General features: G+C 43.2%; 4 protein-coding genes and 1 long non-coding RNA gene across 5 annotated transcripts in view; 2 read left to right on the forward strand and 3 right to left on the reverse strand.

Moving 5' to 3' along the window:
- Positions 1 to 37,790: 37,790 nt before the first annotated feature.
- On the reverse strand, positions 37,791 to 40,028 carry LOC143895355 (uncharacterized). The gene is made up of 2 exons (XM_077402410.1): positions 38,460 to 40,028; positions 37,791 to 38,350 (listed from the first exon to the last, which is right to left on the reverse strand). The coding sequence occupies exons 1-2, from the start codon at positions 38,585 to 38,587 to the stop codon at positions 38,179 to 38,181; spliced, it is 300 nt and encodes a 99-aa protein (XP_077258536.1). The 5' UTR covers positions 38,588 to 40,028; the 3' UTR covers positions 37,791 to 38,178.
- A 1,060-nt stretch (positions 40,029 to 41,088) lies between these two features.
- Positions 41,089 to 42,289, reverse strand: LOC143895363 (uncharacterized). The gene is made up of 2 exons (XM_077402417.1): positions 41,565 to 42,289; positions 41,089 to 41,374 (listed from the first exon to the last, which is right to left on the reverse strand). Exons 1-2 carry the CDS (start codon positions 42,287 to 42,289, stop codon positions 41,089 to 41,091), a joined length of 1,011 nt encoding a protein of 336 aa, XP_077258543.1.
- A 7,304-nt stretch (positions 42,290 to 49,593) lies between these two features.
- On the reverse strand, positions 49,594 to 51,686 carry LOC143895358 (uncharacterized). Its single transcript, XM_077402412.1, has one exon. The coding sequence runs from the start codon at positions 50,942 to 50,944 to the stop codon at positions 49,943 to 49,945; it is 1,002 nt and encodes a 333-aa protein (XP_077258538.1). The 5' UTR covers positions 50,945 to 51,686; the 3' UTR covers positions 49,594 to 49,942.
- Positions 51,687 to 51,693: 7 nt separating this feature from the next.
- On the forward strand, positions 51,694 to 53,580 carry LOC143895357 (uncharacterized). The gene has a single exon (XM_077402411.1). It carries the CDS (start codon positions 52,021 to 52,023, stop codon positions 53,215 to 53,217), a length of 1,197 nt encoding a protein of 398 aa, XP_077258537.1. The 5' UTR covers positions 51,694 to 52,020; the 3' UTR covers positions 53,218 to 53,580.
- Positions 53,581 to 66,681: 13,101 nt separating this feature from the next.
- The window catches only part of LOC143895360 (uncharacterized), a 6,058-nt gene continuing 650 nt past the window's right edge, over positions 66,682 to 72,089 (forward strand). Inside the window, exon 1 of the long non-coding RNA XR_013256292.1 lies at positions 66,682 to 67,094. This is a non-coding gene — a long non-coding RNA (uncharacterized LOC143895360). The remainder of the gene's footprint in view (positions 67,095 to 72,089) is intronic.

Below are 72,089 nucleotides of genomic sequence, written 5' to 3' on the forward strand. Positions count from 1 at the left end.
CGATGGAAACTGTTATCAACGGATCTCGTACCTAATAACACTTATTTCGGATTATTAATATATAGATATATTAGGAAGAAGGAGAGAAGGATGATAGGCCTCTCCGGCAGTTCTCTCGCACCCCCGACACATCATAAATCATAAAAATAATCGAAAATCATACGTTTTGTATAAAAACGAAATAATAAAACGTTACAAAATAATAGCTGTTTTTGTTCATAAATACTTTTATTTCATTCCATCACAAAAAGGATCTTTAAAAAATAATATAATAGATTATTAACAATCTACAAATTCTCTTTTTGCAAGAATAGAATAAGATTTTTTTCAGATTTGTCTATTATTAAATCAACAATATTATAGGATTGTCACAAAGTTCTATCTGCATCTTTCTGAGAAAGTTAGAGGGATAGTATCAAGAATATTTCATTCTAACCTTAAGAAATTTTCTATTTAAGATTAAAATATTGTTGTTTCAATACTAAATATAATTGGCCCTATTTCGATCCTATTTTATGATAGATTTAAGAGTAATAGCGTTGTATCTAGAAATATTTTCTGAAGGTGGCGGGGTTGATTAAGGGCAACGCGATGTTCGGCGGAGTGACACGCAAATCATTAACTCAGTCAGCTAACAAATGAAAAGGAACATTTATTGTAGAATAACTTTCGGAAAACAATGCGGCCATTTCGGCTTTCATTAATCAGAAAAAGCAAATAGATAGCTGATAACACGGGCGTCAAGTTTTGAACAATAAGAATGGCAGTAACGCGGACGCCAGAAATAAGCGGAGAATTACGTTAATTTAGTAAACGCGCGGAAAGCGTCGTTGATGAGCAAGATAATACTGGTAGAAAATTAAACGCACAAATACTTCGAAATCATAGCAGTTATGCAGATAATAATAGTAGAGTATTAAAAACTAACAAATAATATAGAATAAAAACTATGAGAAAGTAATGTGCAAGTTTCTACTTGCACACTTAAAAAGTATGAGGAAACAATGTGCAAGTTTCTACTTGCACACTTTTTTATTATTTTAAAACATCATTTTTTGAAGTCTCAATTATTGAGACTTGAGATGTTCTAACTGTCCCCCTTAGAAAGAGATGAATAGTAAGTAAACAAAGGTTTTTTATAAAGTTAACCGACGTTTGTAAAATCATAATAGATTTCTTCGTCATCCATAAAGTACTACTGTTAAATAAAATCAGTAACTTATACAGTCATTTATAAAATAAACGCTCGACACTCGGTCAGCTTTGCAAGGTTCAAACATCGATTTCCATACCTTCTTAAAAGGGGATTAACATTTAACACTAAACTGTGTTTTTTATATAACTAAAAAACTAATCAACCAAATCTTAAAGAATTATATATGGCATAGGGGGGGGGTAGAAAAAATTGAAAAAGAAACTCAAAAAACAATCTTTTTTCTTATAATAGAAGAGAATAAGAATTATTGATTTTTAATCTCAATATTGTTTTATTCTTATACTACTTCAGGTTGTGATAAGATTAAACATGTCAAGAATATTTTTTTGTCTCCTTATTAGAAACTTTTTCTGAGGGCGCGTTCTGTTATTTATAGGTCGAGCTTGCCGATTCCTCGCACACCGACTTATTTCGCCTTGAGTCTCTCTCTTTAGTTTCTCGCAATTTCGCGGACGCGAATTCACGCGTCTGGCGCCCAACAATAAAATTCGGTTAGTGGAGTGTCGGGGGTGCGAGAGAACTGCCGGAGAGGCCTATCATCCTTCTCTCCTTCTCCCTAATATATCTATATATTAATAATCCGAAATAAGTGTTATTAGGTACGAGATCCGTTGATAACAGTTTCCATCGTTATTTATAACGATAAAAACGATTATCAGCGGATCTTATGTCTAACAACATTTATTTCAGATTATTAATATTTCATCATTAACATTAATAACTAATTCAATATACTGATGCTAATAAGCATCTTTATGTAAATAATGCTACTGAATCTCATTTAAATTTACAAGGAATTTATTACTAAAAAATATTCATTAAATATTATAATAATTTGCTTATATAAACTATTTATTAGCATCATATTTAAAATGTATCATATTTTATACTAATAAACCTCTTGTTTATGAGTTTAAGATTAAGACTTTTAAGATGCAGCAGCATCATTTATATAAAAAATTATATAATGCTCATTATTATTGATATATTAAATTGATTATCAATTTAATGATAAATTATTTATTAATTAAACAAAATGAATATTGTAAGATTTGTTAATGGTGATTTCTGCCATTATTTAAACTTACATTGAATAAAATTTATTCGCCGACTTATAATTTAAATTTGCACACATATACTAATTGCTGACTTTTGTCCTATGCATAAACATTGTGTGCAAAAAATAATTTAAATAATAAAATTATAATATATAATGATTATGATGGACTATGGTACGAGCTTTTTTCGTAAGAGAGAAAATGTCTTTCGTTTTCTTAATAAAATTTATTTCATAACCTGTATTGTCATCTCGACTTCTGTTTTAACGTTACTGCTACGCAAATCCGTCACAATTGTATTGCAACTTCGGGCGCTACAAAGTCCATTTTATAGTAAAAAAGATATGCGAGTGATTATAGGTGATGCACCGAAGTCAACGCAATTGTGAACGACCATGCGCGCCTGCTCGAATGGGCAACCCGCCGTACCGCACTGTATCGTCATGATACACCCACATATGTGTGCACATGCATACACAAGAAAATATCAATTCTACTGCTTATAAAAGCGATTACTCAATTTACCTTTTTTTTTTTTAGTAAATAACGGTTGTCTTTAAGCAAGAATATTTTCATGATAATAGTCTTAAAATGTACAAATTTTAGAAAGAGTCTTTATTATGTACTCGAAAGAAGAATTTATATTTCTTCAAAGAACATAATAAAATTTTATCAAAGAAAAGTCAAAATAATAAATAAAATAATATAAGGACCCTCGAGATTAAAATAAGAGAAGGCTATGAGGGTCAGACGCAAATCACAGTGCGTAATATCAGAAATAAGTGATTTATTCGTCGTTTTGATACATTACATCAATCCGTACGTTTCGGCTCAGCTTTGAGCCATCTTCAGCAGTAGTTACAGAAGTTAAGTTACACGTTCTCCGTACCGTATGGTGATCGAGTTTACTGATTCAAAGTATCAGAGACATAGACCAATTGATCCATATCTGTAAATTTGTTTAATTAATGTTGAGATATTAAAAAGATCCTTTAGGAAACTCACCATTCGGTCTGAAAAACATGGAATACAGAGCCATGCGTACATAAAGAATATCTACTCTCTGCGAGAAGACTTGACGATCTTGTCGACACGACACACAATAATATGAAAGGTCTTGCAAGAAGAGGCATGTCGTAGGCCAACACACCGGCGAAGATTATAACAAACGATTTGACACCGTCACAATATTGCATGTACCAATAGTAAAACCCCGATTTGCCAACGACCAAAGTTCATGAGCATGGATTACAATTTGCTCAAAACCGTGACATATGCATGATGCAAAATATCCGTGTCATTTTGAGACGGTGTCAAATCGTGCTTTGTTATAATCCTCGCTGGTGTGTTGACCTACGACATGCTTCTTCTTGCAAGACCTTTCATATCATTGCTGTGCATGTGTCGTGTCGATAAAGATCGTCAAGTCTTCTCGCAGAGAGTATTCATTATGTATACATGGCTCTGTATTCCACGTTTTTCAGATCGAATGGTGAGTTTCCTAAGGGATTTTTTTAATATCTCAACATTAATTGAACAAATTTACAGATATAGATCAATTGGTCTATGTTTCTGATACTTTGAATCAGTAAACTCACCATACGGTACGGAGAACGTGTAACTTAATTTCTGTAACTATTATACCGCTGAAGATGGCTCAAAACTGAGCCGAAACGTACGGATTGATGTAATGTATCAAAACGACGAATAAATCACTTATTTCTGATATTACGCACTGTGATTTGCGTCTGACCCTCATAGCCTTCTCTTATTTTAATCTCGAGGGTCCTTATATTATTTTATTTATTATTTTGACTTTTCTTTGATAAAATTTTATTATGTTCTTTGAAGAAATATAAATTCTTCTTTCGAGTACATAATAAAGACTCTTTCTAAAATTTGTACATTTTAAGACTATTATCATGAAAATATTCTTGCTTAAAGACAACCGTTACTTACTGAAAAAAAAGTAAATTGATTAATCGCTTTTTTAAGCAGTAAAATTGATATTTTTTTGTGTATGCATGTGCACACATATGTACATACGTACGCACAATAAAATTTTCTAACAAAATAGAAAATTTTATTTCTATTTGTAGGAACTATAGTATAATGCGGCATAGCAACTCGATCGTCCTTCGGTCGCGTAAATATTTTCGTGCCCGCTTCGCGACAAGAGCGTTAGTTTTATGTTCGACGTTATTTTGTTAAAAAGCAGCGCGTCCCGACAACGGGAAAACAGGCCAGTCCTGCAACGACCGCCAAAAGAGCCAGTCTCTCTCGTTTTCACGATTCTGTATTCAGTAATAAATCCTGACTAATATAATACATTTTAACGAGTGGCTTCCTCCCCTTACAAATTCAGAAGTGGGATTGAGGATCGGTATTCGAGTGTTGACGCAGTGAACCGCCGTGATAAACTGCCGGGTAATTTCAAGCGCGGAACTGTATCAGTGAGGTGTCTTTCAGTGTTCCGAGCTTCCGTATCGTTATCGGAAACGTGATGGCCATATACCAGTGTAAAGTGCTCCAGCTCAAAGAGTTGCTGCAAGAACAGCAGTTGCCGACATCGGGCAGCAAGGCGGAGCATACGTCGATAAGTGATATCAAGCATGCGAGTGAGCGGTCGGAGAGAGATCGACGCGCGAACCGCGGCGGGACTCTGCCAGAAGACGTGGTGCGTGAGATGGAATTCATGCGGCGAGAACAAGCGTTAATGCAGCGAGAGATGCGGTTGTTGGAGAGAGAGAACCAGATGTTGCGTAATGCCCCGCGGAACGATGCAGGACCGGAAGTGCCATCAAAACATAGCGTGAAAGCAATATGTGAATTGCTGAGCGATTTTCAAGTAAAAGAGGGCATGTTCTGAAATTGGGAGAAGCAAGCCCGATTATTAATTGCAACATATCGTTTGGATGACAACAGTGCAAAGATTCTCATAGGAACGCGTCTTAAGGACAAAGCGTTAGAGTGGTTTCACTCTCGCCCCGAGCATGTCGTGCTCAGCGCGAATGATATACTTTTTGAAATGCGCAAGATGTACGATCACCGTCAAAGTAAATTGAAACTGCGGAAGCAGTTTGAAGAAAGAAAGTGGAAGCAGGGAGAAGCGTTTAGTGCATATTACCACGAGAAGATTATACTTGCTAATCGCGTTCCAGTGGATGAAGAAGAAATTTTGGAGTACGTTATCGAGGGTATATCGAGTTTGCAGTTACGTAATCAAGCAAAGCTTCAACAGTTCGCCTCGAAAGACGAGCTGCTAACGGCGTTTGAAAGTGTCGATCTGATGGAAGAGAAAAGTCGTCCGGAACGAGAGCTGAAGTGGAAGAACAAGGAGCAGAAGGACGTGCAGTCTCATACGAAGGTGTCGGAGAGAAAGGATGCGTCGACGGAGTCAAGTGTGTCACAGATTAAAATACGGTGCTACAATTGCAGCAAATTTGGACATATGTCTAAGGACTGTAAGTCGCCTAAGAGAGAGAAAGGTACTTGTTTCAAATGCGGAGAAAAAGGGCATGTAATGAGCGAATGTAACGGTAAGAGTGAATCAGAACAAGTTAATTACGTAGATGCCTCGTTGATTAGTAATGAATTTCAAAAAGTAGTTACGATAAAATTGAGTGATTCTATTGCGAAGTATGAAACTAAAGTAGATGCGTTGATCGATACTGGGAGTCCAATAAGTTTTGTGAAAGAAAAGATTATTCCCAATTGTTTTATTAAGCCGACAGATGTTGGAAATAAATTTTGTGGAATTAATGGCAGTCAGCTAAACGTAGTTGGAACTACTACAATTGATATTCATTACGATCAAATTAGTGAAGCTAACGTGTCAGTATACGTGGTTGCTGATAATACTACGTCATTCTCTATGATAATCGGTCGGGACATTCTAAAAAGAGCTAAAGTTAATTTAATTGCTATTCCTGTAAACGTTGCGGAAAATTTAGATAACAACGAGATTCTGAATGTAGATAACGAGATTCTTAATATTAATATAAGCGATATGCCAGATAAAGTAAGTGAAACGTTAGTAATTAATCCGGATATTTGTCCTGCTAAACAGTTAGAGTTTAAAAAATTGTTCGAAAAAGAATATGTATTGCCAAAACGTCCTTTAAAGCCCAAGGTTAATGCGGAACTGACATTAAAGTTTGATAATGTAAAAAGCTTTCATTTCTCACCGAGGAGATTATCGTATAGTGAAAAGGAACAGTTGAGGAAAATTTTGGACGAATTATTAGCGAAAGGAGTCATTAGGCCTAGTAACTCCGAATATGCGTCGCCGGTTGTACTTGTACGTAAAAGAAACGGAGAGTACCGAATGTGTATCGATTATCGAACTTTAAATAAATATATATTACGAGATAATTCTCCAATTCCAGTGATAGAAGATCAATTAAATGTTCTTAGAGATAAAGAATATTTTAGTGTATTAGACTTAAAAGATGGATTTTTCCACATTCGCATGTTTGAAGAGTCCATTAAATATACTGCATTTGTTACACCATTCGGCCAATTTGGCCTTACAGTGCCAGACTAGAGTCAAGCTCAACAGGGTCTTCTTTCCCCGCTAATTTTTCCAAGCCCGTTCCCTTGGCAGTGGTTTCGCTAGATAGTAGATAGGGACAGTGGGAATCTCGTTAATCCATTCATGCGCGTCACTAATTAGATGACGAGGCATTTGGCTACCTTAAGAGAGTCATAGTTACTCCCGCCGTTTACCCGCGCTTGCTTGAATTTCTTCACGTTGACATTCAGAGCACTGGGCAGAAATCACATTGCGTCAACACCCGCGAGGGCCATCGCCAATTTGAGTTCGTTGTAGTGCCGTTTGGATTAAAAACAGCCCCGACTAGATTCCAAAAATTTGTAAACGATATATTGCAGGAGCTGATCCGTGAGGGAGATGTAATAGCGTACTTCGATGAATTCTTGATAGCAACTAAGTCGTTAGAACGTCATCTCTATGTATTAAAACGCGTATTTAGATTATTGATCGAAAATAGATGTAATCTGCGAATTGACAAATGTAAATTCTTATTTACCAAAATAGAGTATTTAGGCTACTCCATCTCTTCACAGGGCATAAGTCCGACTGATAGTGGCATTGAAGCTGTTTTAAAATTTCCCGTTCCTCAAAGTGTGCGCAATGTGCAATGTTTTCTCGGGTTGTGTTCGTACTTTCGCAAATTTGTTGAAGGATTTGCATTAATCGCTAAGCCTTTATATGACATACTGAAAAAAGATGCCACGTTTACTTTTACTGAAAAGGAGTTAAATGCTTTTGAGGCTTTAAAATCTAAGTTAGTAGCAGCGCCGTTATTGGCCATTTATGATCCTCATGATTATACCAAATTACATTGTGATGCTAGTTTACACGGCTTCGGAGCCGTACTGGTACAGCGTAAGTCAGACCGTAAATTGCATCCAATTTTCTATTTCTCTAAACGAACAACACCAACGGAGAGCAAATATCACAGTTTTGAGCTAGAGACATTAGCTATAGTATATGCTTTGAAAAGATTTAGAATATATTTAGTCGGTATATCTTTCAAGATCGTTACAGACTGCAATGCTCTTAAATTGACGTTACAAAAGAAGGATATTAATCCTAGAATTGCCCGCTAGGCCTTAGAGTTGCAAAGTTTTGAATATACAGTAGAACACAGGCCGGGCAATCGAATGAAGCACGTGGACGCACTCAGTAGATCCTTTAATATTTGCGTCATAGAAGATATTCCGTTCGAGTATAACTTATCAGTTTGCCAGTCGCAAGATAAAGATATTATTGAACTAGTAGGAAACCTAGAGAAATCAGAAAGTCCATTCTTTGAGATGCGTAATGGATTGGTTTACCGTAAAAAAAATAATGATCTGCTCTTTTACGTTCCTCAAAATATGGAAAATAATATCTTGTTTAGATATCATGATCAAATGGGACATCTGGGGGTAGAAAAAACTATGGAGGTAATACTTAAAAGTTATTGGTTTCCTGATTTAAAAGCGAAAGTAAGAGCGCATATCTCTAATTGTTTGAAATGCTTAGCATATTCTCCACATTCGGGAAAAACGGAAGGCATTTGCATCCGATACCAAAAGGAAACACTCCTCTGGACGTATTGCACATTGACCACTTGGGACCCATCGATAAACGGTGTGCGACAAAAAAGTATATTTTCCTAGTTGTAGATGCGTTCACAAAATACGTCAAGTTGTACGCCACAAAGACCACCGCAAGTAAAGAAGCTATTAAAGCACTATCCGATTATTTTAGCAACTATAGTAAGCCTCGAGTTATTGTCTCCGATAGGGGCTCTTGTTTCACTTCGCAAGAGTTTAAGAGTTTTGTTGATAAGCACGTTATTAAGCATATATTGATAGCCACTGGTTCCCCTCAAAGCAATGGTCAGGTGGAACGAATTAATCGCGTAGTGATTCCTATGTTGGGCAAGCTTGTAAATAAAGAGGAAGATAAACTTTGGTATAACGTGTTACCGCAGATCGAACACGCTTTAAACAACACGATAAGCAAAAGTACAAATGACACACCCAGCCAATTGCTTTTTGGAATCGACCAACGTGGCACAGTAGATGACCTGATCAAGGAATACTTGAATTCGAGCGTAAATGTTAAAGATAGAGATCTAATAGATATTAGAGCAAGGTCTTCCGAAAAAATAGCGTCTTCTCAGGAATATAATAAAAAATACTTTGATAAAAAACACAAGAAACCGACTGTATATAAAGAGGGCGAATATGTATTACTGCGTAATTTTGATAGTACTGCCGGTACTTCTAAGAAGCTCGTTCCTCAATACAAAGGGCCATATGTTGTTGCAAAAGAATTGCGAAATGACCGATACTTAGTTTCCGATATCTCAGGATTTCAAAACACCCGAAAAAAGTATCAAGGCGTTTGGGAAGCCAAAAACATGCGACCCTATGTTAAGTAGACCATTAGAGATAAATAGCTCGTAAGACGTTAAAACAACCTAGCTTCCGAAGCGCGGATTTAGCTCGCGGCTGGTCAGGGTTCGGAGTAGGCGCGGAGGAAGACACAAGACTCGGTTAAAGTATAATACAACAAAATACGGTATTTATTCAGTTACGCGTGAATACATAGAGATGCTCGCGGGAGCGGTGAATATGTACAAAAGATCGCGGTCGTTGCTACGTGAATACATAGAGATGCTCGCGGGAGCGGAGAATATGTACAAAAGATCGCGGTCGTTGCGACAATGGCGACGGATTACAGCGATCGCGGAGTCGCTGGCTACGTGCGGTAAGTCGCGGACGCGGTTACAAGATGCGCGTAATCGGTCGCGGACGCGGTTACAATATCAATATCGCAGAGCGTGCGGACGCCTGGTAAAGCGATGATGCACGGAGATCGCTGGGTTTCGCGAACCGGCGGGCGTGCGGGCTCGCGGAGGTATTTCGGCGCGGGTGACGCGGTATCGCAGGCTTGGATATCGCGGTGGAGCGTGATATCGAGCGGCTAAGACCCTTAGCGGAGATAGAGAAGTACTCTCTATCCCCTGGCACCTCGATTCGTGTAGGCGGGAGGCGGCACCGGGTGGCCAAGACCCTTGGCGGGTAAGAGAAGAACTCTCTTACCCTGGTTCACTCCGGTGTCACAGGTGTTCGTATGGGAAGTCGAGTCAACCGCCTAGATACTTCACTCGGCAGAGGCAGAGAGCTCTCTCTACCTCCGGATTGTTCGACTGTAGGATTGGGATCCGTGAGCAGCGGAATCGGTCGGATCGTTTTGCTGGCTCACGGTGGAATCTCTAACTTAGCAATATTGCTCGGTTTATATATTTGCGGTAGCGCGTCGGCGTGGCGGGGGTATACGCGACGGCAATCGCGCGCGCCGGGATGGAGCGGTGGAGCGTTCGGGAAGTACGGCGCCCCGACGCCGCGATTGCGTTCGGTGGCTCTCGGCCGTTTTCGGCACCGCTCGGCGCTCCGAGTCGGTTGCCGCGCTAAGTCCGTTTGCGGACTGATACGCGAGATGATTAATTTAAAAAAGGGCACATCGTGCCTTGTCTCGCCCGGCGGGTGTTCGGCCGGGCGGCATCCGGCTGATGCTCGCCGGGAATGATGCGTTTTTGGGGCGCATCGTAACAACGTCACACTATGTTTAATAATTATTGTTGTATGCGTTATCCTTTCAATGAATAAATCGAGGACGATTCTGAGTCAGGATTGCCGAAACTGTAGGAACTATAATATAATGCGGCATAGCAACTCGATCGTCCTTCGGTCGCGTAAATATTTTCGTGCCCGCTTCGCGACAAGAGCGTTAGTTTTATGTTCGACGTTATTTTGTTAAAAAGCAGCGCGTCCCGACAACGGGAAAACAGGCCAGTCCTGCAACGACCGCCGAAAGAGCCAGTCTCTCTTGTTTTCACGATTCTGTATTCAGTAATAAATCCTGACTAATATAATACATTTTAACGAGTGGCTTTCTCCCCTTACAAATTTAAATTTTCTATTTTGTTAGAAAATTTTATTTTTATTTAAAAAAGGCGAGAAACTATCATCGCTTAGGACAGGGGCCTGGCGTTACGCGCCGCTCGTGCGTAATCATCGCCGCTTGTAGTAAACAACTGCCCGCGCGCCGACCGCGGGGCGGCCGCATCTCGCCGCGCGCTTGGATTTGGCGGAGGGCGGGCTAATACGTCGATTTTTAATCATTAATAACTCGTCAACTATTGCGAAAATTGCAAAATGGTACATGACTTTTCGACTCAGTTTGGCTCGCTCTATCTAAATATGAAAAAAGTACCAAGAATTCTGGGGCACCCTGTATATTATTATTGCATTGTCATACACAAATTCAAACTTCTACTACTGTCTATCGTAAAATAAGACAATATAAATAAGCGCGAAATATTAATGCGAGCGAAATTAATCCAAAGCGTAGCATAAGTACATTATACTATTTTATATTCATGCGTGGCAACATAACGTACCACGTATGACTTAAGGGGGAAGGTGTTACGTACGGAAATTTTATATTTCCGACGATGCACGTTAAAAGTCTTGAACGCTTAGACGACGCACGCTAGGCTCGGAATTCCGAGGAAACGGCCAGGGTTAGTGTAAATGTTTAGATTATCTTATCGGAGTCAGTTGAAGGGCTGGGGGCCAGATGGGCCCAAAACTACGCTTCTAAGATGTTCTAGAAGCTTCTAGAATACCTCCCCCCTTAAGACGCGTAGGAAAAAGGCGGGAATCTCGCGCGGGAGATTCCGGTCTTTTTCGGGTATAAATAGGGCTGAAAAACGCCGCGGAACGCAGATAGGTTTTAACTTCGGTCTTGGCTAGACGTAATTCTCAGACTCTCTCCTAACCTTATTCGATTTCCTACGTTCCTACAATTTCCTTCCGCTATACGCTAAGTTCGAGCAATCGCGCTCAATTCTGGGACTTAGTCCCTACACTCTCATACCTCATAAGACCGCGCTTCGCGCACAAGTTGTATTGAGATTTATAGAATAAAGGTAAGATAAGTTTAAAAAGGAACAAGTGTGAAAATCTGGAATCTTATTTCGTATTTTTAATCAATAAATCGATCACTTCTAAGATTTGACTCGCAGTTGTCGCTGACAAAGCGTGGCGATCTGTGCTGGGGCGCTGACGAAGAGTGTGGCGATCCAGTACTTTTGCTGCCGAAAGCGTGGTGATTACGGAATTGGTTTTCAGAAAAAGACAATAATCTCGACAAACTCCCGAAAGTGAATTTGACCTCTACGCTAACGATCTGAGCGCTGACGAAGAGTGTGGCGAGCAGAGGGTGTGGCGGATTGGTTTTGAGCGCTGCCAAAGAGTGTGGCAAGCTTAAAATTCATTTTCGTGAACGCGGCTGAATGACAAAGAAAGGAGGTAGGCGCGTTCGTATTAAACGAATCAGATTCCATATCAAGCAAGCAGTCATTTCTTCGTCAACAATTGCAAAAACTAGAAAACGCACCCCCCTTTTAACCTATTTCTGTCGATTTCGACGTTGATTATCCTAATTATAACCAAATAAATAAAGCTGATTCTCGTTACCATACGTATAAACTCTAATATCTTTTCGGTCCCAAATAATAAATATAATAATAATATCCTTCACACGACTTGTCCAAATCCCTGGTAAATTGCTTAAATGCATTGACCAAAAAACGGACGAATTATAACAGTCAGAACGTGACAAAGGTTATAACCATTGATAAAAGGAACATCTGCTTTTTTAAATGATGACACTTTTTCCAAGTTGTCGACAATGAAAACGTTAAACCATGAATCAGAGGAACCAGTGTAAAAGGTAGATTGAGATTCGACGACATTGAATGACAGTTGTGAAACCATGTCGCGTAGGTGATTGTATTCATACGTTAAGGTGAGAAAATTGCAATTCAAGTCGCCGGTGATAATTATATTTTTGTAATTATGTGAAACTGTAGTGAGCGTCTCGACATAGTCGCTGAAATTTCTTTGCGCGCACCGCCACGAATGTCGAGCACAAGGTATTCCGGTGGGTTTGAGAAGGTGACAGGCAATGACGTAAGAACACGCGCTTTCAATAATTCATGTATATAACAAGCCACGCCACCTCCCTGCCTGCCCTCCCTATTTGCGCGTAACAAGTAATATCCATCAATTCGTACCACATCATCAGAGATGTGTGATTGAAACCAGGTCTCAGAAATCGAAATAATATGAAAGAAATTGGACAGTAAGAAAACCTGGATTGACTTGAAATGGGCAGAAAAGGAATTGGCGTTGAAGTAAGCAATTCTAAGGCAATCACGCGAGGCTACGGAAAGATCAGGGCTCGCATCCGCCACGGCAGGTCACTGAAGCCCCAACAGATCCGCTTCAGAGGATATCAATGTGGGAGGCAGACCCTGGTCTTTGCGAACAAAGATCTGACCGTCCCTGCATTATACATACTTAAGAGACAATTGCTTAGCCCTGACAAGGGTTTGATGTAACAATTTATAAGTGTCGGAAGGAAGGAGCTCATTAACAAAGATGTGCCCGGGGATGTCTTTGGAAAGAACCTCATAGACGGTAAGTCGGCGCTTGCGCCGCATAACTCGCAGAATATAGTCACAAATCTCTCGCGACTTAAGCACGACCACAACAGATATTCTGCGACCAGCAGTGTCAGTCAGAAAATCAGAGACAGAAACGGAGGCAGGCGCCCCATCACACGCCGCAGACGCATTACCCCCCTCTACATCAAGGACCTCCAGAACGTCGGAAACAAGCTGAGGCACTCCGAGCGCACAAAAAACACTTTCTACCAGCTCCCTGGACGAGTCGGTGAAGAAGCATGAAATAACGGAAATGATGATGTCCGACGTTCTAGACACCCGCAATGTAGCAGACAACTCGCGATCACCGTGCTGGGCGCTCAGTAGCCGCGCGTTCTGAGCCTCCAACGCTGCTATTCGTTTCCCATGACCCGCGATTAATTTTGAAATTTCAGGTAACTGGTTCAATTTGAGCGTAAAGTCAGCATTTACTGCCTCTTGACGGCTTATGAATGCAGAAATCTTAGCGTCAGACCTCTCGAACGCGGCGGTAGACTTCTTGTTCAATTCGTCGATTTTTGTCAAGATTGACTGAAACAATGCGTCTGTTGTTGACGACTGTACGTCTTGGGGAGCAACATCACCCGCAGCCAGCGAGGCAGCACCACGGCGATCCGCAGTTTGAGAAGCCTGAGCACCACTGGGCATTGACGACACGGTTGACAGACGCGCTGCGCAACACTCACTAGCTGATTTAGAAGCGAGATACGGCTTAACGCACCCAGGATGAAAGTCTCTAGCGCATTCATTACACGAAGAAGACTGACCGGTTATCGGTTTGGTGCACTTGGAGCACACACGTTTGCGCTGCATGAGTATCGCTTAATGGACACTGTCGCTGTTAACCAGTAAACAGTCGCCGGGAGCGCTAGGATCGTAACAGTGTCACTCGACGCAATATCCCTAGAAAATCACCACCGATGTCACGCACGACCAATCAGACAAGGCCAGGCAGTTCATGCAGATCACCGCCACCAGATACCAGCTCTAGCACGTCAGACCCAATGGCGGGTGTAGAAGAGAAGATCAACAGACAGGCGCATGCGCAGCAAGACACCTCATGCAGGCAATTTGGAGAAATCGACAATGATTCCAAAAAAAAAGGTTATGATGAGTAATGATGCTTGTCGCGAAAATACTCGGATTGGGGTGGCAATTTCCGAGAAAATGAATAAGGCGCGTGACAAGCAACAAAAAACCTTCTTAGATCTGCAACAAAAAGGCCCGAAGGCAGCTCACGGCAGAAAATAGATCAACTCGAAGCAGGAGCAAGAACACAGCGTGACACAATTGCTACTTACACAGAGAGAGAGAGAGAGAGAGAGAGAGAGAGAGAGAGAGAGAAATAAACTTGAGTTTATGCAAAAAAAAATGAACTTTTTGAGAGATGTGTAAAATGTGTTTCATCCAAGACAAGTTAGACGTAAAAATTACACCCAAATTTCTGGCTTTATTAACAAAAGGTAAAGGTGTTTGGTTTACAATAATAGGTGGTAAGCTATGGAAGTCAACATCATTAACATAGGAATAACTACCAAAAATCAATACCTTAGATTTTGCAGGATTAAGTCTAAGACCATTCAAATTTGCATAATCAAAAATAGCATTCGCATCTCTAGAAATCATTTCAAGACCATGGAGAATGTCAGCACGAGAACATTGGAAATATATTTGTATATCATCAGCAAAGAGCATATGATACACAAACGACAGAAAACCACCTATATCGTTAATATACAGTGCAAACAGAAGAGGACCAAGTACAGAACCTTGAAAAACGCCGGACGACGTAAACAGCCAGTCTGAGAGATTACCTTCATCATCAATTACAGCTTGAAAACGGCCAGTGAGATAGGAGAATATCCACACAAGGACCTCGTCAGAGAATCCCAATTCTTTTAACTTCATAAGTAAACGAAGATGTGGAACAGTATCAAAGGTTTTACTGAAGTTGAAGACATCAATTCCCTTTTTTATGTCATCACAGACGCGTAAAAGTGAAAATTGCATGTTGTAACCTGAACGATACGCAGACTGTCTGGGATTCAAAAGATTATGCTAGTCAGTGATCTGTGGGGCCACTATTCGTTCAAGGATTTTAGACATTTCCGGAAGGTTAGTTTAAGAAAAATTATCTAATGTCGCTCGCTTTTAGCCTAGACGCTTTTCTACTAATTCGGGATTCGCTAAAATAATTTTTTATTCGTTTTAGGTTAAACTATTTATTTGAACATTTTCTTTAACATCTTCCACAACTAAAACATTTATTACATTTAGAACACATATTCTCTTTATTGTTTTTGATTGGGTTAAATCTTCCTCTGATGTTCCTTCTTTCTTTTCCCCGAGTCTTGGTCTGTGTAGCCACACTCTGATACGTCACTTCCGGTCGTTGATGTACCTCGGTCTGCGTAGCTTTCTCAGCAAGCTCTTTTGTCGGACTGACGATGTTACTTCGTGGAGAGGAAGGTAGAAGAGAGGTCTGTGTACTTCGAACTCTTTCAAAAGAGTCTTCAACTCAGGTTTTGGTGTTGAGGTTACTGGAATGAAGGAAGTTTTTGGTGAGACTAACAGAGTTGGTCGACTGGCACCAAGAATTGGTGATTGACCGTGAAAGTGACCTTCACCACTCAGTCTTTGCGCTCAAAGTTTTGTTACTTCTAGGAGACGGTGTCCGTGCACCGGAGGTATAATGACTCAGGAGGGGGGATCCGGCCGTCGAGCGTTTTGAATCGATTACCCGGCGACTAGCACCAAAGGGCGGATCTATCACAATCATCTTCCTCTGGGAATCTTTCACGGTACGTCTTGCGCCTGGTGATGATTCCTTTCCGTTAGACGAAAGAATCTTCCGCGGGGGATTCGAGAAAAGGTCAGCCGAGTGCCTAGCACTGGGAGTCGATTGGGCGTCGTTCGCTAAGCTGTTTCCAAGAACAACCCTTCCTCCTTTTGGTAGAATAGCACTGCAAAGGGAGCGGCTGTGTCTTGCGTCGCTCTGTCGACTTCTTTACCACCTCTTTCACGGCAAGCCGGGAAGGGTGCTGGGTTTTATCGGAGCGTGGCGTGAGGCAAGCTCTACCACTTGGGTCGACTGCCCACAATCCACCGAATTTGTTTTGCGTCGGGCTCTCCTTTTATACCCGAGAAATTCGGCGGCGAGAATCAACGAGTGTTGCTAGGCAACTTGCGTTTCGTGAAACTGTCAACAGATGACTTAAATCTCTCCGCGATTGATGACTTGAATCTCTCCGCGTTTGTCGACTTGAATTTTGCTCCGCGTACATCGTAAATGTTAACCTGCTTGCTGTTGCGAAAACCACGTGTCGTCGGAGCGGAGGTTACCCTGAGGGCTTGGTGGCTGACGAAGGTTGCTACAATTAGCAATAGGTGGGGGAGAGAGAGATTGATTGATTGATTGATTGATTGATAAGTATATTTATGCCCAAGCATAGCTACAGGGCAAAGATAGCAAAATATAGTAATATACAAGATAAAGATACAGTGAAACGCAACTTAACTTAAACGCAACTTAATATTAGAAAAGCACATAATCTACAAGCAACTAAAAAATTAAAGAAACAGAATGCAACTAAATCGAATAACACCCCCACCATTTTTTTCTCCTCAATTATCAACTTCCATTCCTCGATAAAACTTTGAATTGCTGTCTCACACGACTGCTGTTTCCTAAATCCCGATTGGTATTCGGTTATTATTTCATTGTCTTCTAGAAATTTTTTCAACTGTTTTTTTACAATTAACTAATACTTTTTCATATATCGGTAACATATTGATCGGTCTATACTCGCTCGCTTTTTTTGGTTTGTTTACCTTTGGTATCGGTATTATCGTGGATGTTTTCCATCCTTCTGGAAATTTACCTGTCCTAAGCGAATCATTTATTACCCCTACAAACTCATCTTTTATCACAGGTAGCACCATTTTCAGTATATCACTATTGATCCCTTCCTTTGTTCCGTTCTTTCGTGGTAGTTCCCTAACAATTTGTTCCAGATCACTTGCACTAATTGGCTTAAAATTTTCCATAATTTCCTTATTCTCGATTACATAAATAGGTCTCCTACCTGTGCCTTCTATCCCTTATAACTAATAGATTGCACAATGTTGCTAATACTTTTTACATAATATACAATATATTAAATTTATCAGCTATATTGCATTCTTCTATGTCTTTTAATATTTTAAAATCTACATTATTGATGTTCTCTGAACTCTTTTGCTCACCTTTAATTAATTCTTTCAAAGTTTTCCACATTTTTGTAGGATCACTCTTATTATTATCTATCATATTCTCATAATATTTTTTCTTTTTTGCCATAATAAGTTTAACTACTGCATTTTTTTCATTCTTGAAAAATTCCCAGTCCTGTTCTTTACCTGAGCTTATTGCTCTACTGTGAGCCTCATCCCTTCTATCTGCTGCCATTTTAATTTCATCTGAATACCACATTTTCCCTTCCCATATTTTCGGAATCTTAAACTTTTTCTTAGGTGCTACAGTATCCATTACACTTACTATACTATTAACAAATCTCTCCGCCCTTAGCCTTATACTTATATCTAGCCCTTGACCTTGCTCAGTTCTTTCTTCCATTATTCTAAGAAATTCATCTACATTAAATTTACTATAGTCCCTGCCTCTAAATTCTTTATATATATATATATATATATATATATATATATTGTCACGACTTTTTCACTCCCGGACCGCTCCGGGACGTGTGTCGGATCAAAAGGAGTAAGGAGAGCGGGATGACGGGCCTCTCCGACGATTCCCTCGCACCTCCGGCACTTCGCGAAACGAATTTACCGTTGGGCGCCAGACGCGTCAACGCGCGTCCGCGAAATCGCGAAAGAAAACCAACACGAGACGCAAAGCGAGACGTGCGGATGTGCGAGGAATCGGCTAGCTCGACCTAAGGGCTGGGGCGGGGGTGATGAAGGGCGGCGCGATCTTCGGCGGGGTGACACGCCATAAGGAAGGACACGACTCAAGCAATTAACAAAGAGAGAAATAACATTTATTCAGTCGGTCAGACAATCATATCATCAGCCGCGCGAGCGCCAGAAATGAAATAAAAGAATTAGTAATAGCGTGGACGCCAGAATAACGAAGCGCGGCGTGATCGTATAATAAACGCGCAGAAGGCGCTGAGAGATACAGTATGACAAAACTTACAATTAATATAGAGCCAACCGGGAACGCGAAATAATCACGGAATTCGAAAGTAAGATTTCGCAGGAAAGGTCGCGAAAGGGCGATACCTCCCGCTCGGAGCGCGTGAACGCAACACCGGGAGTCGTGCGAGAATTCTGTCGCCAATTATCTTAAGCCTAACGAAAGTATGAATCGGGGCGTAAGCCACGTCCCAACGTAATGAGGATCGAACGCAATACAATAACGCGAGATCAATTTCGGCGCGATCGCCAGGAGGCGCGAAATACTATAACAAACGCGAAAAGACAGACTTAATCTAACGCGAGAAATGACCCAAGGTAGCACCGGTCATTCGGGCGAAGACAATACTGTCCTCAGTAATTTCCGCACGCGAAAACGAGACGCCGGGACAATCGGCGTAACGCGAAATACTGGAAGAAACGCGAGGAACATGTGCGGGATTACCGCGAGCAATAATAACACGCGATCACACGACCGATTAACGCGACGGGTGTGCCGACGCCCGCGAAACGCCGCAAGAGCGATGTTTAGTAATTTGATACGCCGGGAATACGGAAGGCGCGAGGCCCAACCACGAGCGCGGACATTATGCGAAACGGACACGCCGTAACAGACCTCGCCACGAATCTATCGCGATCTCCAGAGGCTCGCAATCGCGTCTTTACTTCAATTCCGCGGCCACGATACCATCCCGAGGCCCTTCGCTCTCGCTGTCGATCGCCATTCGGTACGCGGTCTCAAGGGACCGCACGCGTCGCGATATTACAACGTTATCCCGGACGAGAGCGTGCACCGGAGGGCGGCGTCGTGGCGTTACATTTCGCGATTAATTACTGCGGGCAACCTCACCGGTGTGATGTCTCCTCGTAGGGCTCCTTGCCGTCACCTCGTATGGAGGATCGCCGCAACGCAACAGATTTTCCCGACTCGGGGCGGCTATCGCGTAGCTTCTAAGGAAAACGTTCGTACTCGCCGACGGACGACCAGAGAGTGTCTCGCTATATTCGCTCGATAACGGAATCGATGCGGCACCCCCTTCCGTAGGGGCGTGCCAACCAATCGAGAGCGAGCGTGCAAGCTCGCGCGATATTCTCACGCAGGATCGTCGTAAGGTGGATCCTTCGGGGGCGCGCAACGGTCCCTCGGCGGCGTAGCGACTTCTACAATTTGTCCCTGGGCAGCGGACTGGACTTTGTTCTGGCCGGTGTGCCTCCGATTTGACCTCGGGGCGGTGGCCAGCCACCCCGTGGGCCGGTATTGCGTGGAGGTAATTGCTGAGGCCGGGTTTTCCCCAGGCGCCTGGGGCCCCGCTATCGGCGGCCTTGTCCATCGCTGTCTCATTCGCCGCACGCCTGCCGCGTTGCTCTCGCCGCCCAGGATCCATGTAGCTCCCGCTTTCGCCACCCCTCCTCGGTCCTTGGTCCTCCCGGAACTCTCTCGTTATCGGTACTTCCTCGAAGATTCGCCGTGGTGTGGGTGAGGCGCCGTACGCATTACAATTACACATGAAAATAAGAAAATAATCAAAACGCGGAAACGATATCGATTTTTGGCCTCTGGAGATCTCGTCGTCGCCTCTCTGGCTCGTCCCTGGGCGCAAATTTCCGCGCCTTGTGACGGCGGCGGGGCGCTGCCACGAAGCGGCGGGCCGCAACGTCACAACACCCCACCCCAAGAGGAAGCATACCGGGTGCGGTTGCCCCGCTCAGCCACTCGCCCTCCGGGGTGAGCATAAGAGCGCTCCGCGATCGAGATCTCCAGCTCAGGCCTCGGCACAGTAGAACGAACACAAAATAAGACGGCATAACACAAAAAAAAAAAAAATACGAATAAACTAACAACTACTCTTAGTCTACGAAATTCCTTTGTCCCATCCCCACGCCCTGTCAGACCTCGGAACTCGGATTCGGGAGCAGTCATCCACCGCCTCGTCTTTCTCTTTCGGATTTATCGTCGCGATACAAGTCGGACCTTCCTACGATTGCCTACGACGGCGAACGCCTCGCGCTTGCTGTCGACCGCTTACTCAACTCTACCCAACGCCTCTTTAAACGGGAGGCTAACTCCCTTTTGGGGGCCGAGTACGCCGGCAGTACTCGGCTAAGTTTGGCTACATCGTCCTCGACGAGCGGCCCTAACGCGACACCAACGTAACCTGACGGGTCGACGGCATAGCGGGAGCGCGGCTTTATGCCTTATCGTGGCTTTATTACGTGGGGTCGGACCAACGCGGTACTACCGAGTAAAGGTGACGGGGGTTAACGGCGGGATCCCTTATGACCCGTAAATGAGCGAATAACCGGAGGGTTCGGGGGGGGGAGAAGTTAGGGTTCTATCGCACCACTTTGATTCCTTTACCCATTTATTCGCCTTGATAAAGGCGTTCGTACAAAAACAAAAGATCGTTTACACAATAGGGTACCTCCTTCTTACACGCATCACGGAGGGTAAAGAAAGGAGAAGGAGACCGTTGATTACGCGAGCTGGGCGCGGTAGCCCAGAAAGACAAAAAAAAACTATCCCATACTAAGGAGGAGAAAAGAAAACAAAACATTTCGTATTGGGCGGTAATCGGGGGCGTAGCTTAGCGGCGGAACGTCCCAGGGGGGGGGCCTCTCTTCCGGGGGGCCTCTTGGCCCCGGTCGTGGCCTTTGCCCTCTTTCCAGGGGCCCTCCATCCTCCAAGCCTCGCCGCATTCGGGGCAAGTCCGGACCGTGTAGCCCTTTTTGCCGCACCGGAAGCAGTGTCCCTGCCGCCTAGGCTCGGGACACTCGTAAGCGAAGTGGGTGGGTAACCCACAGTTCCAGCACGACTCCCTCTCCGCTGGTCGGTATCTCTCGCGTTCCTCTATCGGGGGAGTCTCCGGGCCCGGGTCCCGCGGGGTGGGTAGCCCCTCGGCGGTTTCGTATGCCTGAGGTCCCGACGTCGACGTTGAACGGACCCTTTTCCACTCGGGGGCCTGTCGCAGCCACCAGAGCATGTCTTCCTCGAAGGACTCGTCCTCGGTGTCGGAGATTCGGGCCGCTCGTCCGCGTCCGGCCTGGGTGCCCCTTTCCCAGGTGTCGGGGGCGACCTGTGTGGCTTCACCCCTAACCGCCACGGTGGCCTGAACGGACACCGTTCTCCGGGCAGGCCCATCCCGTCTCTCCCTGCCGTCCGCGCCGGCAGGTCGCCTAATTATCCGCGCCATGCGGTCGTTCAGCGCCCACCAGAACCCCGGTTGAGCCTCCTCCACCCTAAGCAGCCGGAGAACCCATCGGGACACGCGTGCGGCCAACTCGTCCCCCGCCCGCCGACCATCGATCCGTCGATTTAGTCGGTCGGGGTCCGTTCCCATGATTAGGGTTAGTGGGTTAGCTGCTACGCCAGGTTAGGGGTTAGCAATGCTCGCCACCTCGGTAGCCTACGAAACATACTCAAACGCAAGTCAGAATCTTCAACGAAGAGAAGGAATCAAGTGGGCGCGAAAGTCTATTCGTAGTATGGTTTTAAATCCTTAACGTGGATTTTTCCGATCGAATTACCTAATGAATCGGCAAGTTCGTATACTACCGGCGACAGAATTCTTAGCACGGTGAAGGGACCATGAAATTTGGTCGCTAATTTTGCAGACACGTGTTGAGCGGCGGACGATAAGACGTGCTGTCGCTTCAACACTCGGTCGCCTACGGCAAACCGACGGTCTCGCCTACGCAAATTATAATACCGAGTTTGTTTCATTCGCGCATTCTCCAAATTTTCGACAATCCAGGCCCGCAACTGGTGGATTTGTTCCATCCTCTCCCTCCAAATGGCGGGGTCGGAGTTCTCCACCTCGATCGCAGCGTCTGCTCGTTCGCGAAACAGATTAACAGGTTGTGGTTCCCTCCCGAAATTCAGAAACGCCGGAGTCGCTTGAAGCGAAGTGTGGTGTGCGGAATTATAAGCAAAACGAAATTCGTTAATGTTTCGGTCCCACTCGCGGTGGTCTCGACCCAAGAAAGCGGTAATCATCGTTTTGAGTACGCGATTAACTCGTTCGACGGGATTCGCCTGGGGGTGATAGGGCGGTACCGTCGTATGTTGAATTCCGTACCGTGTCGTTAACGCCTGTAATTCTCGGTTTAAAAATTCCGTGCCATTGTCGGTTAATAAGACGCGTGGTGCTCCCCAACGAAAAATAACGAGGTTTTCGATAGCTTCTCGGATATTCTTACCGGTCGCTTTACGTAGCGGACAACACTCAACCCATTTGGTGAACAAGTCCTGCATTACGAGAAGGTACGCGTGCCCCGAATTACTGGGCGGAAGCGGCCCCATAATATCGGCGGCGACAACCGTCCACGGAGCTTCGATCACTCGTTGGCCCATTAATCCCGCGGGAACATCCTGTTCTACTTTCGCTCGCTGGCACGTGTCGCACCGGCGCACGTACCGGGCGATCTCGTTGAACATCCGCGGCCAATAATACCTCGTCGCGACACGGCGATAAGTTTTCTCCACACCCAAGTGTCCGGCTTGAGGTGGATCATGGTTGGCGCGAATAATCTCATCGCGAGAGTCCCTTGGTACAACAAACTTCCATTGGTCGAGGTCATCTATGGTTTCGTTAATTACGGGATGGGGTCTACGAAAATATAACCGATCCCCCTCTATTTTCCATCCCGGAAATTTTTGCGGGTGCTTGAGAACCTCGTTAAATCTTTTCGCGTACCAGTCGTTCTCAACCACGGCGACAGCGCACAAGTCGTCATCTTGCTCGTAAATTCGCGAGAGTGCGTCCGGCACATAGTGCATCGCACCTTTCCTGTGCTCGATTCGGTAGTCGTATTCAAGCAACTCGAGAGCCCACCTCGCTAACCGTCCCGTCGGATTCTTTAAATTATGCAGCCACCGGAGGCTGCTATGGTCCGTTACGACGGTAAATCGGTAGCCCTCAAGGTAGGGCCTAAGCTTTCTAATCGCCCATATGACCGCGAGGCATTCCTGCTCGGTGGTCGAGTACTTTCTTTCCGCGTCGGACAAAGCCCTACTCGCGAAAGCTATTACGCGTTCGACCCCGTCTATTCTCTGAGTGAGTACCGCGCCCAAGCCGACGGAACTGGCGTCCGTTTGCAGCTCGAACGGGATGCTGAAGTCGGGACACGATAAGGTGGGTGGGGAAGTAAGACACCCTTTAATAGTCTCGAACGCGGCTTGCTGTTCCTCGCCCCACCCCCACGGCTGATTCTTTTTAAGAAGTCGCGTTAATGGTTCTAAGTGAGCAGCGCACTGCGGGATAAAACGGCGGTACCACGACGCCATACCAATAAATCGACGCAATTGCCGGAGGTTACGCGGCGCGGGATAATCCCTGATCGCGACTGTCTTATCGGGATCGACCTTTAGACCCTCGCGCTGCACCAAAAATCCGAGATACTTCACCTGCGAGCGGCAGAACTTACTCTTCTCGGGATTGATCGTCAAGCCCGCTTCGCGAATACGCTCGAAAACGCGTCCTAACCACTCGAGGTGTTCCTCGAACGTTTCGGTCGCCACCACGATATCATCTAGATACGCGAACGCATACGGATCCATCTCTGGTCCGATTAAGCGATCCAACAACCTCTGGAAAGTCGCAGGAGCCCCCGTTAAACCGAACGGCATCCGTTTAAAATGAAATAGGCCCTTTCCCGGCACCGCGAAAGCCGTGATTTCCCGGCTCTTTTGAGATAGCGGAATCTGAAAATAGGCTTGGCTTAAGTCAATGGTCGAAATGTACCGAGTTTTCCTTAATTTATCGAGGATCCCGTTCATGTACGGTAACGGGTACGCGTCCTTTTTCGAAACATCGTTCACTTTTCGGAAATCTAAGCAGAAACGATATGTCCCGTTAGGCTTTTTAATCATGACGACGGGGGTCGACCACTCGCTCTGCGACGGCTCGATTATACCGGCTTTCAGCAGGCGGTCTACTTCCTCATAAATGGCCTCTTTGATTTTCGGCGACACGGGATAACATCGTTGCCGAATAGGAGGGTGATCCCCGACCTCGATATGGTGTTCGGTTAACGTGGTGGCTCCGAGCTCTTCCAAATTGACCGTCGCTTTAGACGCTAAAAATTCTTGTAGACGCTTCTCTTGGTCCGGCGTTAATTCACTCAATCCGCAACAAACGAGGGGCGACGCTTCCGGTTTTCGCGCCCTCCCCCCTTTTTCCGCTAAGTCCGGTTCGAGATTTACGGCCTCTCCCTCGGCTGACGCTACGCGCACGCTCGCGAGCGAACTCGAAGAACCTTTCTCAAAACGGTAACGTCGCGAAGGATCCTCGTCAAAACTCCACGTACCGTCCGCGAACTTCACGCTTAGGCCAAAAGCCTCCAAAAAATCCATTCCCAATATGCACGGCAACGCCAGAGTTGGTAACGAACAAATCATCACATTCAAGGTTTTACCCTGAACGCGTATCGGGACCTTCACCTCCCCCCTCACTCTCGCATTCTGATCGGTCGCGGTAGTCACGCGCCTCCCGCCCGTCCTCTTAAACGAGAACCCGAGCTGCTTAATCAACGCGGTGACCTCCGGACCCGCCAACGTACAGCTAGAACCGGAATCTACGAGGGCGCGGACTTCGTGTCCCGCGATTTGCACGCGTAGGAAGTTGAGAGAAGCTGAGCCGCCTCTACCACCGAAAGCGCTATACGCGGCATCGCGATCTCCCACCGACGACGAATCCCTGGGGCCGGAGGGGTAAGGAGCCGGGTGGTCCCAATTCCGCGACTCCGCTACTCGTTTCCCGAACATTTCGGGCAAGTACGGGTGGTGACCTCGGCCTTCCCGCACCGGTAGCAATGTCTCCGCGGCGGAGCTTTACAATCGCGCGAAAAGTGTCCGGTCTGGTCGCAATTCCAGCACGTGGCGATGGGGTTCACGCTCGCGGAAGCCGGCGAATTACCCGACCCGCCCGTCGCAGGCGCGGCCGCCACGACCGAAGTATTCGCTTTCGGCCCGTTGGCCTTACCCTTCCTTGCACCTGTCCCGGTGTCGCTCGATTTCGCAGTGGACACGCCAAGCGCGGCCACGGAGTCGCGTTGGTCCCCCCCCCCCGAATTGCGGTTGGCGCCCTTGGGCGCGCGGTACGCCAGATCCGGGAAGAAGGAGCGTTCCGGCGTGGGAGGAGCGCGATAGTTCTGTGCGGCGCGGCTGCTAGCCTCCGCCCGAGCGGCCCATCGTTCGAGCGCGTCCATATCGTGAACCGAATCCCTAGGTATCTGGGTTTGTAGGCGGGGACGCAGGTGTCGGTGAGCGTAGCCGACCTTTTCCTCCTCACTCCACGGCGGCGATAACCGATCAAAAAGCGTATTTAAACACGTTAGGTAGTCCGTCGCGGTTTCGTGTTCCCCCTGCGTCCGTCGCATTATCTCGTCGCGAAGGGCGAACTGAAAATCCGGGTCCCCAAAACGTGTACGCCACGCGGTTTTAAACGCGGCCCATGTCGTTAGGCGTTCCCTCTTCCCGCGAAACCAATACAGCGCGATGCCCGATAAAAAGAACGGAAGACACCGCAAAATGTCCTCGTCCGCAACGGGAATCAATTCGCGGCCCTCCTCGATACGCAACAGAAAAGTCTCGGCATCCTCTCCGCGCGCGCCTGTGAACTTCAGATCCCATTTTCGCATGATATTATAAATGGCTGTCGCGGAGTTACCGTCGGGATCGTGCAAGGCCCTAGGCGTATGACTCCGCGAAACGTCGGAGTGATCACGATGCGCTCGCGCACCCACCGTAGCGGACGGACTATCGGGGCGAACGATTTCTACCGGGACACCGAGATATTCGGTATGGACCGGGAGGTTTGCTTCGGTCCCCGCCGTCTGATTTAACTCCAGGCTCGTCGAGCGGTTTATGTCGACTTCGGCCACGCGGCTCGACTCTCGACGCGTGACCGTCACCAAACGCAACAAACGAAGGGTCAGCTCGGGATCGGATCCTTCGATAGGTAGCTCGCGTCGACTCAACTCGGCGATTCGTTCTTCGCGCGAAGCGTGGATAATCCACTCGTCGGTGAGCTCGATTGGATCCATCTCGTCTATTCGAACTTTTATTATTAAATAGAGAACCTAATTTTCGCGAGAGCTAACGGAGCACCACTGTATCGCGGAAAGAGAATAATAGTACGCGAGCACTAATATACGGTCAACAATACACACGAAGGAATGTGAAAGTCTCTATTCAGCGCGAAACCTACGGAAGGCTACCGTATTCTCAAAAGAAAATAATAATACGCGAACACTAACACTCGCGAATGGAATGCGAAGGTAACGCGAGATAGGCAAATAGTTTTTCAGGCGCGACAGCTCGCTGAACGTAAACACCGAATTCCAAAGCGCTACGCCGTATCGAATAATATCGCGAAATCACCGATCAACCCACCCGAACACGGTTATTCGAATAATCATCGAAATAATATTTCCCATTAAGCTGAAAGAAAGAGGTTAACACAGATAATATAGCATATAATATAGCGTCAATAATAATTCATACCAACAAAAGGATAGGATCATTTATTTATTTCAACAGAACACAAAAAAAATCAATAAGGAATCCGCGAGATTCTTGTCACCCGCACGAAAATATCGTAGCGCTATCGCAAGCCCTTTACGTGCCTTTCGGCGATCTTTCGGCGGCCCCACGTTGGGCGCCAAATTTTGTCACGACTTTTTCACTCACGGACCGCTCCGGGACGTGTGTCGGATCAAAAGGAGTAAGGAGAGCGGGATGACGGGCCTCTCCGACGATTCCCTCGCACCTTCGGCACTTCGCGAAACGAATTTACCGTTGGGCGCCAGACGCGTCAACGCGCGTCCGCGAAATCGCGAAAGAAAACCAACACGAGACGCAAAGCGAGACGTGCGGATGTGCGAGGAATCGGCTAGCTCGACCTAAGGGCTGGGGCGGGGGTGATGAAGGGCGGCGCGATCTTCGGCGGGGTGACACGCCATAAGGAAGGACACGACTCAAGCAATTAACAAAGAGAGAAATAACATTTATTCAGTCGGTCAGACAATCATATCATCAGCCGCGCGAGCGCCAGAAATGAAATAAAAGAATTAGTAATAGCGTGGACGCCAGAATAACGAAGCGCGGCGTGATCGTATAATAAACGCGCAGAAGGCGCTGAGAGATACAGTATGACAAAACTTACAATTAATATAGAACCAACCGGGAACGCGAAATAATCACGGAATTCGAAAGTAAGATTTCGCAGGAAAGGTCGCGAAAGGGCGATACCTCCCGCTCGGAGCGCGTGAACGCAACACCGGGAGTCGTGCGAGAATTCTGTCGCCAATTATCTTAAGCCTAACGAAAGTATGAATCGGGGCGTAAGCCACGTCCCAACGTAATGAGGATCGAACGCAATACAATAACGCGAGATCAATTTCGGCGCGATCGCCAGGAGGCGCGAAATACTATAACAAACGCGAAAAGACAGACTTAATCTAACGCGAGAAATGACCCAAGGTAGCACCGGTCATTCGGGCGAAGACAATACTGTCCTCAGTAATTTCCGCACGCGAAAACGAGACGCCGGGACAATCGGCGTAACGCGAAATACTGAAAGAAACGCGAGGAACATGTGCGGGATTACCGCGAGCAATAATAACACGCGATCACACGACCGATTAACGCGACGGGTGTGCCGACGCCCGCGAAACGCCGCAAGAGCGATGTTTAGTAATTTGATACGCCGGGAATACGGAAGGCGCGAGGCCCAACCACGAGCGCGGACATTATGCGAAACGGACACGCCGTAACAGACCTCGCCACGAATCTATCGCGATCTCCAGAGGCTCGCAATCGCGTCTTTACTTCAATTCCGCGGCCACGATACCATCCCGAGGCCCTTCGCTCTCGCTGTCGATCGCCATTCGGTACGCGGTCTCAAGGGACCGCACGCGTCGCGATATTACAACGTTATCCCGGACGAGAGCGTGCACCGGAGGGCGGCGTCGTGGCGTTACATTTCGCGATTAATTACTGCGGGCAACCTCACCGGTGTGATGTCTCCTCGTAGGGCTCCTTGCCGTCACCTCGTATGGAGGATCGCCGCAACGCAACAGATTTTCCCGACTCGGGGCGGCTATCGCGTAGCTTCTAAGGAAAACGTTCGTACTCGCCGACGGACGACCAGAGAGTGTCTCGCTATATTCGCTCGATAACGGAATCGATGCGGCACCCCCTTCCGTAGGGGCGTGCCAACCAATCGAGAGCGAGCGTGCAAGCTCGCGCGATATTCTCACGCAGGATCGTCGTAAGGTGGATCCTTCGGGGGCGCGCAACGGTCCCTCGGCGGCGTAGCGACTTCTACAATTTGTCCCTGGGCAGCGGACTGGACTTTGTTCTGGCCGGTGTGCCTCCGATTTGACCTCGGGGCGGTGGCCAGCCACCCCGTGGGCCGGTATTGCGTGGAGGTAATTGCTGAGGCCGGGTTTTCCCCAGGCGCCTGGGGCCCCGCTATCGGCGGCCTTGTCCATCGCTGTCTCATTCGCCGCACGCCTGCCGCGTTGCTCTCGCCGCCCGGGATCCATGTAGCTCCCGCTTTCGCCACCCCTCCTCGGTCCTTGGTCCTCCCGGAACTCTCTCGTTATCGGTACTTCCTCGAAGATTCGCCGTGGTGTGGGTGAGGCGCCGTACGCATTACAATTACACATGAAAATAAGAAAATAATCAAAACGCGGAAACGATATCGATTTTTGGCCTCTGGAGATCTCGTCGTCGCCTCTCTGGCTCGTCCCTGGGCGCAAATTTCCGCGCCTTGTGACGGCGGCGGGGCGCTGCCACGAAGCGGCGGGCCGCAACGTCACAATATATATATATATATATATATAACTAAAGGCTCTAGATAGAGTTACGCTCAAGCGAGAAAAGATAGTCGTATAACTTACCCTTAAAAACGGCGACAGACGTTACTGAAACAACATCATAAGGAAGCGAGTTCCAAAAGTAGATGCCCGCGAGATGAAAGGACCTGCGATAGGTTTCAGTTCTGTGATATGGAACATGAAAAAAGTGCGGTAGCGCCAGTCGTGACGATCGCCTGACTGAGGGGTCATGATCAACGAAGATTTCAGAAAGGTAACTAGGAGATAAGTCATGGAACACCTTAAACATTTCGATACCAAAAAAATAAAGACGGCGGTATTTGACCGATAACCACCCCAATCGATGCCGGTAAGATGTGATGCGTTCGTCACGCCTTAAATTAAAAGAGAGATTGATTGATTGATTGATACGTTTAATTATGCCCGAGCAATGGCTAAGGGGCAAAAAAGACAACAATGTCTGATTACAACAGCATATGCTCACTCTCAGACAAAGTAATATAATACTAAAACAAACTTATAGCTAACGCAACTTAGGGACTAGCGCAACTTAAAACCTAATAGGGTAACGCAATATAATACAAAAATAGGGAGTGCACAGAACAATGAAGAAAAAAGAAGAAAGAACACAAGACTTATACGTCCGATTCAGATGAAAGCAAGAACATGCGAAGTAGGCTTTTAAGCGATGCAAAAGACGATGCTGAGGTAACTGAGTTAGGAAGAGAATGCCAGAAGTAAATGGAGAAAAGCTGGAAAGAGGATCTATAGGCGACTGTTCTATGAGCGGGAATATGAAAAGTTTGAGTAGAAGATGAAGCAAGCCGGTCAGACTTCCTAAGAGTAGGATCAGGCGGAGTAAAAAGTTCACGCAGGTATGATGGTGAGCTCAAGTGCAGGATACGATAAATCTGGCATCCAAGAAAGTAGTACCGTCTATTCTCAACGGAAAGCCAATTCAACCTACGTCGATATGGAGTAATGTGTTCATCTCGCTTAAGGTCGTAAATAAACCGAATACAACAATTGACAAGTCTCTGCAACTTGGTGTTCAGTTCCTTGGTCAGACCATGGTATACAAGGCAACAGTAGTCAATATGCGGTATGATCAAGGCTGTTACGAGCTTGATCCTGAGATTGGTGGAAAGAGAGTTTTTATTGTATTTCAGATTGTATAAAGCATGATGGACTCTCTGCGAAACCAACGAGATATGATTCGTCCAGGATAAATTGGACGTGAGGATGACACCTAAGTTCCGTACCTCACTCACATAAGGTAAAGGCGTGTTGTTTACGACAATAGGCGGTGTACTGATAAGATCGATGCCGTTTACATACGCTTGACTGCCAAATATGATGACCTTTGATTTTGCAGGATTGAGTTTGAGACCGTTGGAATTGGCATAGTTAAAAATGGCGTTGGCATCTCTCGAAATTAGTTCCAAGGCATGTAAAATGTTGGCAGGTGAGCATGAAAGATAAATTTGAATGTCGTCAGCAAATATCATGTGAAGCACATAACGCAAAATTTTACATATGTCATTGATGAATAATATAAACAAGAGAGGGCCAAGTACGGAACCTTGCGGAACTCCAGATGAGGTAAATACCCAATTAGAGAGGTTCCCAGCATCGTCAATAACCGCTTGAGAACTGCCAGTTAAATACGAGAATATCCAGTTTAGGACTGCAACAGAAAAGCCAATTTCTTTAAGCTTGATAAGTAGCAGTAAGTGGGGAACAATGTCAAACGCCTTGCTGAAATCAAAGAGAATCATAATAGTGATTAAACCTTCATCAATTCCCTGCTTGATGTCGTTGCAAACACGTAGAAGAGCTGACTGAGTATTATAACTAGAGCGATACGCAGACTGTCTGGGATTAAGGGTGTCATGCTCGTGTAAATAGTCAAGTATTTGTGCAGCCACAATCTTGTCGAATACTTTAGACAGTTCTGGCAAGTTAGCAATCGGTCTAGTGTCAGACGGAGAAAGAGGTGTTCGAATTTTTGAGAGCGGACGAATATAAGCTCTCTTCCACTCAGACGGAAACACAGAAGAATGTAGAGATCGATTCAGCAAAGACGTCAAACATGACGAGATAATTGGCCAAGCAATACGCAAAACATACAAAGGAATACCGTCGGCCCCAGATGCATATGAATGAAAAGGCTTCTCAGAAATAGCCTCAAAAACAGAGCGAGGTGAGACAGAAGAGAAAACGAATTCAGGCCTATTAACAGGAGGGCCTACTAGAGCAATGGCCGAGATATAATCAGACTACATGCAAGGAGACTGGGCATTAGAAACCGAAGCATAGTATAGGTTAAGCTGATTAGACGTAAAAAAATGTAACGGAGAAATAAGAGTCGATTTCGCAAGTCCCAGTCGAGCCAATTCCCGCCATAATTTAGCCGGATCAGTAATATTGATGAGTGAGTTGTAATGAAAATCACTCTTAGCACGCTTGATATCCGCATTCAGCTGGTTACGGAAAAGTCTGTAGGTCGCGTAGCCCAATAGAGAGCGGGAACGTTTAGCCTGTTTGTATAACTGATTGCGGACACGCATACGAGCCACCAATTCCGACGTAAGCCATCGTGCTGGAGGCCTTCTGACCACGAATGCCCTCATGGGAGCAAACACATCAAGAGTCTGCAACAAATTGCGAGACAGCACGTTGCAGAAACTGTCAACATTGGTGTCAGACAGCTCGCCAGTCTCAGCCTGAGCCACATCAGCAATAGATCTAAGATGTTCAACAAATTCAGAAGCATCAATGTCTTTGAAGTTTCGTCGAGACATGGAGCGTTGAGATACAAGACTAACATTAATTGATAAAGACAATTCCAAAATATCGTGACCAGCAATGAACGGGCACGAAGATTTCGTGAATGATGAAACTTTGTCTGCATCATCCTCAGCCAAAACATCGAGCCATGAATCTGAGGTAGCCGTATGATAGGTAGGTTCAGAGTTGATAATATGCAAAGATAGACTAGACATAAGCGCACGCAGATAATTCGCTTCATAGCAATCAGAGGATAAATCACAATTTAGGTCTCCCCCTATGACTATATTTTTGTAAAGATGTGAGAATCCAGCTAGAGACTCAACAAAGTCATGCAAGAAGAGGCCTTTAGGTCTTCTGTAGATGGACGCGAATAATACTGATTGACCATCTGGGAAACGTAATTCGATAAGCATGTACTCAGGTGAATTAATATGAAGATTGCTAGAGGTAGCTAGAATTTTGACTTGAAGTGACTTGTTAACATAACATGCTACCCCCCCGCCCATCCGTCCCACTCTGTCATGCCGCAACAAAAAATAATTATCTAAGGCAACCAAATTGTCGGAGATATCTGCATGAAGCCAAGTTTCAGATACGGAAATAACATGGTAAGATTTGGTCATAAGGTGTAGTCGGATGAATTCAATATGACCACGCAAAGAATTCGCATTAAATTGAGCTACTAGAAATTCAGTTGACTTAGAAACAGGGCGACAATGCATAACGGAAGACGATGAGCGATTAGCATGGGTGAGTCAAACAAGCTTATCAAGATCTGCGTGGGAATCAATCCGAATAACAGGCTTGCCATCGGAATGTCTAACATGAATGCGACCCCCCTTTACCCATACATAACGATATGACCGCTCCTTAGCAACGCGTTTAGTTTGTTGCAGCAATTCGTAGCTGTCCTTAGAGAGCATCTCATTAATATATACAAAACTTTTTGAGTTGTTACCACAAATCTCACCCTGCTTGATTGTGCCTTTGGTTCGCTTTTTCGAGATAATCAGATCGCGAACAGTACTAGAGGTTACAGTAACGATTAGTGAGTTACCAGTTGCGGCATTAGTTTGAGAAGACGAAGAACCAGGGGGAGACTTGCGAACGGCTCTCACATTAAGAACATGAGGTGAGATGCTAGAAGCGTCAAGCACCGCGAGCATATTCAGAGCAGCTACCGACGGAGCAACAGAGAGCGGTTCCGGCAGCCCAGACACGATGATCTCGTTATCGTTGCAATCCTGCCGACCCAAGTGAGTCGCTTTTAAATCCTGTAGTTCCCTCTTAAGAGCCGCGTTCTCTAGCTCCAACGACGAAATGCGCTGAGTATTACTAGCTACGGTTTCGGATAAGCTATTAATCTGATCGAGCTTACTATTAATTACATCGTTTGTACGTTGCTGACTCTCAATGAAGGCTGAAATTCTAAGATCGGACCTTGTAATGTCGTCATTGATTCTCTGCTGATTGTCGATGAACGCAGTGATCTTAGAGTCAGACTGCTTCATCTGCTCGATCAGACTTAACAAAAGCTCATTTGTCGCAGGCAATGGGGGTGATGAGGTCGACTGAGTACGCGAGTCAGTTAAAGAGGCCATGTTATCAAACTCAAAAGAAAGTGCGGTATTATCAGTTGTTGGTGTAAGAGGGGGTAAAGCCAATGACGATAAAAGAGATACGCAACACGATTCAGCGTACCTTGACACTGAATACGCCCTGATACACCCAGGATGAAACACCCTACTGCACCCGCTGCACTCAATCGACCTGTTCGCAATTGATTTCTTACACTTGCAACACGTAGGCTGCATGTGTGCTAAGCTTAACTGACCCCAACACGAAAACACACGCAAAAACCATATATACACGCACTATATATACATAAAGTTCATCAAGATGCAAGCAACGCCGCAAGAGTCAATCAGATAAGAGCCCGGATGAGCGTGTGCAGACACTCCGCGTACACATTGCCGACCTGACAGTAATGTCAACACTCGAGATCGATCAATCGCACGCAGGTCAGCCAATCAGATCACAGCAACACTTTGCCGACTTGACAGTAATATCAACGCTCGAGATCGATCAATCGCACGCAGGTCAGCCAATCAGATCACAGCAACACCGCGCAGGTCAGCCAACAGGATGATCGAACTCACGTAGATCGCTAAAAGTACCACTCCAACGGCATGCACACTTCGGAAATAAAGTGTAGAAAGAGCAGGTCAGATAGTCAGCACATGCGCAACAGGGGTCGACGTCCTTCAAGAATAATTCTCAGAATTTAGGTTACAATCATGAGAAATATTCGTCACTCAAATGCCAATAATCAGGCAATAGCAGAGAGGAGATATGAATAGCTCGTAACAAGCAGCAAAAAAACATGCTCACACCTGTAACAAAGGAGCCCAAAGGCAGCTTACGGCAGAGATATGTCGATTCAAAGCAGGAGCAACACAGCAGACATGCACGCTGTACTCACCAGAGAGAGAGAGAGAGAGAGAGAGAGAGAGAGAGAGAGAGAGAGAGAGAGAGAAGTAAGATGCGGAAATCTATTGGCGTTAAATATAAATATACGCTATCATCTATTTGCGTGTCTTATTTCATATGTCCTCCGGGGCAAAGCCCGGGTAACCAGCTAGTTATAAATACAACGGAAGAGGAAAAAAAAGTTTATTTTGCTACTGGCCTTTTTATTGGAAACAATTTTGACATTCATTCAATGTGCGGGTTTGTTGAAAGCTTTTCCGCTAATTTCATGTGTCGATTTTGTAAAACATCCAAATTTTTTACTGAAACGCAATGCATTAAAGATCCAATTCTATTAAAAAACTCAGAGAGCTACTACAATGACTTAGCCTTAGAAAATTTACGGTTGACCGAGATCAAAGAGGAATTATTGGTAATTATGCATATTAAGGGTGCGTTCGGGGAGCTCGCTACCGCGCTACCAACGCTAAAGCTATTAACTCCGTTCATGGAGCCATGATAGCGCTAGCGAATGCGAGTTTCATGAACAGCAGTAGCGTACTAGCGTAGCGTTTCGTAGACCCCTGCGCCGCCAAATTTAAAAAACTGAGTTGATAGATGCTGTGTTGTATCAATTACTTCTTTAATATTTTCAGAAGAGAAGTTGAGAGTAATATGTGTGTAAATAAATACAATTCATTCGTAGTAAAACAACTTAAAGAAACTATTTTACAAAATATAAAAAAGCGATTTTAAATTCATGAAACTCATGTTTGCTGAGCATTTCTGGATCTGACAGTCAAAGCGTAAGAGGTGTTGCTGAATATCTTGCAGACAAGCAGCAATCTCCTAAGGATTTTTTAATATATATGATCCACAAAATGGTTCCCTTGAATATTAAAAATAAGCAGGTTAGATTATTTTTATATTTTATTTATTAACATTAAGTGACGTTTTAGATTAGATCATATTTTAACAAATATTTTTGTTCTAGTAAAACTTATTGTCCAATTGAATGACATTGTTTTTATATATATATAAAATGAGAAATATAATTAAATATATTTTTTTAATAATATATCTATATTTGGCTCCATTTGTTTATATGCTATATAAAATTAATTAATACTTTTAATACAATAAAAAAATTAGTGTATATGAATTTTGTCTACTAATTAAGCTATATATAACTTTTATTGCAGTTTTTATAAACTACATATCTAACAATAAGCAATACCTAGTCTAGGTAATTTACAGTATCTAGATTTACAAAATCTAGGCTTAATATTGTAATTAAACCTAGTATATTGTGACGTCCGTCGATACATTTCCCTTTTTTTTTCTCTCTTTTTTGGACGCCCATGCGTTAATTCTCTCGTGTAGCGTGCGTCTTAGTGTTAGTTGCCTCATTGTACACCTTAGTTATTAAGAGTATTATTAATAATCGCTTGTCCTATTTCGCGGAGATACTAGACCGGTAATAGGGAGAACGTGACTTCGGTCGGCAATGTTTTAATTCATTAGAACGGAATGATAACGGACATAACTCCCGTATCGTTCGGCGGCCCTACCGCGCGGCGAGCGTTATCGGACCGCCTGTTATCTTGCCTATTCGCCCACCGAACGCGTTCGTTTCCTAGTATTGTTACTTATTGTTGCACTACGCGCTTGCAAAGGCGCGCGCGTACTCTCACAGTTTGTTATCTTATGTTTTGCTTTCGCTACGTAGCTGTAGATTGATCAATCCTTATTAGCTTAGATTAACGGGCGTAATTCCGAGCCAGCCGCCTCACGACAATACAGCCATGAAGTAAAGAAGCTACCACACGTATACGACGCCATCGCAGTTCAAGTTTCGGCACGCGCATTGCATGTACCCCTCGAATAAGTTTCGTTAACTTCTTATTATTTTCATTCATAACCGGTGTAACGGTAACGATGGCTTCCTGTACGTATGACGGCATAATAGACCACCACACACACCCGACAACACACACACGATTATCACCCCGTCTCAGGGATAATTGTAATAAACAATTACACTGACCGGTTATATAAGCTGGGTGCAGCTCGCGATCCGCGTAGATACAACTTAAAGAAATAATAGCTAATAACTTTTTATAACGGCTTGGCAATAGATTAGTAGTTAAACTAGGCGGGTTCCAATCCGCGAGCTTCGAGGGGGGGTGAGGGAGGGGGGTATCGGATTACGCGGGGGGTGAGGGGGTGAGGGAGGGGGGTATCGGGATTCCCCGGGGGGTGAGGGGGAAGAGGGGTATCGGATTACACAGGGGTATTAGGTTACATGGTGATAACGCGGGGGTGAGGGGTGGGGGGAGGGGGCGGGGTATCAGGTTACACAAGGATATCGGATTCCGCGGGGGGTGAGGGGTGGGGGGAGGGGCGGGGTATCGGGTTACACAAGAATATCGGGTTACACAAAAATATCGGATTTTTCGCGGGGTGGGAGAAAGGGGGGAGTTGACCTTGACATACCAACGGGATGACTCACCGGGATGACTCACCGGGATGAGTCACCGGGATGACTCACCCGCGCCGCTGGTCCGCGCCGCTGGTCCGCGCGGGGAGAGGGGGTCCGCGTTCGCGTTCGCGGTCGCGCCGCGGGTCCGCGTGGGGGTTCGCGGAAGTCCGCGGGGGCCGCGTGGAGGTCCGCGGTTGCGCCGCGGGGTCCATCGGGTCGCGGGGGGGGGCCTCGTTCGCAACGACGCCGCTAGGCGGCGTACAATGGGTAAGACTAACTCGATAGCGCACTGCGTAGGAGCGTGTATTTTTGTCGATGACGCATCGAACCTGTTGGAACATGTTCGTCGTAAACAACATTTTTCTAGGAAAAAAGGGGGTGTTATCTCGTAGACTAAACAATTTCGCGCTTTTTTTTACGACGCAGTACGTAAAAAAACAAAGGAAGAAATGACGTCATCGGGACGATGATGGACCCGATAACGCATCGAACCTGTCGGGACACGTTCGTCGTAAACAACATTTGATAAAATATAGGTAGGGATGGACATGCACGCAAAGAAATTACATCGTTCATTTAGTTGTAAAAAAGCATGTTTATTTAACTCTTTTTTTTACATAATATTTATATTACATACTAAAAAACTAAAGCTGCGAGCTCACAATCGACGATCTGATTCATATTGAACGCATCGCTAGCGTATATTACATTCGACGCTTCCTTGGGATCCTTCACAGTGGACGCGATATCGGAGAACTGCGCAAACTTTGCATCGACCGTCGCAAGTATTCTGATCAAACGATCGAATCTCGCATCGATGCACCGATCGAGATCAAACATACGATGCATCGTCGATTCGGTCATTCTCAAGCATACGTTTGCAGATTCGAGACGTATGAGTTTGATGTTATTAACTGTACATACTCTCATCGTTAGCGGTCCAACGTTTATAAAACTATAAATATCTTTGAAGTCATTGCGAAAGAAATTCTGAATATTTTGCCGTTGCTCGTATAGTGCCTTCTACGTTTCGAGAGACAACAGCAGTTCCTTTCCTCGGCGAGGATCTCCAACGGCGATCTCCACGTAGCTCGGTGGACCCACGTTGATACCAATTTCGAGGAATTTGTATTCCATAGCTGTCAGCGCGTATCGTCTGCTGAGTATACGAACCGCGCGACGATCCAACAAAATGCTGTATAAAATAAATGAAATTAGTTTTATTTATAGTAAGTATTATAATTTGCTAAGATATAAAAACTGGGGTAGGCTTTATATGTTTTTTTATCCTAAACGAAACTTACCTATTACATTTCTTCTCATACGTTTGAGTTTCAACGTCGTGAATCGGCACGTAATAATTCATGGTATTCATGCGTTTTGCACCGTTGTTGCTGCTGCTGCTGCTATTGCATCCTTCAAAGGAGAACATTTTCGCTCTCTAGACTCTGAGAAGTTGACCGTCAGTACAAACGATCGCGACAAGACTGATCATATAAAATTAATCGAGTATACGCGACAATTCCCAAAGTAATGATGTGGTGGGGGAAAGGGAGAGGGGGAAATAATGTTTATAGAACTGCGCAGTGGATTTTTTTTAGGAGAGGGGGAAGTAAAGCCTACTCTAACGATGATGATTGGAGAGGGGAAGGGGAGTAAGAAATAAAACATTATAAAAAGTTATATATAATTTATTTATTAAAAAAAGATCGCAAATCCTTATGGCGTCGCGCGCGACCACCAGTTAAATAGTTTTATTACATTTTGTAACGCGCAATTCTTTTTATGTTTTCCGCATCGCATGGTATTGGTGTCATCTAGTTTATTCAAAGATTCGATACCTTCGTAATGCGCATCCAGAGTCTCGACGATTAGGTTTTTTCGCGCATAATTCTCCAGCAGATCGACCAGCCATTCTCGTTTTTGGCATCCTTTGACATACACAAGAGTCGGCATCTCGTCGTCATCGTCTTCTTTGTCTTCTTTTTAATAATAATAAACTTTATTAACGGGTAATAAACCCTTTAGCGTACAAAGAGAAAAGAAAAAACAAGAACAATAAGATAAAATAAAAATTTTACAACATAATATGGAGAAATTCAGGTTACAAGAGTAGACGAGAAAGTTTTTGTTTAAAAGTTGATACAGAGCCACCAAAAAAGTCAACCCTATTGGAGAAATTACTTGCAGATATTATTAGCCTATTTACACACGAATTTGCGCTATACAAAGTACGGTGATACTCGATGTGGAAGATGGAGTACTGTCTTAATTCTCTATTCGGGATGTTGAAATAGATACGTTCCAACAAAACCGGACAATCAATAGAGTGATTAAGAAGCTTAAAAATAAATGTAAGATCAAAGGTTAGTCTCCTATTTTCTAACGATAGCAGATTTAATCTATCTAATATAGTGCAGTATTCATGGCAAGTAATTGACATGGGATTACCTAGCCGATAAGCGGCCATACGCAGGAATTTGTGCTGCACACGTTCAATCAATAGCTGATGACATTCAAAATACGGAGACCAAACTATGGAACAGTACTCCAACTTGGGGCGAACTAACGTACAGTATAATAATTTTAAAGTGGTTATATTCTTAAAAAATCTACCCCATCGGAGGATGAATCCAAGCGTTCTATAAGCAGATGAAACTATTGATTGTATATGTGCATTAAATGATAAGTCCGCACTGAACAAGACCCCGAGATCTCGGGCTTCGCGCACTGCTGAGAGAGGTAAACCATCAAGAGTATATTTATATAAATATGAGTTACGTCTACGAGAAAAGTGAATAACAAAACATTTAGAGACGTTAAGCCGAAGACAGTTCCTCCTACACCAGGCCTCAAGTTCAAATAAGTCATGTTGTAATAAAAGCGCATCAGCAGGTCCATTAATCCGGCGGTATAATTTAAGGTCATCAGCATACAGTAAAAAAGAGCAGAATTTAATAAAAGCAGCTATGTCATTAATAAATAAAACAAATAAAAGAGGGCCAAGATGTGAGCCCTGCGGCACTCCAGACAAAACATTTATACTTCTAGAGAAGCTATTATTAAACTTTATGACTTGAGACCTGTTTGATAGGAAGCAGGATATCCAACGCAAAAGAGAACCTCCGAACCCTAGAGATCGAAGTTTACACATTAATATTGTATGATTAACTGAGTCGAACGCTTTTCTAAAATCGGTATAAACTGAGTCAACCTGGGATCCACTCTCAACAGTAGAAGTTAAAAAATCATAGTAATTAACAAGATTTGTCGTTGTCGAGCGTCCCGGTACAAATCCATGTTGTTCCTTTATAATAATGTTTTTACATAGAAAGCTAAGTTTTCGAGCAACAATGCCATCAAAGATTTTCGGCATAACATTTTGTTTACATATAGGACGATAGTTAGTGACTGATTGACGGTCGCCACTTTTAAAAATCGGAGAGACAAGACATTGCTTCCAAATAATAAACTTTTTTGTCTTCTTCTATACCAAGCACGGCCGATGTAATCAGGTGTTTTACCATACTGTACGGTACGTTTCCGTCTTCCCATCGTAATCCATGGTGATTGCGAATCAACCAGGTAGCGCACGATTTGTCGGATTTTGTGAGGAGATTCCACAACATGGGGTAATTAAAGATGTGATGCGTCAGAACGCAGCCTTTTCTCAGCACCGCCACCTCCTTCACGACAAATTTCATCCCGACGAGGAATCCTTGCAGGTCCACGAACGTTGGTACGGACATGACGAGATTTCTTTATCTTTCTCTCGCTCGTCGATGCGTCATTCGAGAGGAATGACGCGCAACTCTGCAAACCGTCTCGCGACACTCTGATTTATACTTCCCCCTCCCTTACCCCTTTTAATAATTGTATCGGAGATTGATGGAAAGAGAGAGAAAATATTTACGTCGACGTTGCCGCGAACATTCAGACTATTTTGCTCACCACGTTCGTCAACGGGTTGTACTCAATCACGCGGTCGTGTATGATGAGACAGTACGCGGAAGTATTTGGCGGTACGTTCTCCATGCAGTCGAATTCTAGTCTAACATCCACGGTAGCGTTTTTGACGGATTCGTTTTGGCGAGAGCAATCGATGATCACAAACGGACCGTTACGTAGAAAAGTCGAAACGGTGAGACTCGGCTCGAGATATTCGTATCCGTAGTATCCCTTGCAGAAACGAGCGTACATATCGTACAGAATCGCCCATCTGTTTACCAAAGTCCAAATTCAGATCGTCGTACAGATAAACTTCCGAGTTTAGATAGAGTTTTACGTTGGTCAAGTTGCAGTCGTCGAATCGGCTTGTGTCGGCGGACATGACGTTCTTCCGACCCGTCTGCAGAGCGAAGACGACGTATCGCGGTTTCTCGAGCTGGGTCGCGGTCTTAATGGCTCACGAATGCTTGGTCGTGTTTTGCAACAGGGGATACTCGTACAGATCCCACGAACGGAAACCCATACTTAAATATCGTCCGTCTTCCAAGGTGCGCAGCATCGACAGCTTGTTGATCTCGTTCAATACCACGTGAGGCATTCGCCAATGTATCTTGAGTATTTTGATAGTAGGCTCCAACGCGAGACTTCCCACCAGGGAATTGTTGTCGTTGCGCGCTCGTATCAAGATCAATTCGTGACGAGCGTTGATCACCACACGTTTGTAATCCTCGCAAAATCCCAGTAACAAGTTGAGCGGTACGCAGAAATTAAAATATCCATTCGGGTTATTATGTGGTTCCCAGCTCGCGTTTCGCAGGATCACGCTTCTGTCGGACGATACCGTAACGTAGTTCTTGAGCGTGCTGGTTATTCCTACGTTTCTGCAACGATCAATCTCTATACCGTCGAGCTCGTATCGAATCTCGTCAAACATGAACGCGACGCAATTAGTACCCAATACCACGTTATCGGCTTGACCAGCTGCTCTGGTCACCGTCAATGTTCCTTCGACGTAGAGAAAACTTTCGCACGGCAACGTATACAGATCCTGCTGTTGTATGGGTATTCGTATCTCGTCGCTATACTCGAACGTTGTGTTGGCGTACGGGTTGTACGTGTGAGTCTCGATCTTGACGATGCGATCGTCAAAGACCGGCTCGCCTCCGATGTTAAGAATTTCAGTCATCGTTCAGATGTTTCGTACCGCGAATCCCAGAGATTGTAAAAATTTAACGTTCGATGCGTTGAGCTTTTTTCTCGTCTCTGTTTTCGTCTCAGTTTTAACGCTACCGAATGTCGATTTGATGATATCGTCAATCGTCGCAGTCGTAAAGATATTCTTATTTGTCGCGTGCTCCGAGTCGTTCAACACGAGCATGTCACACGTCGCGCGTTATCGCTGTAGCCGTCGTACGTGCAATCTGACGGTGATCTCTTCTCCTCGAAAATCGAGCAATCGTCCGTCTTGATCCGTGACGCGTATCGTTAGATCCGTAACGCTTCGCGCGATGATCGGCAGATAAATGATCTGCGCCGGCGTTTCCGATATCTTATATCCCGGTGGTACGCTCGGTGAAAATTCGTGTATCGTGTGAACGCGTTTGCCGTTGCTGTACGCACCCGCGGTTACGTTACACTCCACGCGGATAATGTTTACGTTGATAATATTAATCGACGCGTCCGACTCGTGCCACTGTCTTGGCTGCAATATACGCTTCGACGAGAATCCCAGCAGCGATCCGACGTTGTTCGGTTTGTTAAAGTTCACTCTGAAAGCGCACTTGATCACGCTCTTCATCGTATTGTAATTTGCGCGGAGCACTATCGGGTATTCCGCGGCCTCGTCTTCGTAGCTGTTTGCGCGAATGGTCGCCTCTCGCGCGATATTCGCGACCAACGTACGATCATCGTTGGAACGATTTACGCGTCGCGGGCGTTTTCGTGAAATTTCGCGTTTCAAAAACTCATTTATGGCTCGTATCTCGTACGATCCCTCGGAAATCGTAATTTCCGTGTCATCCTCGTCGAAATAAAATTTATTGTTCGAAGAATTCACGTTCGGAATCGTGTAATATGTCTCAAAGCACGTTAGACCGAGTTCGTAGTCACCGTCGCTCAGATCCACTGCGGGAAAATAGTGCTCCGCGAGGATGCTGCTTTTCCCCGTCAGCGTGAACGTTATAGACATGTCGGTGGAAACCGTTAACGAATACTGAGTCACCACGGCGCACCGTCAGGCTTTAAATTTGCGTCGATCGTCCGGAAAAATTGCAGGCACAATTGTCCACAGATGTTCTGATCGTATCGCTGATAAGACGTGCAATTGTACTCGATCTTCGTCACGCTCGGCCCGAAATATCGCACCAGTTCTTTCGGTGGTCGAAGATTGCCGAAACTGTCAAAATATACGATTCGATCTTCCCTCTTTGCGTACGCTACCCAATGAGTACCGGGACCCGCTGCGTCGTCCAAATTCACGATACCGCTCTCGTTTCGACGTACACCGCCGATCGGTAACGAATCACGCATGAAGACACCTCTGAAGAACGGTACGCGCAAACGCCTTGCCAATTGTACGTTAGTCGTAATACCCGCGGGCATATTTAACGTCTTTTTGACGTTTTTTTTTTATTTTTTGACGCTACTCTTCGCCCGCGTTTGTGCGGGCCGAGATACAGCCCTTGTCCGTATTTGTACGGAGCGAGATAAAGTCCGCGACCTTCCGCGGCGCGATTGTGACGTTGCATCTCTTCCAGCTGACGCCGCGCGGCTTTGTTATCGTTCACGGCCTTTACGACTGCCGCCGCTCCGCCGGCCAGAGAACCGAGAACTCCCAACAACGGTAGAATCGGCAATACGCCGCCTCGTTTCGCTGTCGGAAGTATCCGTTTTTTCATTAGATTTTTTTCTTCGCAGTTTTCGATTTTTTCGTTTTCAAACCCATTCCAAGCTTCGTCTTAGCCTTCATGGTCGCCCAGACGGCTGTAGCGGCAGCTCTCTCTCCGAGAGTCGAATCTCTCGCGGTAATGCGTTTTCGCGCTTTTGCAGCGAGTATCTCGTCCGCCGCGTGTCTCTCGGTGAGATCGCGGTTACGCGAATAGGCTATGTCGTGCTCGCGACACGCCGCGTCCAATGGATTAATACCTTGATCGCCTCTCGCCAATCGTTCTTGTAAACGAGTTCCCGGACCGCAAAATTGATAGCTGGGAATGTGTAATTCGAACGGAAGTGCGTTTATCGCGCGATTTAACAGGCCTCCGCCATTTTTTTTCGTTGACATTTGCCGCAATCCTTTATCATTGGCGCGGGACTGTCGATGTGCGTTCGCTGCCACGGTCGATTGTAATGTTCGTAACAGCGACGATATGTCTGAACCTCCAAATCCGCCTTTAAATGTTCCGGAAGCTTGTCCCACACGTAGTGGACGTGATCGCCGCACGTTTGCAGCAGAACGGCTTTCGGCACAAATTGCAGATGTTCGGCGCTCAAGTCGCGAATATCGGAAGGTCTCGACAGTAAGACAAACATTTTTGCTACTGAGCGATTCGCGGTTCCGCTCGCCTATAAATAGGCGTTCGAGTCAGCCAGAAAGTCGGCAGTGTGGAAAGAAATGAGATTCGTGCGACAACCGTTGGCGATTCGCGTGACGAATTGCGACGACAGATCACGGTCGATGGGGGGCAACGTGGAGAAACGCAAGCACGGTACGATGTTACCGACTACTATACGCGCGATCATTTGCGGCCCTTCGATATGCGGTAAAACCAACGTTTTGATTAGCTTGCTGGAAAGTCCGCACGGTGTACGTTTCGAAAACGTGTACGTGTACTCGAAATCGCTGCAACAGCCGAAATATCAATATTTGGAGAATTTGTTGACATCGATCGATGAAATCGGTTATTTTACGTTCTCCAATAACAGTGACGTCATTCCACCGAGCGACGCACGTCCAAACTCGATCTTCGTCTTCGATGACGTGGCGTGCGATAAGCAAGACGTTGTGAGAGAGTATTTCTCAATGGGCAGGCACTCAAGCGTCGACTCCTTCTATCTCTGTCAGACGTATGCGAGAATACCTAAACATCTGATACGGGACAACGCGAATCTGCTGATCCTGTTCAAACAGGATGGTACCAATTTGAAACACGTGTACAACGATCACGTGAATACCGACATGTCGTACGATGAATTTTGCTCGTTGTGCCACGATTGTTGGCAATGCAAGTATGGATTCGTAGTGATAGACAAGGACAGCGCGCTTTCAAACGGGCGATACAGAAAAGGATTTAACGTGTTCGCGATACCGCAAAAGCGGTCAGTCGTTGCCGATACGTTGTCGAAGGTGAAACATTAGCGTTATTACAGAGAGAGATCGACACTCTGCCTTTTTTTGTTCCGCGATGGCTGCGATCGACGGGGGCGAGACGATTTGCGAGAAGGTTGTAAAAGATATTGCAAAGACGAGTAATTCGATTCGCAAGAAACTTCGCGCTTTGAAGACCGGTAAGATCGAAAAGGACATTGAGTTGGACACGCACTTTAAACCCCTCATCGGGCCGTTGAAAAAGATCGTTGACAACTCGAACTTGACCGCGGTGAAAAAAGAGGAGCCGACGGAGAGCGACGCTGACGCGAAAATCGAACCGCTATCCGTTCAACAGCGCGGGGAGGAGGAGGATGCTACACCGAAGAGAAAGAAGAAACGATCAGACTCCTGGCCGGATCTGTCATCGACACCGTGTAAATCTGATCAATCGAAACAACCGATAACCTCTACACCGATAACCTCTACACCGACGCGAACCGTGCAACGTACAAGTCCCGAATTTCTTGAAACCGCGAATGTTTTCGAAACCACGGACGACTCGATCAGGACGACCGTTCATAATCGGTTGCAAACGTCGGAGGGTCGAAAATGGTTTATAGAATCGAGTAGGTAAGGTAGGCCGGTTCCACTCTGGGGATCTGAGGGGGGGTGAGGGGCGGGGGGAACCGCGGGCGGGGGGGACCGCGGGGGAAGGGGGAACCGCGTGTTTCGGCGCCGCGGGGGAGGGGGAGGGGGACCCGCATGTTTCGGCGTCGCGGGTAGGGGGAGGGGGAACCGCGTTCTTGGGCGCCGCGGGGAAGGGGGAGGGGGGAACCGCGTTTTTCAGGCGTCGCGGGGGAGGGGAAGGGGGAACCGCGTTTTCGCCGCGCCGTGTTTTCCGGCGCCGCGGGGCGACCGCGTTTCCGCCGCGCCGCGGGGCGAGGGGGGATCCGCGTTTTCGCCGCGCCGCGGAGCGTTCGCGTTTTCGCCGCGGAGCGGGGCGAGGGGACCCGCGTTCGCGTTTTGCCGCGCCGCGGAGTCCGCGTGACGTCACACGGCACGCTCGCGTTATCTCTCCTTCGCGCGCGGTTTTTCGCTCCCGGCCCCCGTTATCTTTCCCCCGTTCGCGTTCTCTTTCCCTCGCGTGTTTTCGCTCGCGGTTTCTCTCGCTCGCCCCCGACCCCCGTTTGCGCGAATACCTGCACGTGTGCGATGAAGTCACCGCAAGACATATTCTCGAAAACGATATCGCACCATTAACTTTTAATGGTTTAATCTGTAATACTGCTATTGAACAGCTATTAAACAGCAAAAAACAGCTATCAGTATAACTGCGATCTGTATAACCGCTATTGAACCGCTATCAAACTTCTTTTAAACAGCTAAAAACAGCCATCAAACAGCTATTGAACAGCTATCAAACAACTAAAACAGCTATCAAACAGCTCTTGAACAGCTATCAAACAACTAAAACAGCTATCAAACATCTATTGAACCGCTATGAAACAGCTAAAAACAGCTATCAAACAACTAAAACAGCTATTGAACCGCTATGAAACAGCTATCAAACAGCTCTTGAACAACTATCAAACAACTAAAACAGCTATTGAACCGCTATGAAACAGCTAAAAAACAGCTATCAAACAGCTCTTGAACAGCTATGAAACAATTAAAACAGTTATCTGTATAACTGCGATCTGTATAACCGCTATTGAACCGCTATCAAACATCTTTAAAACAACTAAAACATCTTTAAAACAATTATCATGCACTTAAAACATCTATATTATACTACAAAGCATGTGGGAAAAGAAAATAAAACGTTTATATATACATATATAGTTTATTTTAAAAAAATCATATTTTTTTCTGGTGTCGCGACCACCAGTTAAATATATTTAATACATTTTGTAATGCGCAATTCTTAACACGTTTTCCGCATCTTACAGTATTAGTAACATCTAGATTATTTAAAGATTCGATATCTTCGTAATCTGCATCCAAAGTCTCAATTTTTAGATGTCTTCTCGCTTTATTCTCAAGCAGATCCACCAGCCATTCTCGTTTCTGGCATCCCTTGACGTACACAAGAGTAGACGTCTCGTCACCCTCTCCAAGTACAGCCGATGTAATTAGGTGTTTCGCCATGCTGTACGGCACGTTTCCATCCTGCCATCGAAGTCCATGGTGATTTGCAATCAACCAGGAAGCGCATGACTTATCGGATTTCGCGAGGAGACTCCATGGCATGGGACATGTAAAAATATAATGGGCCAAAACGGTCCCGTTTCTCAGCACCGCCACCTCCTTTACGACAAATTTCATCCCGACGGTGAATCCTTGCAGATCGACAAACGTTGGTACGATCATAATGAAACGACGAAGCAATCTGTATCTTATCGCGCTACATATGTATCTCTTATATCGCAATATCTGCTGATATCGCAATTTACATGATTTTGCGCACTACGTTCGACAACGGACAGTATTCGATTACACGATCATGCAAGATGAGACAATAGGCTGTAGTATTTGCCGGTACATTCTCTTTACAATCAAATTCTATTCGCACATCCACGGTGGCGCTCTTGACAGATTCGTTTTGTCGCGAGCAATCAATGACGACAAAAGGTCCTTCCGTTAGGAATGTATACACGCTGCAAAGCGTATCGAAGCTGTCGTATCCGTAATAAGCTTTACGAAAACGCGCGTACATATCGAAAAGGACGGCGTATCGATTTTTGGCAAAATCTAGATTCAAGTCATCGTACGGATAAAATTCCGAGTTTAGATAAAGTTTCACATTAGTCAAGTTACAGTCATTGAATACGCTAACATCTTGCGACATGATATTCTTGCGGCTGGTCTGCAGCGCAAAGATAACGTACCGCGGCTTCTCCAGCTGAGTCGCCGTTTTGACGGCCCACGAATGCTTGGTCGTGCTCTGCAACATTGGGTACTCGTACAGATCCCACGAACGGAAACTAACACTAAGATATCGTCCGCTTTCCAAAGCCCGTAGCATGGATAGCTTATTGACCTCGTTTAATGTGACGTGAGGCATTCTCCACTGTACTTTAAACAATTCAATTTCCAGCTCCGTCGCCGGATTTCCTACAATGCAATTGTTATCGCTACGCGCTCGTATCAAAATTAATTCGTGACGAGCGTTAACAACGACGCGTTTGTAATCCTCGCAAAAGCCTAGCAACATCTTGAGCGGTACGCAAAAGTTAAAGTATCCTTCAGGTATGCTCGATGTAACGTCCCATCCAGCATTCCGCAAGATTTGAGAATCGTTATACGATAGCGATACGTAGTTCTTGATGGTACTGGTTATTCCAACGTTTCTGTTGCGATCAATCTCCACACCGTTGAGCTCTTATCGAATTTCATCAAACATGAACGCCGCACAATTATTTGCAAGCGTTGCCTGAGACTCGTCATTCCTTCTCTTTATCGTCAATCTTCCTTCAACGTAGAGAAAGCTTTCACACGGCAACGTGTATAAATCCTGCTGTTGTATGGGTATTCTTATCTCATCGTTATGTCCAAACGTTGTGTTGGCGTACGGATTGTATGTGTGTGTCTCAATCTTGACGACGCTGTCGTCAAAAATTGGGTCACCTCCAATGTTTAAGATATTAGTCATTTCGTACGACGAAACCCAATGATTTCAAAAATTCAACGTTCGACGCAGTGAGTTTCTTCTTTGGCGATCGAATTGTCTTCTTGTTTCTCGTCTGTTGCACCTGCTCAGCTTCGTTCAGTACGAGCATCTCACGTTACCGCTGTCGTCTTCGTGCATGCAGTCTAACGGTGATCTCTTCTCCGCGAAAATCAATCAATCGACCGTCCTGATCCACGACGCGAAGCGTCAAGTCCGAAATGCTCCGTACGATGATCGGAAGGTAAATGATTCGTGCCGGCGTTTCCGATATCTTATATCCTGGAGGCACACTCGGTGAAAACTCGTGTATCGTGTGCACGTACTTGTCGTTGCTGTACGCACCCGCGGTCACGTTGCACTCTATGCGAATGATGTTTACGTTGATGATATTTATAGAAACATTCGATTCGTACCATTGTCGCGGCTCCAGCACGCGATTCGCTGAAAATCCCAGCAGCGATCCAATGTTGTTCGGTTTTGTGAAATTTATCCGATAAGCACATTTGATCTCGCTCTTCATCGTATTGTTATTAGCGCGAATAATAATCAATGGGTGCGGTTCATCTTCGTTTGTCGAGACATTATTAGATGGGTCCCATAAAAGAGCGCGTTTCAGATACATGTCTATATCACGCAGTTCGTACGATCCTTCGGGAATGGTAATCTCCTTGTCGTCGTCGTCATAGTAGAATTTATTGTTCGACGAATTTACATTCGGTATCGTGTGATATGTTTCAAAATCTGTTAGACCGAGCTCGTAATCGCCATCGCTCAAATCCACGGCGGGAAAGTAGCTTACCGCGAGGATGCTGCTCTTGCCGGTGAGCGTAAATGTCAGTGACATGTTTGAATGAATACTGAGATTAAACAGCGTAACGCCAGTTTTTAAATTGATTGTCAACCGACTGTAGAAAACGCAGACACAGTTGTCCGCAATTGCTCTGATCGTATCGCTGATAAGGCGTGCGATTGTACTCTATTACATTGTTCTCTAGATACTGCGCCAATTCTCTCGGTGGTCGAAGATTGCCAAAACTATCAAAATATATGGCACGATCTCCCTTCTTCGCATACGCCACCCAGTGAGTACCCGGTCCATCAGTATTATCCAAATTCACGATACCGCTCTCGTTTCGACGTATGCCGCCGATCGGTAACGAGTCGCGCATGAAAACACCTCTAAAATATGGAATGCGCATATGTTTTGCCAATTGTTGCAGTTGCACATTGGTAGTTACACCCTTGGGAATTTTTAGCGTTTCTTCGACGTTTTTTTTTCTCGAAACACCCTGTCCGCGTTTGTACGGAGCGAGATAAAGTCCGTGACCTTCCATGGCGCGATTGTGACGTTGCATCTCTTCCAGCTGACGTCGCGCGGCTTTGTTGTCATTCACGGCCTTTGCGACTCCTGCCGCTCCGCCGACCAACGAGCCGAGAATCCCTAATAACGGCAGGATCGGCAGGATACCACCGCGTTTCGCTACCGGAAGTATTCGCTTGTTTTTCTTCTTTTTCTTCGTTTTCAAACCCATACCGAGTTTCGTCTTAGCCTTCATGGCTGCCCAGACAGCTGTAGCTGCAGCTCTCTCTCCGAGAGTCGAATCGTTCGCGATAACACGTTTTCGCGCTTCCGCGGCGAGTATATTGTCTGCCACGTGTCGTTCTGCGAGATCGCTGCTACGCGAGTAGGCTATGTCATGCTCGCGACACGCCGCGTCCAATGGATTGATACCCCGATCACCTCTTGCCAATCGTGTTTCTAAGCGAGTTCCCGGTCCGCAAAATTGATAGCCGGGGATATGTAATTCGATCGAAAGCGCGTTTATCGCGCGATTCAACAGACCTCGACCTATCTTCGGCGGCATTTGCCGCAGTTTTTTATCAGCGGCGGCGGACCGTCGATGTGCGTTTGCTGACACGGCAAATTATAATGTATTAAACAGCGTCGATATTGCTGAACCTCCGAATTTGTCTTGATATGTTCGGGCAGCTTATCCCACAAATAATCTATGTAATTATAAAACTGTCGCAGTAGAATGACTTTTGGTATATACTTCAACTGCTCGGCGGTTAAATCGTAAATATCGCTGTTATCCGACACGAGCAAAAACATTTTAACGACTGAGCATATCAGCTCTACGCGTCTCTATAAATAGGCCAGCTTTCTCGATATTATTATTCATTTGTTGTGGAGAGGAGATAAAATGCGGTTCGTACGACAATCGCGGACGATCAAAGTGACAAACTTTGACGATAGGATGCCATTAACAAAAGAGGTACGCAAACATGGAGGCATGCTACCAATTTCTATACGCGGTATCATCGGCGGTCCGTCGAATTGCGGCAAGACAAACGTCTTGATAAGCTTGCTGGAAAGTTCGCACGGTGTACGTTTCGAGAACGTGTACGTGTACTCGAAATCGTTGCAACAACCGAAATATCGATATTTGGAGAATATATTAACACCGATAGAAGAGATTGGTTACTTTACGTTCTCGAATAACAGTGACGTCATTCCGCCGAGCGAGGCGCTCCCGAATTCTATTTTTATCTTTGATGACGTGGCGTGCGACAAGCAGGATACGATAAGAGAATACTTTGCAATGGGCCGGCACGTGGACGTTGATTCCTTCTATCTTTGTCAGACGTATGCGAAGATACCGAAGCATCTTATACGCGACAACGCGAATTTATTGATTCTGTTTAAACAGGATGGTACCAATCTGAAACACATATACAGCGATCACGTAAACACAGATATGTCTTACGAAGATTTCTGTAAATTGTGTCATACGTGTTGGCAACAAAAGTACGGATTCGTGGTGATAGACAAGGACAGCGCGATTTCGAATGGTCGATACAGAAAAGGATTTAACGACTTTGCGATACCAAAACGTGGTTAGTTGTTGTCGACGCGTCGATTGAACAACGTTAGCGCAACATGGACAGCAGCGAGGAGATTAGAGAGCGCGAGAGGATAGCAAATCAAATTGCGAAAACGAGCAATTCGATTCGCAAAAAATATCACGCCTTGAAAACTGGTAAAATGGAGGAAGATATTGCGTTGGAGAGACACTTTAAGCCTATCATCGAGCCTCTAAGGCAGATTGTCGAAAACACCGTAGCTGACAAAGAATCTGACGTGTCAAAGATTGAGAATGAAACGGCGTGGGAAGACGAAGAGCCGAAGCTCAAACGACAACGACCAAACGCCTCGTTTAACGACTCTGTAATGGCTTCAACTCCGGTTACGTTGAAACGATCGATAAATGTGCCATCTAATTTGAGCGAAATAACTAAAATTTTACAACCGCGTAAATCGAAACGATCGAAAGTTGCTCCACCGAATGAACCGCCGATAACCTCTGCGTCTTCCGTACAACACACAGTGCTCGCAAACGAAGATGTTTTTGAAACCACTGATGACTCACTCGTGACGTCCGTTCGACAGCAGTTGCAAACATCTGAGGGTCGAGAAACATTGAGAGATCACTTGGGTCCATTGAGCCAAAAGTACATCGGGGCTGTTCTGAGCGGCGATCAAGAAAGCGGTATAAACATCGTGTACGGCGTTTATTTCAGTAACGATGGAATGTTGCTCGGTAATAAGCGTTTTGACGTGGACAACGCGGACAACATAATTATCGACGACATACGATACGCAGGCACACGCGGTCTTTACGAGTTGATCTTTAAGAAAATTCCCAATGACGAGATCTACACGGAGGATGACATGCAAAAATACAAGAGCATTCTGTTGATGACGAATGCTCATAAACGCAATCACAATGCTCACGCTCAAATAAAGGGCAATGGGGGATACAAGTACAGAAATATAATCGCACCGTTGATTTCAGGTAAAAAAGCTGGAAAAGGTATACCGCGTGCCATGACAGGTAACAAATACAGAAATATAATTGCATCGCCAATTTCGGGTAAAAAAGCCGGAAAAGGTATACCGCGCGCCATGACATTAAACGACAACAAGATCGACTATGTTCATTGGGACGATCCCAACGAGCTTGTAGATCGTCTCCGATTGCTCGAAGCTTCGCGCCTAGCGGGTCACAACGGTCACGATAACGAGATCCTGTCGATTATCGAGGAACTTCGCGAAGCTGGACTTATTATAAATTAAGTGGCGCGACAGCGAGTCATTCAATCAACATCGAAATGCCGATCAACAAGTTTGGTATATCGCTCGGAAGAGGCGGTGCGGAACCGTACTATCAATGGAGAGGATTAATCAGAAATTACGTGCGAAATAACGCTCTTTGCATGGTCGCCACCGACTTTGACGCGAAATCGCGCAAGATTCGACGGATAGCGCCACCCGTAGATGATGGCGATGCAGCCAACAAACGCTACGTGCAGCAGAGCGTGCAAATTTTGGAAGATCGACAGGATGAAATGGAGAGAAAGATTGCTGTATTCCAGAATAACATGCAAATTACCCTAAACGAACTTCAAAAGATGATTCAAGATGTAATTGTGAATCATCGCGAATAGATAAGAACGTACATCTGATCTCTGCGTCAGTTGCGCGTCATCGTAATGGCTGGTAAGAAGCAATCAGTTGAAAAACGGCGGCTGGTGGAAGAATTACACGCTCCTGCGAGAAGAAATTTTTCGCGAAGACGCGTCATAGTACGCGGATACGATGACCTGTGGCAGGCGGATGTGGTCGAGATGCGACCATACACGCGATTTAACAGAGGCCACCACTACATACTCACCATTATCGACGTGCTGAGCAAGCACGCATGGGCCGTACCGCTCAAGGCCAAGAGCGGAACCGAGGTTACTACGGCGATTGCAAAAATAATTTTAGACGGCGGAAGATGTCCGAAAAATCTGCAGACTGACAAGGGGAAAGAATTTTACAACGCAAACGTGCAGAAACTCTTGAAGAAACATAATATCAATCACTATTCGACCTATTCCGTAATGAAGGCATCGGTCTTCGAACGATTTAATCGCACGCTCAAGAATGACATGTGGAACATGTTTACGCGCAATGGAAATTACAAATGGATCGACTCGCTGTCAGGTCTCGTATCGGATTACAACGCGCGAAAGCATCGAACTATCGGCATGCGGCCCATCGATGTTACCCCCGCGATCGCCGACAAGCTCCTAACAACGGTGTACAGTCACGTAAAGATCGCTGCTCCCGCGCGATTCAAAGTGGGCGACTCTGTACGTGTGAGTAAATTCAAGACAATCTTCGAAAAAGGATACACGCCAAATTGGACCACGGAAGTATTTAGAATCGTCAAAGTGCAGAAAACTAATCCCGTGACGTATCTGTTGGAAGATTCTTGCGGAAAATCCGTCGCCGGTGGCTTCTACGAATACGAGTTACATCGCGTTGCTAATCCCGACGTGTATCTCGTTGAAAAAGTTTTGCGCAAAAGAGGGGATGAGGTTTATGTAAAGTGGTCAGGATTTGATAATTCACACAATTCATGGATACACAAGAATAATGTATTGTAAAATTTATTACAGTATAAAAATATACATATATACATATGAGTCATTTATTTTCCTAAATATCTAAATGTATTTACAATATATTTACAGAGGTATTAACAATATATTTACAATGGTATTTACAATTGTATTTTATAATGTCCCCATGGCAGCGTTTCGGTAGAACCGGGTATAATGTATCGCTTATCATCGTACGGACTTAGAGCTATTTTTGTTTCAGACACGGTGTATACCTCGTGTTTTTTGGCTCTTATGCAGGTTTGCTGTCGCGTCATTTCAATTTCGTCGCGCAGACACCGCGTGTAATCGTCGAACGTTATCGACCTGGCTACGACGTTACTCTTAACCACCTTTAACCTTTTTCGTATCTTTCTTACCGTCCACTCGCAAGGCGTACATCTTTGCTCTAAGCCCGACGAATTCGGTCATTATCGCCACCGTTAATTTTTTTTTTTGTCTTTATCCTTAACCCCGGAACTTTTTTATTGGGCGATTGGGTACCCTACCTTAACGAAACCTAATCGGTGTGGCAAACTATTTAATGTGACGCTTCTGTTCTAACACATCGCGAACACCAGTCATAAATTTTGACTGTCCGTATCATGTACATGACCTTTACCCTTTTCGCGATACAATGGTAACATTTACCGTGATGAAATTCTACAAACTGTCTTTGGGGATATCGGGATCACCTACCCACGTAAAAATTTGGTTTTGGCCCCAAATTCACCTCGGTTTTCCCATTTCTATTGCTACTAAATTTTTTTCCCAAAAACGCTTTCGGCTATGAAATTTTTGGGTTTTCAAAAAATTTCCTCCCCCCCGTATCTACCCCTCCCAAAAAAGTCACCAGCCCCAAGTCCCCAAGGGGGTTGGGGCCCCCCTTTTTTCCTTTTTTGCCAAAAAATTCATTGTTTTTCAATTTTTTAATTTTTTTCGAAAAAAATTTTGGCCCAAGTCCTAAATTTTTTTAAAATTAATTTCCCCTTAAAAGCGAAAACCCTGGGGGGGGGCGAAAAATTTAGTATAAAAGGGGAAAATTTTTATTCGGAACCGGACGAGACACTGCTGCAGGTTTCGATAATTTTTACATAACGTTTTTTATCGTATAATGTTGCGGGGGAGCTTGTCCTGTCCGGGGCCCTTGCCGGGGGTTTTTTAAAACCCCCGGGGCCCGGCCGAACTTTTGGGGCAGTGGGGCCTTTTGTGAAGAGTTGCGGATACTAAAACCCCACTTGGGTTTTGTAGCCTACCCCAGGAATCCCCCGCGACATCCATAAAAAAAAAAGGGGTTCGTTTCGCCCCCTTTAAAATCTGCGTAGGGGAATTTTTACACTTTTCCCACCCCCTATAAGTTATTTCCCCTCAAAAAACATAGGTACACGAGGGTTTTTTATGGTCGTACTTTTTCTTTACTTGTTTTTGGCCCCCCCCCTTTTCTTTGAACTTTTGGCTCAAACCGCCCCCCTAAAACCGCTTTTGTAAAAATAAAACCTGTCAATGTCGGTGACAATTCGAAATTGATCCCGGGATGTTTAACATACCCCTCCCACGAAAAACCCCCGGAAATATAATAATACGCCGGATCGACCCCTAACTCGCACGAAACCCCATCCCCCAAAATTTTTTTAAAATGTGGGCCCCCAAAAAAACGGCCCCTTAGATAAAAAACGCTTAATAAAACCCCAGCTTTTTGAATAAAAACCCTGCCAGAGTTGAGGGGGGTGCGCGTGACGCTCTGGGGTACGGTTAAAACCTGCAATAAAATGAAAAAAGAGTCGCGGGTGGTAAAAACAAGTCCCCCAATTTTTTTGGCGCATTAAAAGACTCGTACGGAAATCCCCCCTTTTTTTGTGTCAAAAAACAAATTTTCTGCGGATATTAAAAAAATTTCCGTTGCAAAATTTGCAGTTTTTTTCCTTGGGGTGAGAAAAAAGGGGGCCAAAAATTTTTCGGACTGAGGAAACCCCTTTACGATCGATAAATCGAAATTTTTCCCCAAAAGTTTTCCCCTTTTCTTTTTCTTCGGTGCTTGAAGTTTTTGTACACGAAAAATATTTTTCTTTTTTGATCGGGAGAAAAACTAATGCCCCTTGTATGCTGTTGCTATTAAAATTAAAAAAAAAAAACCGTTTTTTAAACCCCTAAATTATGAAACACTATGGGAACAATGCGAATTTTTAAAAAATTTAATTCCCTTTTTAAAAAGCCGGGACCTCTTTTTCAAAACCTTCAGGGACGGGGGGCGCGTACCCCGCCTTTTTTTGGCTCAAAGGTTTTTTTTGCCCCTGAAAAATCGTTGGGGGTTTTAAAAAATTTTTCCCCTCTTCTTTTTTTAAATCTGCCGGGGGAAAATTTTGGAAAAAAGGGTTTTTAAAAGTCATGAGCAAACCCCTCTTACTCCTCGGGGAAAACCCCGACGCAACCCCTTAAAACGCGACAAACCCCATACAAAAGAAAAAAGACTTTTTTTTTTGGAAAAGCACTTTCCCCCATGCAAAAAAAGCGATAAAAGTTGATATGTGTCCCCGGGCTTTTTCCGGCCGTTCCATTTTCCCAGGGTAAAACCCGGTCCCCCTATACCCAAAGGGGCCCCGTTTTTTCCCCGTTTTTGTTTTTTTTTAAAAAAGGCCAACCCTTGTCTTATCCCCTGGGTTTTAATTGACCCCGCAGTCATTCATCCCCCCGACATCGCGGTGTGGGCGCCATTTTTTCGTTGGACTGAATAGTGCAAACCTTTTTAAAAAAACCCAATTTTTTAAAATTTTTTTTTTACAAAAAAATTCTATATATTATTTAAAAAAATATAGTTCGGTACTTACCGCAAAAATTAATTTTTCCTTTTTCCTTTTTTAACTGATTTGCGAGCTCACGAGGCGGGACCGGGGGTTTTTTATCCATTCAAAAAGGGGCCCCCGTTTTTCCCCTTTCACGTACAACCCCAAATTTCGGGCTTTAATTTTTTTCGGGGGAGTAACCCCCATTGGTAGGATTGCAAATTTCCCTTTTTTTTCTGATGCTGGTAACCGTTTTTTTGAAAATTTTTTGTGATTTTTAAACCTTTTAATTTATTTAAAATCATTGGAAAAAACAAAATCCGTAGATTTTCACCGACGGTAAAGGGGGGACATTCCCCCCTTTTCATGTTTTCCTTGGTGGGGCAAAAACCATCCCCTGACCTGCAAAACATCATTTTTTCTTTTTTGCACTTTAACACCGCATTCTTTTTTTAATTTTTTTGCGGGGTTTCCCACAACACCCCCCCTGCAATGGTTTTTTTATTTTACGTTTTTAAAAAAAAAATTGGGGGATACCGAAAAACGCCCATCCGCATCCCCCTTCCTTTTGGGAATTTTCCCCAGCTTTTTTTAAAAGTAAAAGGTCGATGAAATGTCTTTTTGTAAAACCCTCGCAGATCGGGGGTACGAAAAGTTTTTCCTTTCTCGTTGCGATACTTTTTTTTGCGCGTTTTTTTACCCCCCAAAAAAAATTTACCAAAAAAAAAATTGTTAATTTTCATTGTCAAAATTCCTTGCATGACTTCTGCACCCCCTCGAGTACAATTTCCCCCCCCATCTTTGAGAAAAATTAAAAAGGGGGGATGTGTTTTGGGAATTTTCACCCCCCCAGTCAAAAACTGCTTTCAAAACCTTTTTTTTTCTCGCCCCAAAATGGTCCTGTTTTTGCAAAACCCACGGGGCCCCCCCCCCACCCCCGAAAAGTTGACGTCCCCCTCCCCTTTCCCCACCCCTTGGTCTTGGGGGTCCCCGCACCAAAAACTGTTTGAACCGATCGAATCGGGTCGTTTTAAAAATTGGCTTTTTTCTTTTTAAATTTTTGATTAAAAACGTCACATCGTTGATTTTCCCCCCCCCCCAAGTCTTCCCTCGATTTACCCCGGGGGGAAATTTTTCCCCAACTTTTTTTCCATGTTTTGCACGTTTTCTTTTTAACGGGGCCTTTTTTTGCCCCGGACTTTCCAGTTCTCGCTTTTGACGTTTTCCCCCGATTCCCCCCCCTTTTTCTTCTACTAAGAGGGGCTTGCCCCTTTCGATCTATTTCCAAAATCACCCGTCCAATTTTGGGGCTATTTGCAAAATTTTTAGTTTTTTTTACGTGGGGTTAAAAAAAAATTTTCAGACATGTGCGACATGTTCTTTAAAAAAAAAAAAAGCTCCATTGAAAATTTGCAAAAATTCAAATTTTGCCCTTTTTTCCCGGGTTTAATTTTAAACATCGGGACACTATGCTCTTGAAAGAAATCAAAATTTATGCCCCAATTTTGGGATCTCATCCGAAGTTTTTTTGACAAAAAAAATCCAAAAATTTAAAAATTGTGGTTTTTTGGGGGGTCACCATGCAGCAGCCCTGCATTGGCGCATTTTTTTTTAAGATTTGCAGTTTTGGGGTAGTATAAATGGGGGTCCGAGGATTTTAAAAACGCAGTCCCCGAGTTCGTACGGTTTTTGGTACGTCGCAAACAGCCCCCCGATCGTGAAACACTCCGGTGCGAACTACTACGTTCCCCATTCAGGACGAAACGTCAAAAAAGCAAAAAGAGTATGTCCCCCAATTTTCATATATACTTGTGCAAAAAAACTTTTTAAAATATAATTTTTTTTTTTTATTTTTTAAAAACCCCCCGCTACCCGCCACTTTTTTTTGGGAAAAGATTTGCCTTGACATCAAAAAGCGTAAAAATTTTTTTTGGTTTTGGGGAAAAAAAGGGGGGCCTATGTCCCTGTGGATATACTTTTTTGGGGATAACCGAGGAAAAAGGGAAATTCTGCCACATGCAACGTGGGGGCTTAAACGAAAAACAGAAATTTTAAACGCTCGTGCAGTCATCGGCCCCCACTCGCTAACTTTTCCCCGATCTGGAGTTTTTTAAAATACGTACGCAGATTTTTAAAAATTAAATTTTATTCGGAAACCGCTTTTACAAAACCGTCAACGTACTCTTTCTTTCGAACTAGAACATTGGGCGGAACGTTTATTTTTTTAAATATTCAAAAGTTCACGGCGTAAAAGAAAAATTTTTAAAAAGTTTTTTTAAAAAATTTTTTAAAATTTATCACCCCTAAATGTAACGCAGTTACAAAATTGGGGGAAAAATTTTTTTAAAAAAAATTATTTTTTTTGCGAACTTTTGGCCTACGCTTTAAAAAACTATTGTGTAAAATCGCACCCCGACAATAAAAATTTATAAATTGGGGTTAAAAATTTTTTTTTCCTTTTTTTTTTTACCCCCTTTTTTCCCCTTTCCTGTCAAAAAAGCTGTCTTCTTTAAAATTTACCCCTTTAAAGTAAAAAATTTAAAAATTTAAAAATTTTGAAATCTAAAAATTTTTTAAAATCGTTTTTGGGAAAAAAGATAACGCGAAAATTGCGGGGGGGAACGCGCGGGGAAAAAGACCCCCGAACGAAAAAACTCGCGCAAACGGGGGGGGGCCCGCCGAACAAAGACGAATGCCCCGGGACGGAAAAACCTCTTTTGGGGGGGGGGTAAAACACGTTTCCGTGTGACGTCACCCGGACTCCGCGGGGGGGGCGAAAAACGAACGCGGGTCCCCCCCCCCCCCGCGCCGAAAACGCGAACCTCCGCGGCGCGGCGAAAAAACGGTCCCCCCTCCCCCGCGGCGCGGGGGGAAAAGCGGGGGGCGCCCCGCGGGGGGCCCGGGAAAAAATGACGCGGCGAAAAAACGGTTCCCCCTTTTCCCCCCCCCCGCGACCCTGAAAAAAAGGGGGGGTTCCCCCCTTCCCCCTTTCCCCCCCCCGCCGCCGAAAAAAGCGGTCCCCCCCCCCCCCCCCCCCCCCCCGCCGAAAAAACGCGGTTTTCCCCCTCCCCCGCGGCCCCCCCGCCGGGTCCCCCCCCCCCCCCCCCCCCGCTCCCCCCTCCCCGGGGGAAAAACCCGGCCCCCCCCTTCCTCCCCAAAAAGTTTTAAAATCAAATTGGGGGCCCCTGATCGAATTTTTTCGCAGTGTTTTGGGCGCCTGTCCATCGTGGACTAGCGTACGGCGTTTAAACCCCTCCAAAAAAAATTGATCTCGTTAAAAAGGGGTTTTTCGTGGCCCCAAACGGGGAACTTTTTTTTTTAAAGGCGTACGAAAAACACCGGGGCACCCGGTTTTTTTCGGTTGACTTCAAAAAAAAACCCGATGACGCATCCACCGGGGGGATAAGATCAAGTACAGGAGTATATTGGTTTTTTGGACCCCGTGCTCCCTAAAAACCCCCATGACCTCCGGGCGCCCCAAAAAGGGAACCCCGGGGGGTTTAATACGATTTTTAAAATCACCCCCTTTTTTTTCCCCCCGAATCCAAAAAAAAAATCCCCCGGAAAGGGATTAANCCAAAAATAGGTTTTCAATCGGGCAAAATAAAAACGTATCATACACGTGTAAATAAAATTTTTTTCGGCAAATACAGGGTCCTATTATAAGACGTTTTTTCTTAGTGACCACAGAAATAATCACCGAAAGAGGGTACGGTCTATTTTGGGGGAATGTATATAGGGCTAATCGGGCCTTCGCATAATTTCTAAAGTGGGGACGTAACAATTTAAATTTTTGGGTACTAAAATCAAAAAATTTTAAAAAAATTTTGTCAAACAAAAAAAAATAAATTTTTTTTTTAATTTTTTAAAAGTTTTTATAAAAAATATGGGAAATTAGGTTTGAAATTAATAGTAAAAAATTTAAAAAGGATTCACGTTTTATATATATTATATATTATATTATAATATATATTTATATTAAAAAAAAAAATAAAAATTTGGAGAAAAAAGAAGGAAGTTTAAAAAAAAAAATTAAAAGTAAAATTTTAAAATCTTTTACTAAAGCTTCCTTCTTTTCCCAAAAATTTTTATTTTTTTCAATAATAAATAATAAAATTCTTTTAATTTCATGTAAATAAATAAAGGGAAGGGGAAATGCATAGAAATTAAGGTTTTGCTTTTTTAAAAATTCAAAGTGCTGAGTACTAATTGACAGTTTTAGAGTGTCCTGGAAAGGGAAATATGCTTGGGGTAAATTAACAAAAAAAGACTTTTATACATTTTTTTCACGAAAAAAAATTTCATCTCGCAAAAAGAAATCTTTTTTTGCCATTTTTCCCTTATGTTGACAATAGGAAGGGATTAAACACAATAGAGTATTTTGGCAGGTGTTGAAGTAGCAGGGAGTAGGGAGTTTTTTCATATTAATTGAATTCAATCTGAAAAGTATGTATTATCAGATATTAATTTAATCAATTTTTTGAATTTATATTTTTTAAAAAAAATCTTTATTAACTTGGGTTTTATAAGTAGCCCCAGGATCTTTTGGGAATTTTACGCAAAAAAATTTCCCAAAAAGATAAAATTTTATTATAAAAATTTAAAAAGGGGTTTTTCCATTAAAATGCTGGACACTGATAAACTAGCCAAGGATCTAAAATTATTTTCGATATACTATTAAAAAACCCAGTCAAATTTTTTTTTTGATAAAAAATAATCTATATATCATACCCCTTTTTAAAATTAAAGAGCACTTTTAATAGCAATCGCTGTTTCAAAAAGAACTTTTCGATAACTTAAATAAATTTCTAAATGAGGTATAACTGCCAAATTCTATAATTAGAAAAAAAAAAAAAAATAAGAAATAGGTAAGAAAATAAAAATGAAATTTAAGTTGTGGTAAATACACGACAAAAAATGAAGAATTTTTTGCAATTTAAAATTTTTATAGAATGGGTTTTTTTAATATCATTGTTTTAAAAAGAAACAAAATTCAGACTTTTTTTTTATACTAAATACCCCAAAATATTTAATTTAAAAGACAAATAAAGCGCTTGTTTTCGTTTAATTTTTATTTAGAAAATAAGCAATTCTGAAATTTTTTTTATTTGGGAAAATAAAGGGAAGTGCAAGTTTCGTCTTTCAAACAACTTTATGAATTCTGTTCTTTATTTTATTACATTTTTAAAAAAAAAATAAGTAAATAAATTTAACGTTCTTTATATGAATAATGCTTAAATAACTAATTTAATAACTAAAATACCGGGTTTTGCAAAAGAGTGTGGAGAGAGAGAGAGAGAGAGAGAGAGAGAGAGAGAGAGAGAGAGAGAGAGAGAGAGAGAGAGAGAGAGAGAGAGAGAGAGAGAGAGAGAGAGAGAGAGATTGATTGATTGATTGATTCTTTATTTCGCCATAGTCAAGACTTTAGGCGATAATGAATAATACAAGAAAATATGTAATAGGCAAGAGCAAAATACAAAAGACAAAATTAGAATAAGTAAGAACTAAGAGAAAAGACACGGCGTGATAACTGTAATGAAGCGGCGAGCAGAAGTGGAAACGATGAAGATAATGATGTGTAAAAAGCAAAAAATAATAATAAATCATTTACACTCGGCCACCGCCTCATCATTATAAAACCAAATGAACAAATGAAACGTGCCTGAATGTACATAGTTGATGTGATGGCAATACATCACACAACTAAATTTCGTTGAATAGGTATAAGTTGTGTGAAATGTTGTGTGAAGTATTGCTGAGATTAGTGAGTCAACGGAGTTCGGTCGTTGAGCTCTCTCAAACTGAATAAGAACTGAAAACGGAATTATGACATCGCCACTTGGCACTAGTGTAGATTTTGACGCAGCAACAATTTATTTACAAAGACTAGAACACACTCAGCATACGTGACGCAACATGATCACGCACTCACGCCACGTCTCACCCAGCGGTAAGGCCCCCTGCAGAACCTCAGACGGAACCCAGTTCAAGTGAAAAAAGGTAGTCATAGAGCTTTTGCTTGAATTCATTGATGGACGACAACAACACTACTTCAACAGGTAGCGAATTCCATAAGTAAATGCCCGCAAGGTGGAAGGACCTGTGATAAGTCTCAGTTCTATGGATAGGAATTTGGAAGGTGTGAGGAAGCGCCAGACGTGAAGATCGCCTCATCGAGAGATCGGCCTTGACAAAGATCTCAGAGAGATAGCTAGGGGACATACCATTAGATATTTTGAACATCTCAATACCGAGGAAGTATAGACGTCTATTTCTCACAGTCAGCCACCTGAGTCGATGACGATAAAGAGTAATATGTTCGTCCCTTATCAAACTGAAGATAAACCGAAGAGAGAGAGAGAGAGAGAGAGAGAGAGAGAGAGAGAGAGAGAGAGAAGAGTATGGCACGCCGTTTTACTTTTTAATGGCATCAATAATATTCTACACAATATAAAAGTTTCCAAAAATAATTGTTCTAAGAAAAATAGCGATTCTTACTAATGATTTAAAATTATGTCGAACATAATAAAAATTGGACGAATTAAAATTATGTCGGGACATAAAAATAATTCCGAATTTTTATTATGTACCGACATCATAGTAATTCATCCAATTAAAATTATATCGGAACATAATAAAAATTGTACGGCAAGCCGTTTTACTTTTTAATAGCATAATAAATATTCCATTCAATATAAAAGATAAAAAAATAATAGTCTTAAGAAAAATTACAATGAATTAAAATTATAATTCGGTATAGTTAAACGGCCTGACTGGCAAGTTTTACTAGTATATCACAACGACGTTTCGACCACTAATTTGGGTCCTTTTCAAGTTATTTTAACAATGCTAGAATACGAGAATGAAAGAATATATAAGAAATTTAAAAAACAACATTACTCGTTGAACGGATTTACGATAATAACGGTAAATAGGACTTACATGGATCATTGTGCGTCAATTATATAAAATTCGTGGCGGGTCGGAAAAATACGACGGTCTCATGTGAAGGCCGAAAAACTAATGATACATTATCGCATAATACAGTAAACATAGAAGGAGAACTTAAAGTGATACATTATCGCAAAATACAGTAAACATAGAAGGAGAACTTAAAATGAAGAAATTATTCGATCATAGACCAATGGTAGGTTTTCAGTGTCTTTCTGTGAGTTGATTGCCCCTTTATGTTTTTTAATAAATAGCATTTCAGAAATTTCACGTTTTTTTAAATTTTGTTCTTTGTGTAAGATTGTAACATCCTGCCATTTGAAATTATGGTCGCAATCTGTTCTATGCTTACTGACGACCGAATGTTGGTTGGGAGGTTTTTTGATGTCTGCGCGATGCTCTTTTATACGCGTTTCTACAAACACGCGTGAACAAACACATTCAAAGAAGAATCTCAGAAATTAACAAACGATCGAATAATGAGGATAGCGCTAACAACGAGGACAATGCATTTACTCTTGATCTGAAAAATTATGTTCCCATCCTCTACGTAAAAACTTTTAGTGAGGGATTACGCCGTACGTTCAAAAATTACGGTTTGAACACCTTGTATACGGTCCCTAAGAAAATGGATACACTAATCAGGAAAGGGAAGGATAAATTGGAGATCGGGAGATGCACTGATGTCGTCTATAAACTCGATTGTTCTGATTGCAATGCATGCTATATCGGACAAACAAAGCGACATTTAGAAACGCGTATGAAAAAGCATCGCGCAGACATAAAAAAACCTCCCAACCAACATTCGGTCGTCAGTAAGCATAGAACAGATTGCGACCATAATTTCAAATGGCAGGATGTTACAATCTTACACAAAGAACAAAATTTAAAAAAACGTGAAATTTCTGAAATGCTATTTATTAAAAAACATAAAGGGGCAATCAACTCACAGAAAGACACTGAAAACCTACCATTGGTCTATGATCGAATAATTTCTTCACTTTAAGTTCTCCTTCTATGTTTACTGTATTTTGCGATAATGTATCACTTTAAGTTCTCCTTCTATGTTTACTGTATTATGCGATAATGTATCATTAGTTTTTCGGCCTTCACATGAGACCGTCGTATTTTTCCGACCCGCCACGAATTTTATATAATTGACGCACAATGATCCATGTAAGTCCTATTTACCGTTATTATCGTAAATCCGTTCAACGAGTAATGTTGTTTTTTAAATTTCTTATATATTCTTTCATTCTCGTATTCTAGCATTGTTAAAATAACTTGAAAAGGACTCAAATTATTGGTCGAAACGTCGTTGTGATATACTAATAAAACTTGCCAGTCAGGCCGTTTAACTATACCGAATTATATTTCATCACTGGCGAATAATCCTTATTGAATAATTAAAATTATGTCAAGACATCATAAAAATTCGGAATTATTTTTACGTGTCGATATAATTTTAATTCAACCAATTTTTATGATGTCACGACATAATTTTAATTTATCGAATTAAAATTTGATATACATAATAAAAATTGCATGGCACACCGTTTTACTTTTCAATAGCATAAATAATAATCTATACAATATAAAAGTTTCAAAAAATAATTGTCTTGAAAAAAATAGCGATTTTTACTAATGAATTAAATTTATGTCAAACATAATAAAAATTGCATAAATTAAAATTATGTCGGGACATAATAAAAATTCGAAATTATTTTTATGTCCTAACATAATTTTAATTTCACCAATTAAAATTATGTCTGGACATCATAAAAATTAGATGAATTAAAATTATTTCGAGACATCATAAAAATTGTATGAATTAAAATTATGTCGACATCATAAAAATTGAATAAATTAAAATTATGTCGCTACGTAAAAATAATTCCGAATTTTTATGTGTCGACATAATTTTAATTCATACAATTTTTATGATGTCTCGACATAATTTTAATTTATTCAATTTTTATGATGTTTCTCTCAATTTTTATGACATCTCGACATAATTTTAATTCATTCAATTTTTATGATGTCTCAATTTTTATGATGTCCAAATTTTTATGATGTCTGAACTTTTATGATGTCTGAATTTTTATGTCTCAATTTTTATGATGTCCGAATTTTTATGATGTCTGAACTTTTATGATGTCTGAATTTTTATGTCTCAATTTTTATGATGTCTCAATTTTTATGATGTCTCAATTTTTATGATGTCTCAATTTTTATGATGTCGCGACATAATTTTAATTCCGGAGCTGGTGATTTTTATCCCACAATATTGGCAGCATTGTGTAAGTAGCGTCAACAGTTCTCACAGCTTGAATTCGATGTCTACGTGTCCCAGGTCGCCGATTACGACGTCCAGATAATGCGCTTCGTAGTTTTCGGTGTCTAAGTGTATTAATACCTTGAATTCGATGTCTACGTGTCCCAGGTTGCCGATGACGACGTCCAGATAGCGCGCTCCGTAGTTTTCGGTGTCTAGGTGTAATAATACCTCGAATTCAATGTCTACGTGTTCCAGGTTGCCGATGACGAGGTCCACATAGTGCGCTTCATAGTTTTTGGTGTCTAGGTGTATTAATAACTTTAAATCTGAATGGGTGCGTTCAGCCGATACTCCGCTAGCCAAGCAATCGTGAGCAGTCGCTCGTTTTCGCTCGTTTCCTCTCGTGAACGTGCAATGAAGATCAATATACTACAAAATATTACTTCAAAGAACGAGGATTTGATACTTAAAGGGATAACTGATGCCGTAGATATTCATCGGCAAGCAATGAGATTGGTATTTGTGTAATATATGTATTTATGTAGATATGTATATGTGAATATAAAACGCGTATAATATTTAACATTTATTTGTGTTTGAAGATTATCCGAACTAATTGTATCTAAATTTGAGGCAATGTTGTTTTGTTTAATAACAATCGGAGTAATTTTTTTAAGTCTCTGTCTCTTTCGAGTAAGTCTTGAATATCGTCCAAAAATAATGATTTATGGATGATTTATTATTTCTTGATTTACAATTTTATGTTAAGAGTATGTAATCTGTTACTAACGTATACTGATTAAAAAATTATGCGTATAATTGTTTTGTTTTATTATATCAATTTTTATTTTTGCTCTTTAATCCTTTTGCTACGGAGCGACCGGGATGCGAACGGCTCTTCAGTGGCCGAAGTGTCGAACCACCGATATACGCGAGTCGGCCGAGAGAGCTAAGCACACGTTTAACGCGTTCAATTATTATATGTAATAAAACTCAATAACAAAAACATTTAAAAAATTTGTTAACAGTAACAATTCAAGTTAACATTTCAAATTGCTCGGCCGCAATGAGCATGTGGACAATGGACTAGTCACTGCTCGGCCGCAGCGAGCAGTATAATGAACAGTGACTGTAGTTACTCTCCGTACCGAAAGGGTTAAAATTAATTTACTAACATGTACAGCAGAATAAAGGTTAGAACATATACAGGGTGTATCACACCACACGTCCCACCCGAATTTTCCGTAAATGTGAAGTGACATTAGGAAATTGGACAGAAATGTTAAGCCTCAAATCCTATCCGAAGAATTGAATAAAAGTATTTCCGTTTTCCGGAACTAACCGAAAGTATAAGTAGCAACTAAGAGTCAATTTTGAAATCTCAAATGGGAACATATGTATAGGGTTGACCACATGTAGGGTCCAATAAAAGATGTTTCTTTTTTCAGACACGAAACTTTGTATTATTATTTCGACATCATCACCTTTCGATTTTCCAATCGTTTCTCCTCAACGGTTGGAGATACTGTGATTATGTTCAAATAAAAATAATTCTGTTTTGAAGCTCTATCCAACGATACCCTACACGACATGTTCTCATTTAAGATTTCAAAGTCGACTCCAGTTGCCACTATTTCCGATCAGTTCCGGAAAACGGAAATACCCTCATTCGATTTTTTGGATAAGATTGGCGCTTAACATTTCTCTCCAACTTCCTGTCACCTTGCGTTTACGGGTAGGGCGGATAGTTTGATACACAGTGTATATAGATAAACGGAGTATAACTACGATCTTAGATATTTCGTATCTTAGATATTTCAGGTAATGTCGTCCGCAGAAAATGCTAAGGAAATTTTGCTGCCTTTTGTATTTTCAGTTTGCAGTGTTTTTTATTTGTTCGTAGCCAATTATATCGGACAGGATATAATAAATCATAATAATCATATACATGTTACCGCGTAAGATATTTGTTTGTAACTTTACAATTATATATATATATATATATATATATATATATATATATGAAAGTTTATTTTATATCATTCTATATTGAAAGTAAAGATTAACATTGTTTTGCTTTCTCATAGAGGAAACTTTGTTTTCGTAAATTCGTATCCGCACAAAATTTCTTTTTTTAAAAAAAGGTAAAAAAAGGCGCCAAGTACACGTATAGTAGTGTATATGTTGTTATTTAAAAAAAAAAAAGAAAGTGGTAGTATTATACCTCGAAAAAACCTAAGTAACAAGTGGTAGATCTTTATATCTCGAAAAATCTCGAAAAAATCTAAGCAGTAGTATCTTTATTTCCGAAAAATTATAACCCAAGTGATACACGTCACAAAATTATGTTACCTTATCAAAAAGAAGAGTCGCGCTCAAGTGATCTATTACAATTACAAAAAAGAAATAATATCTTTTTAAATTAGAGCGCCAATTACACAGAGAGAACACGTATATTGCCTCAAAAGTAATAGTTGCTCTACTTTGAAAAATCTTTACATTGTGTCAATTAGAAAAAAATGTATGATAACAATTTTTTAAGATTAAAAAATTTTATTTAAATTTAACAAGGGAATACAAGATATTTAAATACAAAGTTTACATGTGTATTTTTTAATGGTCACAAAGAATTACAGAGGTAACAGGTCACAAAATACAAATATTTTATTAAAATACATAAATTTTTCTTGTAAAAAAACTTGGCGCTGCTAGACCTCGAAATTTTAAATAAATAAATAAACTTATTCTATACTTAATTATAAGCCGCATTATCCGCCGTCCGCGTAGTCACGCACACCCATATCACTCACTCCCACATCCACGCTGATAATCATTTAATATTACTCCCATTGTATTCTTCTCTGAATTATTTTTATTTATTGTTGTCCTTATTTATTTAAAAGGTCTAGCAGCGCCAAGTTTTTTTACAAGAAAAATTTATGTATTTTAATAAAATATTTTTATTTTGTACTGTTACTTCTGTAATTCTTTGTGGCCATTAAAAAATACACATGTAAATAACTTTGTATTTAAATATCTTGTATTCCCTTGTTAAATTTAAATAAAATTTTTTAATCTTATAAAATTGTTATTATACATTCTTTTCTAATTGACACAATGTAAAGATTTTTCAATGTAGTGCAACAATTATTTTTTGAGGCAATATACATGTTCTCTCTGTAATTGGCGCTCTAACTTAAAGAGATATCATTTCTTTTTTGTAATTGTAATAGATCACTTGAAGCGCGACTCTTCTTTTTGATAAGGTGACATAATTTTGTGACGTGTATCACTTGGGTTATAATTTTTCGGAAATAAAGATACTACTGCTTAGATTTTTTCGAGATTTTTCGAGATATAAAGATCTACCACTTGTTACTTAGGTTTTTTCGAGGTATAATACTACCACTTTCTTTTTTTTTTAGGTAACAACATATACACTACTATACGTGTACTTGGCGCCTTTTTTTACCTTTTTTTAAAAAAGGTAATTTTGTGCGGATATCACGCCTTTTTGTAGTATATTACGCATTGTATAAACAGTATGTACAGGATAAAGCTATTTGGAGGTATAATACTACCACTTTGTTTTTTTTCGAGGTAACAACATAACAGGGTAACAACATAATACATATACACTATTATGCGTGTACTTGGCGCTCTTTTTTACCTTTTTTTTTAAAGGTAATTTTGTACGGATCAACAGCTACGTCTAAAAATAAAATAATATATCAATATGATATTATGGCTACGATCAACGTGACACTACAAATGCTTCGAAGCATTCCTCTTCTCTTTTCTTTCAATAAAGAAAGAAGAAGAAGAAGAACCTCCAGAGCATTTGCATCACGTTGACCGTAGCCTATATATCAAGATATATATAATATCAACAACCTGTTCACCGTTCTCTGGATAGAATTGTAACACTGCTCTTGCGCTTCTTGACAGACATGCATACAACGTTGATAAGAAACGATATAAACGTCTTGTAGGATTGTGCAAAGTTTTGCTTGCATAGCACAACCACAAGCGCAGAAATACTGACAGCCCCATCAAACGTACCAGCTTTAAATGGCAATCCTTGACCTAAAAAATAAAATAATGTATTAATATGATATTATGGCTACGGTCAACGTGACACTACAAATGCTTCGAAGCATTCCTCTTCTCTTTTCTTTCAATGAAGAAAGAAGGAGAAGAAGAACGCTCCAGAGCATTTGTATCACGTTGACCGTAGCCTATATATCAAGATATATATATATATCTTTCAGCAACGTGCACAACTTTATTTGAGGTTATAATTCATACAACATTCATCGCACAAAATTTTTTAATTGCAAATCGGAAACGTACCTCGAGTTGAGCTCTTCTGCGATCAACAAAGTCGGGATCGAACGTGTCAGTCGTCACTTTCTGCCAAGCGTAGAGAACCTTCTTTTCCGGCAGCGATAGTAACACGATGGGTGCGTTCAGCCGATACTCCGCTAGCCTAGCAATCGTGAGCAGTCGCTCGTTTCCTCTCCTTTTAATCCATTGGGTCAAAGGAGAGGAAACGAGCGAAAACGAGCGACTACTCACGATTGCTAGGCTAGCGGAGTATCGGCTGAACGCACCCAATGTAGGGATACGAAATCTTTAGATAAGCACGAAGCAATTCAATTCAGTATATCGCCGGCACGATTACGGTGTTACTGCCGTTTCGCGTACGCGCGTATGCGCGCGTTGTCGCACCTTACTTCGCGACGCGTAATAAAGAGTCACACGATCGGTCTCGCTCCGCGCGTACTACCGTGTCTCTCGATCGATCGAGATAGGTTAACTGATCAGATGATGAACTGACTGACAGGATAGCGCTCTAAACGAACGCACTGTCTGCACTGCACTGCACTGCGACACTAACGCCGCTAGCCGCCAGTGTCGAAAAAGTGAAAGTGACGTTCTCTGTTTGTTACATGTATGTTATAAAGAAAAGCGGTCGACGTAGACGACGTATCTTAAAAATAAATTTTCGCATTTGGACTTTGCGTCGCAATATCTCCGCTCGTAGGGCACGTAGCGGAATATTATGAGAGAAACCCCCCCCTAATTGGACCCCAAGCTATCGATCAAGCTTACTTAGAACTTGATCCGTTCACTCGTTATCGAGATCTCAACATCTCGGGTACTCGCAACCCGTCGCGTCGCGTAAATGAGTCACGGTCGGTCTCGCTCCGCGTGTACTTGGCGCGAGACACTACCGTGTCTCTTGATCACAAAACGCATTCCTATATTTCACACACAATTGTTTACATTTTCCTTTACACATACTCAAAACACTTCTCCCGCTTCTCCTCCCCAAACTGATGGGATGCGTTTTGTAATAGCTCTATACATCAACCGAATTTGTCACACATCATATTCTTTTCGATTTTCAAGATGTTCCCGATACACAAACTTTTTAATATTACATTAGTTTTTCCATATTTAGGAGGTCAAAATCTACAAAAAATACTATTTTTTTTACTATACCTA

The sequence above is a fragment of the Temnothorax americanus genome, unplaced genomic scaffold (genome assembly GCF_048541705.1).
Source record: "Temnothorax americanus isolate GAGA-0224 unplaced genomic scaffold, ASM4854170v1 Scaffold154, whole genome shotgun sequence".
Taxonomy (NCBI): Eukaryota; Metazoa; Arthropoda; class Insecta; order Hymenoptera; family Formicidae; genus Temnothorax; species Temnothorax americanus.

Excerpts from the sequence above, each read along its gene's own strand:
- LOC143895363 (XM_077402417.1), bottom strand. The coding sequence starts at position 42,289 with ATGACTGAAATTCTTAACATCGGAGGCGAGCCGGTCTTTGACGATCGC. Across the intron at positions 41,375-41,564 it reads CAAAACACGACCAAGCATTC|ATGGGCGATTCTGTACGATA; the intron begins GTGAGCCATTAA and ends TTTGGTAAACAG.
- LOC143895358 (XM_077402412.1), bottom strand. The coding sequence starts at position 50,944 with ATGCCGCCGAAGATAGGTCGAGGTCTGTTGAATCGCGCGATAAACGCG.
- LOC143895355 (XM_077402410.1), bottom strand. The coding sequence starts at position 38,587 with ATGTTCTCCTTTGAAGGATGCAATAGCAGCAGCAGCAGCAACAACGGT. Across the intron at positions 38,351-38,459 it reads TATGAGAAGAAATGTAATAG|CATTTTGTTGGATCGTCGCG; the intron begins GTAAGTTTCGTT and ends TATTTTATACAG.
- LOC143895357 (XM_077402411.1), top strand. The coding sequence starts at position 52,021 with ATGGACAGCAGCGAGGAGATTAGAGAGCGCGAGAGGATAGCAAATCAA.